The sequence below is a fragment of the Zeus faber genome (assembly GCF_960531495.2).
Source record: "Zeus faber genome assembly, chromosome: 9".
Lineage (NCBI taxonomy): Eukaryota > Metazoa > Chordata > Actinopteri > Zeiformes > Zeidae > Zeus > Zeus faber.
In genome coordinates, this window is record NC_137197.1 from 17,166,802 (window position 1) to 17,238,890 (window position 72,089).

The 72,089-nt window shown below is 44.0% G+C and overlaps 4 protein-coding genes across 5 annotated transcripts in view; 1 reads left to right on the forward strand and 3 right to left on the reverse strand.

Moving 5' to 3' along the window:
* Positions 1-2,569: 2,569 nt before the first annotated feature.
* Positions 2,570-22,050, reverse strand: strn4 (striatin, calmodulin binding protein 4). The gene is made up of 19 exons (XM_080007397.1): positions 21,628-22,050; positions 12,228-12,331; positions 11,286-11,362; positions 11,111-11,189; positions 10,858-10,994; positions 10,680-10,731; positions 10,377-10,554; positions 9,203-9,359; positions 8,523-8,618; positions 8,245-8,363; positions 7,940-8,115; positions 7,714-7,761; positions 7,456-7,577; positions 7,018-7,185; positions 6,781-6,921; positions 5,995-6,093; positions 5,750-5,836; positions 4,972-5,167; positions 2,570-4,319 (listed from the first exon to the last, which is right to left on the reverse strand). Exons 1-18 carry the CDS (start codon positions 21,916-21,918, stop codon positions 4,998-5,000), a joined length of 2,301 nt encoding a protein of 766 aa, XP_079863523.1. The 5' UTR covers positions 21,919-22,050; the 3' UTR covers positions 2,570-4,319; positions 4,972-4,997.
* A 1,515-nt stretch (positions 22,051-23,565) lies between these two features.
* Positions 23,566-26,619, forward strand: fkrp (fukutin related protein). Its single transcript, XM_080007222.1, has 2 exons — positions 23,566-23,719; positions 24,126-26,619. The coding sequence occupies exon 2, from the start codon at positions 24,233-24,235 to the stop codon at positions 25,838-25,840; it is 1,608 nt and encodes a 535-aa protein (XP_079863348.1). The 5' UTR covers positions 23,566-23,719; positions 24,126-24,232; the 3' UTR covers positions 25,841-26,619.
* Positions 26,620-27,340: 721 nt separating this feature from the next.
* Positions 27,341-37,663, reverse strand: slc1a5 (solute carrier family 1 member 5). Its single transcript, XM_080007018.1, has 8 exons — positions 35,862-37,663; positions 32,013-32,055; positions 31,833-31,901; positions 31,517-31,683; positions 31,196-31,429; positions 30,870-31,064; positions 30,367-30,501; positions 27,341-29,469 (listed from the first exon to the last, which is right to left on the reverse strand). Exons 1-8 carry the CDS (start codon positions 36,395-36,397, stop codon positions 29,241-29,243), a joined length of 1,608 nt encoding a protein of 535 aa, XP_079863144.1. The 5' UTR covers positions 36,398-37,663; the 3' UTR covers positions 27,341-29,240.
* A 24,612-nt stretch (positions 37,664-62,275) lies between these two features.
* Positions 62,276-72,089, reverse strand: part of egln2 (egl-9 family hypoxia-inducible factor 2) — a 16,932-nt gene continuing 7,118 nt past the window's right edge. For both annotated transcript variants that reach the window (XM_080007261.1, XM_080007260.1), the window contains exons 3-6: positions 66,220-66,339; positions 65,874-66,010; positions 64,070-64,137; positions 62,276-63,952 (exon numbers count right to left, since the gene is read on the reverse strand). In XM_080007261.1, the coding sequence (XP_079863387.1) occupies positions 63,900-63,952; positions 64,070-64,137; positions 65,874-66,010; positions 66,220-66,339 (378 nt within the window). In that variant the 3' untranslated portion in view covers positions 62,276-63,899. The remainder of the gene's footprint in view (positions 63,953-64,069; positions 64,138-65,873; positions 66,011-66,219; positions 66,340-72,089) is intronic.

The window sequence follows — 72,089 nt, forward strand, 5'->3', positions numbered from 1 at the left end:
TTATTGTGGTGTTAGAGCTTATTGTAGGGCTAGAGTTTATTGTAGGGTTATACTACTTTTCTATATTATTATTAGCATCGGCTGTGTCATAGTAATTTACAAGGATTTTGGACCTAATCTATCATTGGCAATGAATTCGAAATCAACTAAATGGATTTTGCTGGATCTAGTCCCTGATTTTGATGGAAAAATGTCACAAAGTCAAAAATTACAGTACAATTAAGTAAGTACAGCAACAAAAATATACTTTTAAAAAGGTACCATGTTACTTCCCACCACTGGGACATGTCCAGTTGCTGTTTTCCATTTGTCTTACTGCAGTTTTCACTGATACCTTTCAACGAACCTCTCCCGGATCTCGCAATGGGACCACACCCACAACAGAGCTGCAGTGGAGTGGGGAACTCCACCTCAATACTCCTGGAAAGGAGGCTGGAGGACTGCTGCCAGCTGCTTGCAACACACCCTCGCCCCCACCCCCCCACACACACACCGGGGAGTGGTTAGACATGATGCTCCAGTTTAGCAGAGACAAAAGAAAGTGTTTGCTCACCTTGATGAAGTAAAACCTCGTGTCTCTGTTCGATGCTGGAAGTGGAAGATTCAAGCGCATTCGAGCGCAAACTTGATGTGTTCTTCCACTGTTCCGCTAGGGGGCAGTGTTACTTAACAGTCAATCATCTCAAATGGCTCCAGAGGAAAGTAAATACAGGTGACTTTTTTTTTTTTGGAGCACCTTGAAATTGTTTAACAAAATGCTGCGTTCAAAATAGTATTAATATTATTAGTAGTAATTTATATTAGAAATTGGTGCCACCATTCCAGAACCAAATGGGTAAGGTTATATAAGCCATTATATTTGAGCAAATAAATAACTCAATAAACATTCATTTCCGAAATAAGTTTTTTCAGTCCGTTGTTTTCTTGCCTCAGTTTCTTATCTGTTGTGTAAATGAAAATATCCTTCTCAGATTGCAAGGATTATCATATACACACAAGTATATTATCTATATATATATATATAGACACACACACACACACACACACACACACACACACACATATAGTCACATTTCATATCCTTTAGAGCCAATAAGGACCAACTGTATTGCACAATATGAATATTATAACATATTATGCAGAGAGATTTGTGCTGCCACTAGCTTCAAGCATCAAACGGTCAAAATGAATCATCTTTTGCTACTGAATTTCTGTCTACACAATGATAAACACCAGAATAATTGTTGACACATGTTTTGCGATGTAGAATAACTCACCCCATTAACCCCAATGCTGCATGGGGGCAAATGCATTCAAGGCGACAGAGTGCATCATTCAATTCACTATACAAAATCTTTATTTTTTGTGTTTTTCTTTCATAATGACATACAACAGGGGACCCGTAAACAAAAACAGGGAAATGTTATTAGATACAAGCCAGAATGCAATTCAAAAATATATATAATAAAACAAAATAAAAAGCAGGTCTCTTATCCCTTGTAGTTAGAGGAAATAGTTTGAATACAGCTTAATATGATATACAAAATATCACACAGTGATAAGTTGCTATTAAAAAAATAAAATAAGAAAAAACACAAAGAAATGCGAGTCCTATACCTTGGCCTCTGACTGATTATTGTTTTTAAATCAACAAATCTTGTTTTTTTTTCTTTTTAAATCATTTCTTTTTTAAAAGTTATACATTGCCATCATCAATCACAAGCAGTTTCTATGCCTAGCAAAGAAGAATGATTCACTTATGATACTACAGTATTCTTACATCTCAATAATCATATCCATAGTAGAAAAAAAAAGATGCAACAGATAAAACGTGAAAATGGACATTTACAGCACAGTGGCATCTCTACTCTGTACTCATTTACATACTCCTTTCTTTTTTCTGTCTTTATTCGACGAATCATACCGATCAGTCTTCTCTCCACGGATGGGACGCAAATTCCAAAGTTTTACAGGACAGCATCTCATCGACATATTAATTACGGCACTGAACCTATTATCTGATAAGGAACATCACCGCAAAAGATCTCCGCACCCGGTCTGCAGCCAACTATTAATGTGATCTTAAAAGTAATAACGCAAAATCATATCTATTATTGGATGTAGTGCAACGTTTAGCCTAAAAGTATTTAAATGTCACAGCACAGAACTCATTGGCGAGCAGCAGAATGAGCCCCAGCTGCACCCCGTCCTCCTTCGTTTCACCGCGTGCCGATGGATAACGAGATGGCCGAGCAACACTTTGTGTAGTCTCGGAGCAGGAGCTGAGGGAGGGAAAAAAAAAAACAAAAAAAACCCCCAAAAAAAAAAAAAAAAAAAAAACAACTTTCAACTCTCCTGGCCATAGCACGCCAGAGTTCCATTGAGATCGGGAGGAGGAATTGACCTGTAGACCAATTGTGGACGCTCTGGTTGGGTACATCTGACCTCTATCGTCGCCCTCTAAAGTCTTTTTTTTTTGAGCTGCTGCCACGCCCTCTGGGGCTTCCCCATTCGAAACGATCGGCGCTCTGGGCGCCGCTGCACGTCTGACGCACGTCGCGCGGGGAAGAAGAAGAAAAAAAAAAAAAAAAAAAAAAAGAAGCCTCGCCTTAACACGCGGGTGTGGTGACGTCAATCGATAAGCTCTTCAAAAAAGCCTGAATAAATAATGAGGTCGCGCCGACTCGCCGGAACAGTGTTGCCGTCCAGAACCTGGCACTGGCCTTGTCAACGGAGGAAAAGAGAAAACAACCCGGGGAACTGTCTCTTTCCTACTAACCTGTTCAGTCGATGAAGATCAATTAGTTGTCGTATAAAGTCTACAGCCAAAAAAAACCCCCCAAAAAAACAAGTCTTCAGCCCTGAAATGATCAAAACCGTCAACTACAAATAACTTAAATTAAAAATAGAACAACCTGTAAGAAGAGTGTTTATCTGAAATATGCCAACTTACACTACGCTAACAGCCAAGTCGATGAAATGTTGAGACAACGAAGCAGAATCTTACAAAAGCCAGTTCATCTAATAAAATCCATAGCCCAGTTTCTCTCTCTCTCTTTCACACACACACACACACACACACACACACACACACACACACACACACACACACACACACACACACACACACACACACACACACACACACACACACACACACACACACACACACACACACACACACACACACACGTCCCTGATTCTGACTCGTCTTTCTTTAGCACCATGATCAAATGAGTGCACACGCTGCTCTGTTCAGTTAAAAAGAAAGAATTTTATATATATTTTTCTTTAAATAAAAATAGTGAGAGCTGGGAACGAGAACCTTCCGTCGTCCAAACGAGGGACTGAAACTGAGCCACTGGGAGATATAAGGTTTTTCGGGCTTAGCGCTTCACAAGTGGGAGAAGTGAAAATTAAAAGTGTGGGGAAGTGGAAAAAATGTAACGCTACGGCTTCCTTGCAGGTGAAATCAGGCTAATTCAGTTTTGTTGCGGCAAAAAAATTGATAAAAATAAAACTAATTGCTGTGAATCGTGCGATCTCTTCAAATGACGACACTGTGTTGAGGAAACAGTTCGGCGTCTTGGCGATGAAGCTGAAATTAAAGCTATTCGTGTAACACTGCAACTCGCTAGCGAGAGACACACACACACACACACACACACACACACACACACACACACACACTATCACTCCCACACATACTTCTGATGTCTTTGGAATGTAAATTCATTGTCTTTCTGTGACGTGTTTGGCAGGCGGGCGGGGTTCTGCAACCACTGGGTCCTCAATGTAGTTACACAGGTGTGTAAATGTGTTTTTAGTAATTGATCCAAAAAAAAAAAAAAAAGATTTCAAATTAGATGCAATGGTGCAATTTTGTGTGCTGAGTATTTCCTGGGGGATTTCCACGTAATTGTGAAGTGTCAGCAGTACACACGCACGCACGCACACACTAACCGTTGGCAGGCCAAGGAAAATGGAATTTGATGTTTGACGTAGTGTAGAAAAAGAAAAGAAGAAGGTGTTACCTCAGACATTAGTAGTTGAAAACAGAGCAGCCAGATACTTGAAGTTATAAAAAGCAGTATGATGAGTATCACAACAAGTCACTGAGGCATCATGGAACAGCAAGGATTACAGGGAAGTGTCCTGTGGGGGAGACCCAGCCAGTGGGCGGCAGGACTAGTGTTTGGGTGTCTGCACGTGTGTGTGTGTGTGTGTTTGAGGGTTGTTTCGCGTGCATGTTTGTGTTCAGATGAGGTTTCTCCATTGTAGTCTTCAGTCTCTTTTGGCCCAGTTGTGGTCGTAGGACTCTAAGGGGCAGAAAAGGCAAGTTTATGCAAATAATCACATATTAGTCTGTGATCAATTGCCATTCAAATGACAGCCATTTAACAATTAAAATGTTTTTTAAGCCAATTCAAAAAGGCTTTTTTAGTTTGTTTTATTCCACCGGCATAGTGTACGCTTATAATAGTGTAATGATACATATTAGGAAGAAGATCCATTTACTGACATTGAACCCTACTATTCCAGGGAGAGAATTAGTTCACCCCAAACCAACTGGAGGAATTGCAACAAATTTCCTCTTTTTATTTTTTTTTAACATTGGCTTAAGATTCCTATTCCTCTTAAATTTGAATGGAAAAGTGGTTTTAGAATCTTAACATAATTGAGATCAGGCGATCATGTAATACAGGGTATCTGTCGGTATAGCAAGTAGAGGCGACCTAATGAAACGGACTGGTACCTATATTAAAATTACAGATTTTTCTGGGATAATGTAAGTACACAACAACAAAACAAAATATACACAACAAAATATACAAAACATGGGTCCAGTCGCTTTTAGAAATTTCAATGCAGAAAAGTTACATATTGTACCTTTGAGACATTTTACGATTTATTTTTAATGACCTGCAGACACCTGATAAAACGCACACAAAGCCCTGACCCCCAACTCACCATCCCCATCCTGACGCTGGTTTTTGTTAGACAAAGATCTTGGCGAGTGCGTCTGCGCCTGCGCTGGCGATGAAGGGCTGTGAGGAGTGGAAGGCCACATCATGGATGGCCTCGTCGTGCTTCTTCCTGTGAGCCGTGATCTCCTGCACGCACGTCCTGTTGTCCAGCATCCACAGGCGCACCGAGCAGTCGTGGCCTACAGAGGGCAGCAGAGAGTGGGATGTAGAGCAGCTCCTCTCAATACTGTGTCTAGTGGGGGACGTTTTGAGATTGCAGGTGGGTGTTGCCGCTATTATGGAGGAGAGGCGGTTTGCCTTACAAATAAGTGTTACTTGGAAAATAATCAAATTAAATACCTCGATAAAGGTATTTCATTTCAAATCCATGGTAATGTAACAGTGACCTTTGATTGGTCAAATAATAATTCTTGCCGCAACTGTACGAAATAGCAACAAGAAGAAACAGTGCTGGCAATAGTTAGAAAAAGTTATGTTTGTGAAAAAACATCTCTCTCTCTATTTTTTTAATCACTTTACAGCATGGGACCTAAACATTGGATTGGCATTGTTCTAAAAATGGTTAAAAACCCCTGAAGTAGAAAGTATTATTTTTTATAATTATTAATGATTGTCACATTCATAATAATAAACAAAAATGAACAGTAAAAATAATTACAAAAATAAATGTAAAAAAATTAATACTAACAACAAATAATAAATATTCATTTAATTTTGTTCATAGGATTTTAAAGAGAGTTGTGTACATGTCTGCTACTCACTGCCAGAGATGAGGTAAGTGCCTTTCGGGTCCGTGGTGAGACAGGTGACAGCGTCCAGGTGGGCCACCATGGAGTGCACCACCTTGCCTGCACACACACACACACACACACACACACACACACACACACACACACACACACACACACACACACACACACACACACACACACACACACACACACACAAAATCACCTCATGAATAAAATGATGATGTAGGACCGGTAGCAACATCAACAATGCGCACCTGTCTTGTTGTCTAGGAAGCGTATGGTGCGGTTCTCGTGCGCCGTGATGGAGACCGACTCAGACGGGTGACTGACCACGCGGTTGATGAGCTCGCTTCCTGCAAAAGGAAGAAGAAGAAGACAACTTGTTTATCCAGCCTGGAAATAATCGCATGTTTTAATGACGTCCGTTACACTTGGATCTACATTGCACTTTTCACTTGAGTTTGCTCTGCTTACTTTTCCTATTTTTTTGACAATATATCTTACATTCAAATCTTAAATCTATTTTTCTACTTTATTCAAGTCATTTTTATTTGTTTGTTATGATTTACTCTGCACTGTTGAGAATCAAAAATAAAAGTAAGAATTTCACTGCAAATGTGACGCTTACATGCAGTCATTTGACAAATAAACAGAAATTTTAAACGTTGAAAAACTACGCGTGAGGAGACTCAAATAGTCCTCATGATACAGGTTTATTTGCAAGTAAACTATGGGGTAGCAGGCTTCATTTATTCATCCTTTGGAATAAAGTGCCATTATAATCGATTGCAGATGAGAAGAGTGTGCATGTAAAAAGTAATGAGCCAAATTTGTTGACCCAAAAATGGCAGCCTTAGATAGAAGTCAGGAGAACAGAGTGAGGGAAATAAATAAATATCTACGTATATAAAAATAAATATATATACCCGAAACACACCCCTGTTTGAAATCGCACCGGTACTACATTGCAACTGTTGTAATCATTTTGGGTGCATTGGATCGCCCCAATAAACAAACTCCTCTCCGGCTCCACTCCGTACCGTCCTTGGTCTGCGTCTCCAGCCCCATGATGCTCTGCTCCGTGTTCATGTCGTAGAGCAGCGTCTCACCGCAGTCAAACGACACGACGACTTGGTTCGGGTCAGTGGTCACGAAGGCAACCGAGGTGGGGGTGCCGTGCTCTAGGGGCCGGGGGAAGGGAACAGAAGGTTTAGCAAAAAAACAGGTCCAATACACTAGGGTTTTAGAAATAACGTCAATTTAACCCCAGCCGCCACCTTTCTCCTTGTTGAAGACAGACAGGCAGGGGGACGAGTTCTGGGGGTCCCAGATGCGAACCGTGCCGTCGGCCGAGCAGGAGGCCAAGCGGTGATGGGCTGCGGAGTAGGCCAGACCCCAGACACTGTCCTCATGGCCGGCAAGGACACTGCTCTCAATGCCAGGGTCTGGACGGACGGACATACACACACGGACACACTATTAGATCCGATTGACAATTTATACATCAGGAGAATTGCTTCCAACTTTTCAGTCTTTCAGACCATCTGACGTGCATTACAGAAATATTTCAAGAAATTTAATTTAAGTGGAAAATGATTTCATGACTTCAAAACAAAGTATTGAAACAATAGAATTACCTCTTAACCCAGCCCTACTATCTAAAATGAGTTATTGTATTTGTAATATTGTTAAGTCTCGCAGCTTGGGGCGGTTACCATAATTGTCGTAAGGATCCACATTGATGTCTGGAATCTTCCAACACCTGACGGTTCCATCCAGACCTCCGCTGTAACATGACTCTCCATCGTTGCCCATGGCCAGAGACAGAACAGCGCCACTGGACAATCGAAGGAAAAAAAAAAAAAAAAAAAAAAACAACAGAAAAACGGAAACGGATCAGAGGAGGGTTGACTGGTGTCCAGGTGTATTTTGGCTTTGTTTTATTGCATGTCCGCACAGTGGCCTAGACTCACCTGTGTGCTCGAAATGTGTAAATGGGCTCAACATCTAGTGTTGCATTCCTGATGAAAAAAACACATGATTTTAGTTTGAACTGTGGTCTATTTACTCACTTTATTTACTCATATTCAACCACCCCTTCATCTGGAGTCACAAGCTCAGGCAAAATGTCCTATCTCCTGACTCCAAACTCCAGTTGTGAGTTTTCATAAGGAACGGGATGAGCGGCTCCTCCCTTACTTCTTGGAGTGCATGGCCTTGTTGAGGTTCCACAGCTTCAGCGTTCCGTCCTCCGAGGCGGTGAGCAGCACCGCCTGGCTAGGGTGAAAGGTCAGCGCTCGGATGGCGTCAAAGTGGCTGCGCAGCGTGAATCGAGGGTTCCACGTCTTCTTAAACTCCTCCCTGTTGTCCTGCATCTGAGAGGACACAAGACGGGAAAGGTAACTCTCTCTCTCTCTCTCCCTCCCTCCATCTCTCTCCCTCTTCACCCCATGACGAATGAGTGCTTTGTGGCGGTTCGGGTTGTGTCGGCTTGTTGTACTTACGTCCATGGAGAGGTCGTTGTCATTGGCAACGGTGAGGTCGGCCAGCTCGCCGAGGTTCATGTCCCCGCCGCCGACAGCATCCATGATGAAAACGTCAGAGGAGAAACCCAGAGCGCCACCTGCTGGACCGGTGGAGGGAGGGAAAGACAGTTACGGCAACAACTTAACGCAAATCCCAGCTGACGTACAGACATCCTAATACCAGACAGGCATTACTTACTTAAATATTTCATTTACTTTGGGACATTCGGGGAGGGGGGTGGTAACGGGAGTCTTACCTTCCGCGGAACGAGTCTGTCCTGACACAGAGGGGGGCGGGGAAGGTTTGGGGGGGAAGTCCGACATCATGCCCTGTAACTTGTTCCTTCGGTTCTCTGAACCAGCCAGAGAGGGGAGAGACATAAAACACCCAGTCATGCAGAGGTGGAGGACAGGAAAAAGAAAAGGAGGGGACAGAAAAAAAACAAAAAACGATGAAATGATAAAATCAGAACAATGAGAAAGAGACAGGAGGACAAAGAGAAAAATAACACAGCAGACGCAAAGACAAAACTTGTACATTAACAAAAAATAAATAAAAAAGTGTCTTTCAACAATAAAGGGTATAAATCAAGACTGAACTGCAGCCTAAATGAATGAAACACAAACATACAAAACAATCACGATATACTATTCATTCAGATGAGCCCAGAGCAGAGCGTCAAAGTCCCACCACACAAATGAGAAACACAGAGAATGACGGATTGACAGATCAGGAAAGGCACAGAGAGACGAGTGCTTGGGAGAGACAAACCGGCTTTATTGACAAGAAGAAATGCCAAGACACAGAGAAAGACAGGAGAGAAAAAAAAAAAAAAAAAAAGATACAGAAAGGGCAGATAAACTGGTGGCAGTGATGGTTGGGGGGGGAGGGGGGGGCAGTGCTGGTGCTGGAGGGGTTGCTATGGCAACAGCGTACCTAACTCCCGTCCGTCCCCCGAGATCCGGGCCTCGCCCGCCCCCTCCCCCTCTTCCCCCGAGCCCAGGAAGTCAAACTCGCTGAGAGCATCTTCCGAGTCATCTTCGTCTTCCTCGTCCTCAGGATCCAGCTCTGTGGTCATGGGCTCCGAGCCCATCTGGAACAGAAGAGACAGATGGAGGGGGAGGAGGGAGGAGGGGAGGAGGTGTGGTGGATAAAGACAGAAGAGCACGGTCATCTCAGAGAAAAGTAATGGAAAACTAGGGCATGTGAGGAAAGCAGAGATGGGGGGAAATTTGCTCTGATTATCTGTGACTTCGCAGTCTGTTCACAATCATTTCTTTGGTGCAAACACAGGTTTTGTACGATGATGGACAGTCTGCAGCCCTGTACCTTTCATACTATATGACGGGCTTTCACACAACTGCCCAATAGGGTGTACTGGAAGCCATTTTCCATCATCTCCGTATCGCAAACAACAAAAATGGCATCCTCCAGGGATGACAAGGGAGAACTACTTTTTTGAAAGTCCTTTGTGATCACATTTTGATAAGTGCTACGGGTGTTCAGTCTCTGCTTGTAAGCAAAATGCTGGGCAGTGTGCATTCATGTCATGCGTAATAACTGTCTATAGTACAATCTAGGCTATCCATTATTGATAAAGGGAGAACATATTTTGCTTACTTCAACAAAGGAGTGTCTTCTAGCAAGTCGGCTTGCCTTCAACAACATACTTTGAGGTAATGACTTTATGACTGATATTCTACACTGTACCATAGTCCTTTTTGTTAAACTTGTACGGGCCATTTTTATCTGCTTCATATTAACAGACAAAGAATGTTTTCAGGGTAATTTCCCAATAAGTGGAGGAAAAATAAAAAAAAGACTCAGAGGAACAAGAATCATCATCTTCTAAGCTTCTGATAAAAGTGAATTATATGTAAAGACTTCTATTGAGGTCGGGAACATAATATAGTCAAACGTTCTACAAAACTTCTAATTCACTCCATTCCACTCACATGATTTGTGGGCACCAACAAAAAAAATGGCGTCTTAAAGTATGTTTGCCCAATGCACAGACAATTTAATGAACCAATTCACATGCAATTCGACAAGCCAATTTCATTTGCCTCTTAATTTTATTCTCGTGCATATCCTTAAAAAAAAGCCATACCTTGACGCGCGACTTCTTGTTTTTGCGCGGGCCGTCGACAGAGTCCGTGGCTATGCCCTGGAAGTCATCTTCCTCGTCGCTGTCGTCCTCATCATCATCCTCACAGCCGTGCAGAAAGGGAATCTTATCGAGTACGGAGCCCCCCAGGCGCTCCTTAGAGCTTTCCTTTCCCGCGTTCCTAAAATAAAACACACATTCTTTACCCTCCTGCCTCAAATGCCCTCTCCGTTTGAAGAGAAAATGTCAATGTGGACTTCGTGTTCAGAGGATCAGCATGTAGATGCGTACAACCTCTGGTCTAACCTTTTGATTTGCTCCTCTATCTGTCTGACCAATAAGGACTCTCCTCCCCCTCCTCCTCCACCACCACCACCACCGCCGCTGCCGCTGCCGCCACCGCCTCCGCCTCCACCGCCTCCGCCTCCGCCTCCGCCTCCACTGCCTCCACCTCCTCCTCCACCACCACCACCACCTCCTCCACCAAAAGGGTCCGGTTCTGGGGAGGCTTCGCTAGGTGCAGGGCCATTGGCCTCCGGGCTGCTACGCCCCAGCAGCGAGCGCACGCGCTTGGAGCGCATGTCCAGGATTGTGTCTGAATATCCCACCTCATCCAAGTATCTACGTAGACATAAAAACGCTAAATTAACGACCCAAGAAAAACTAGAGCTGTGCAAGTAATCTCAACAACCAATGTTGTGTTGAGATTAATGAAGGTTTTAAATGAGCAAGCTTACTTGCGTAATAGCTGACGTCCTTCCTTCCAAGACATCTGATTGGCTGGCTCAGAATCTGATTCAGCCGGGCCATTTGGTACTAGAGAGTAAAAAAAAAAAAAAAAAACCAACATTTCTAATTATTCCACATGACCTTTTCCGTAGAGATAAGAAATCCAAGGTTGATAATACATACATTGCTCTGCCACTGTCTCTGGTTTCTTGTCCCCGGGGCTCTGGTCGCTGCCCGTTTTTAGTTTCTGGTGTTTGGCCCTGCAACAACAAAACCCACCACCAGGAGGCAGCGTTACAAATACATAATCATTGAAAATGTGTGGATGCATTAGAAACCACATCAAGGAATCTCAAGAGGGTGAATGCATGCAGGTGCTGGTGTGCAACTGGATGTTAGGCTTGCCTGATTGGAAAAATATATATCTGCAACCGCAATTGGCCATGGGTGGTCTTTTTTTTTTTTTGGAGCAATTTCCTTGGCTGATTTTTGTCCTTTTATTTTGTTAATTTAATGACCCACAAAGCACAATTCAAAGCGTGCGCTAATAGGAACTGGTATTCCGTGTCGCCGCTTTAACCACGTCTTTCTGAAAGAGCCGTTCTGTCATTTGTTTCAGATATTGGAGGAACAATGTGGCGGTGGAGGGCGCAACTCAGACACACCTGTTACCGGAGGGTGGAGGGCCAGTCCCGGGGGAGCCACCGTCTCCTCCCCCACCTACAGGGAGCAGAGACCCAGACCCGGACAGGCTTTCTCCGGGATAATTACACAATTTGATCCATTTATTTTGCTCCTCCGTTGTCTATACTTTGTTTTGAGATTTTAGAAAGCGGCCCAAAAAAATAAAAAATAAAAATGCCTTATTTATTATTTATTTTATTTAGCGATTGTTTTAACCTAACAACTGCCTTTAACCTAAAACTGTGCTGCGGCTGCTGTGACCCAGGTGCTCCACCGGGGGTCTTTGCTGTTTGCAAAGACAGCAAATAATGTTCTTTAGGTCCTTCGGCCTGCCGGTTGCGTCGTGCATTGCGGCCCGCTACCCCCCATCAACAATTGCCGATCATTGGGCTGACGGGAGGACAATTTTGACATATCGCCCAAACCTATTAGATGTCTTACCTCTCCTGTTTAAGCGCGTATTCCAGCATCTTAATCCGCCTTACTAGGTCCTGCTTCATATTTTCCTGCCCTTTTCTCTCACCCTGAAGGAACGCCACCTGAGCCTGCATAAGCACATACACAGAAATATAAAGCAGTGGAGATGTGGATTAGAAACATAACATACATTTCTTCCAGAATACCCTATATACATTAAACCAAATAAGAAATGCCTCCCTCAATTCAGAATAAGAGTAACGTAGACTTGACAGTTTGTGGGTGACATTTAAACTATGGGCTAAAAAAATAGCAGTTTTCATTTTCCAAATTCATGATGCTCCAGAGAGAATTTGACATTCACAGAAAAAGACATTTGCTGCTCCAAGCGAGCACTCGACACACATCTGCGGGAGGATAAACAAGACGCAGGATGGTCGTGTTCACATGAGCCCTCACACCTTCATTTAAAGACACATCCTTCCTTTGTCTGCTTCCTCTCCCGTTTCTCCGACTCTTTCCTTCCTGCGTGCGCTGATTAATTCCTGCTTTGAGATGCAGAGCCTGCGGCAGCCACTTGTGGACTGATCACAAACTTCCCAGCCTTTCAGCGGCATGAAGGGTCAAATGGTGAGAAAGCAAGAGAACTGAAAGAGAATGGAATTAACTTGACCTTTCATAAGTGTGTTTGTTAAGTCTTTTCAACAGCCTCTTAAGACTTGAATAGAAAAAGAAAGAAGCTATCTCGAATGAGCAGAGGCAATGATTTAAGCAAATTAAAATGGAGGTAATGCTAGCGCTTGTCACAAGAGACATAAACAGTTGTTCAAAGCCGCCTGAGGAGACAATTCCCCCTTCTGGGTAGAAGAGGCAAATACACTGATGAGGAACAACGATCCAAGGAAGGTAAAGATCCAACTCAAGCTTAACGAGTTACAGGAACACAACTGAACACGGCACAGTGGAATGAACAGATATTTGGGATATCAATAACAATCTGTGTGTTATTCTCTCTCCTTTATTCCCCCCCCACTTTGATTTTCTCTCCCCAGCTTCTCCTCTCCACTCTGTGCTGGGAGCGTTCGCACAATTTGCTTTAAAGTCCATTTCCCCACTGCTGGCCGACGTGTCTTGGCATGCACACCCGCACGCACACACAGTCCTCCGAAAGTAGAGCATCTAAAAACGCTGTCTCATGGGGGAAGCACCGGCTACCAAAGAGGACAGTCGATCACCAATAAAACAAAGAACCACACAAACCCCCAATCCACGTAACCAGCGAGCAAGGTTAGTGTAATACAGTGAAATCTGCTTAACAGCCTTGCTGTTGATGAAGAGTAATCCCGGTAAACACACCACAGTTTGCCAATCTGAGCATTTCGGTGCTCATTGTCAGATGAGCGTTTAAACGCTCGTCTGTGATCTGAAGCCAGCAATGACAGAAAAGGTTTGAATTGGACAGTGTGTATATGGAGTAGGAAAAATAACTAAATTCATCTGCGTTTATTAATATCAATAATAACACCAGTAGCTTAGTGCAACCACCACCTTTTCCCTTTTTATTTACACATTTATAGATCGCTAAATAAGCTTTGAATCAAAAATCTTGGATTAGGCTGCATGAAATGTGAGTTCCCTAACGTACCGTATTGGTGCTGTTATCGTGTTAGGATTAAGGTAGAACTATGGTCTGCAGTGGGCCAGGGACAAGAGCAGTGAACCGAGGTAAAGCCGGCCAGAATGAAAGATAGGCAATGGCACAAAATGTTTCTCGTTCACCCTAAACGAGCAGAGTGAGTATTATAGCTTCTACCTGGACAGGAGACAAGCTAGAACTTGTTGACCTACATGCTCACACTCCGACACACACACACACACACACACACACACACACACACACACACACACACACACACACACACACACACACACACACACACACACACACACACACACACACACACACACACACACACACACACACACACAAGCTCTCACTTGTCTCCGTCTCCCCTGGCATCCAGCAACCTCACATCACTGACATGGCTTCACAAGCATCCGTGCAGGCCACACACGAAGGCGTAAATACAGTATGACTGAAATTAACAGATTAAATCAAACGCTCTTTTAAGTATCAACATCATTCTCGAATTCATGGACCTTGCAGACCTCCACAAGCCCCAACCGTGTCAAAGTTCTTCTGAGAAACATAACAGAATGTGGCTTCAGCTCTTGCTTCGTGACCCAATTTCAGTATCAAACAATGACCCTTCATTCCTACCCTATTCATTTACTTGACAAAATAATAGGGCTAATGAGTTTAAACGGATTTAACAGGCTGCCGGGCTAGAATCACTTACCAAAGTACACCTTGTCATTAGGCTAATGACAGCGCTCAATGAGGAATGAGAACACTGAGATAGCCAAACTGCACTAGCACAACTCTGCGCTTCACTATTTCCTAGTGAGGAATGAGAAATGTAAAAAAGATGTTAATGTTTAACAACATCTGCTGCAGCACTGCATAATTAACGCAAATTGTTACTCATAGTGTTAACAAATTAATAACTGACTGTCAGTTCTACTCACTGAGCACAGATGGAGACAAACAGGAGGGATGACCGCTGTGTAAACCCTGGCAGTCTCAGACTGAGAAATTCAAGTATTTGTACTCAAGGTATATAAACAAACACAACAAGGCCATTAATTGAAATCATTTGGCACATGCTTGCTGATGTATTGTCTGCTGTATATTTTCGGTCAGCCTCTCTCCCTCAAATAATTCCTAAGTTTTGTCCACAAGTTCATGCAAGCGATTAACAGGCAGCCTCATACAATTTTTCAACATTGTAAACAGCATAAGAAACATCTTAGTGGAATGTTTTGAAATGACATGCATATCAACAATATTAAATCACAAGTGGTTTCATAATTTTGACTCCTTTGCCACCAAAGACGGCGTTTCTCCTTTTTCTCTCTCCGATGTCAGGATGGGTCATAGTATCTACAGAGGTAGGCACATTAGGGGTCGGATCCGATATTCATCAATTTTCCAATTATCGGAATCATTATTTTGTCTGATATGATTGCTGATCATAAATAAATAGAAATGCACTCCTGTGGCTCTGATGCAGCTGCATCTCTCTGAATGGTTTCTGCTTGTAGTCTATCTTTATCATATTCGTAGCAGTAAAACCACAATTGTCGTGATCCGATGGTCAAATCTGAAAAAACAGAAGTAAAAGGAGGAGCTCGCTTTTATTGTGGGGAGAAAAAAAAAAAAGAATACAGCATTCCGTCTTGGAATAATTCCACACCGCAGACACTTCTCACTCACTCGGATGTTATACATCTTTCCCACTGAACTAAAAACCCGGTAACACCCGCTAACGTCTGGCATTTGGCATCAGTGGGAAAGGAAAAACCCGGGTTTCAGTCATGGGTCAAATGACGTTGCAATAGACACAGGTTTTTATCGGCTCCACCTCCGATCAGCTCTGATGTAAACAGGACACCCGGGTCGACCCGCTAATTTTGGCCCCTTTACCAGCACGATGAGACGCGCGTTGAGGTTCCGGACTTTGCCGCGTTAGACAGGAATATCTGTGTTGGGCTGGACAATTCATCAAATTAAAAGCACCATTTTCAAATCGCAAAGACTGCGATGAAGAAGAAGAAAAAAAAGTGTCGTTTTAGTGTTACACAATCTAGCCAATAGGGCTCTTCCTATAGGCGAGATAGGCCGAGCGTGCCATGCCCGTGATCGGTGCGCCAGAACACTTTTTATTTTACATCTCCTAATGAAACAAAACAAGTGCGCATGGAATGAAACCGTGCGTGATGGGGTACACTTTCTCAGAACACCTGTAGAGTCCAGATGGAGCCTCTTCCAGAATTATGCGTCCGTTTGTATTGTGTTTACTTTTTTGTTGTTGTTGTCGTTAATTGAATAAGCATAAAACTGCCCCTGAGAAAACAGAGGGCCGCACGTCATATGCACCCAACATTTTTATAAACAATTAAATAAAATACAATTCTGTTGAAACACTGCATATTTCTCATGTTTATTAAGCCTTGAAGTAAAATCAATGAGCCAATATTCTGCTGTGATCAAAAGTTTTTATTTTTACAATTCAATAGTTAAATAAATATATGTTATTCATCTAAATGTATGCATCAATTTATCGCATTTCATCATAACACATGGGCATCACCTACAGGAAAGAGCAGTTTATATTTGACTGTATCCATTTTTGTGTTGGTCATACTATAGAATGATGTATTGCTTGCGTTTCGTAAATAATACAGAAGATAACTTAAAAAAATAAATTAAAAAAATAAAAAAGAAATCACAATTCGATTACTTTCCCAAAACATTCAGTACTATATATGCGTTTTATTTCAGATCCCATTTAGAATCCATAATCAAAATCAGAAGTTATTGCATTTTTTCCCCCGCATGGGGGCCCATGAAATGTTGTGAGAGTGGGGATCGCTCAGTGGGCACAGCATGGAACCCCCGTGCTCCCGGCCGGGCTCCGAGCCACTCCAGCACCGCCCCAAGTCTCCAGCTGGAGGAGCCTCTCTGCTCACTGCCGCCAGGGATCGATGCGTGCAGCCGCAGCACGGATAGTCCATGCTGCTTCTACTGGACTTGTGAGGTTGTTCACGAACGATCGGATTCTTTTGAATGTCTCAGAATACTTTTTTTCCCCATCCAAGTTTTACAGTTGTATGTTGTTGTTTGTTAAATTGCTGTCTCCTCTACTGTTTTATTCCCAATCCCACTGGAGCCATGACACGACCTTTTTCCGGCCTGTTGCTTGACATCAAGCGTGACACACCAAAAGAAAAAAGAGAAAAACTAATTTCTCATGGCAATGGGAAAGGCGTCAATCACCAAAAATGAGGGTTAGCATAAATTTAGCTTTATGGTACGTCACACTATGTTGCTACTACTTTATGACATGTCGTGAATGAGCTTTGGATACAGCGGCAGCTTTGGGAGAGACCCTAGGCCTTTCTCAATCTGCGTTCTTGTCTGTACTTGTGTTCTTGTGGACTTGTGAAACGTCATCAGTCGCAGCCCTAGTACTGTTCCAATTCAAAGTCCGCATCAAGCCAAGTCCAGTCCAAATGCCCGGATGTGGACTTGCTCCGCCCATTTTATCGAGGATGCATCCGTGGTGACTTGTGTGGACTTGGCACAGCCAAGTATCCCAGAATGCATTTCGCACCAAGCGGTGGTAATGGTAATGGTCCCCGGGAGTCTGTACTCCCGAGTCTAACTTGCCAAGTCTGAACTACCAAGTGCGCAAGTCCGGACTTTACGTACTTGATATTGAGAAACGACCCCTATGTGCAGCTGTCCTATCACGTGAGCGTAATTAGATCACATGACGAAAAAACCTGACAAACATTGTTTGTAAACAGTAAAAGGCACCTGCTTCGGGGATCTATTTAGTTAATTATTTTTATCTATTTAAGATTTCAGTTCAGTTTACAAGAAATGGAGCTAGGAGCTTTATGCACTTTATTTTTCAAAATACAATGCTGAAATGTTTTGTTTTATAGTATTTAATTAAACATATGTTTAAAGGCGTGTAAGGGAAGTTTTGTGTTGGAGTTGTGTTACTGTAAATTTTGACAGTAAAATTTTAATTTTTGCTGCAAATGTATATCTGCCCCAAATATTGGTCGGTTATCGGTCGCCTTGACCTCCTCACGCACATTTAACCGTTTTTTTTTTTGGCATCCCAACATTTGTGTAGAAAGCGACGTGCGCCATTTATTTGTGAGCACCCTTTGTCAATGTGGCCCTTGATCTCTTCATTCTGAGGTTGAGCTTTGCGTGAAGCCTACTGTCTGTGACATTTTCAGAGTTCAGCCGACTGAGGAGAGCAGACGCATTTAGCCTCCTCTGCAGCCTCTTTTCTCCCACTAGCAAAACAGGAACAAGGGCAGCTTTCCTCTGCCTCTCCTCAACTGGCCTCTCTCCATCCCTCCATCCCTTTATCCCTGGGAGGGAATCCATGAGCCAACAAGTAGAGCAGGGAACTTTTCTGGGACAGTGGCTTTTTTTGAGCACGTTGAAGGGAGTGTGTGAGTGGAGAGACTAGAGAGAACAACATTGAAAATTACTGCCTATGCCTTCTCCGGTTATGATGCATATATGACCAGACCTAAGCGGGTCATGGCTGAGGTTAGACCAAAATAAATCTACTGGATGTAACAATGAATGCACTGGGAAAGAAAGAAAGAAAGAAAGAAAGAAAGAAAGAAAGAAAGAAAGAGTCTGCATGTGTTGTTTGCAGAACCACGCCTGCTATAATAAGCAGCGAGTGGGTGAAAGGCGTGTTCTGTAGAAATAGAGTGCATATGGATGTCATATGTGTCACGGCTCAGAGCACCCAGCTATTAATTAGAAATGGGAACCCAGGGCGCCCCAAGGCCAAACGCAACAGGCAGTGATGTTATTCTCTTCATCACTATTCTAATTTACACAACTTAAAAAAGTGCATACTTACCAAGTAACAAACAGTATGTAAACACTGTGAATGAGAGTTTGAAGAGGGCCTGTCCCGCTCTCTGCAAACCGAGGGGAGATTTTTGCACATCTACCAAAATCCAATTAGAATTTAACTTTAAGCTACCATTGAGAATTGTGCCATTAGGAAAAATCCTCTCCATATGATGAGGTTCAATGACGATAGATTTTTTTTTTTCACAAGCACACACATAATGAAAGTAAATGGAGCGATTGAGAAACACCATGTTTATGGTCAGACTTCTCATTCATTCAGCAGCAACTTAATTTAAGAAACCATTGTGCCACCACGCGAACATTCTAAGTGATGACTAAAATGTAAACATGAGATGCTGAATGCATGTGCATGTATATGAACATTCACGCCATCTGTATAGGATATTGCCCTCGCCACCTGTCCACTGTGCTCTTGTCCTGTGACCCACGTGGCAAAGTCCCACCTGGACCAGAGAAGACAGGGGCCTCTGTGTCCTGTCACTAGAGACACTAGGGAGGATGGCAGCTCAGGAGGTAGAGCTGGTAGTCTAGTAATCTAAAGGTTGCTGGTTCCATCCCAGGCTCCTCCTGCTAGCATGCTGTAGTGTCCTTGAGCAAGACACTTAACCCCTAATTGCTCCTGATGGCTGCGTCCGGTGTTTGAATAATTGTAAGTCGCTTTGGATAAAAGCGTCTGCTAAATGAAATGAAATGTAATGTAATGTCCCCACAGGTGCTGGATGGAAAGATCTGATTCACATTGATAAACACACACGTAGTGTAGTACAATATCACCAAAGCACACTCACACTACAATCACATTCAGAACCAAATCCTCTATACAGGAAGAACTCAAATGAGAGAGCAGCAGCTCTCTTTTACCGGAGCGCCCTGTTTACAGAGTTACGCAACAAAAACAATTGTGTATGCAGCCGTAATAAAGACAAACTCATCCAGATGCAATAAATAACATAAAGCAACATCAAACACACAGATAAACAAGGGAAGAGGACAATGTCTCTACCATATTGCCCATTCTCTGCTGGCACAAGCCTCTATGGATTTGCATTTCGCTTTCCTAGTAGCCTCTGGAAGTCATGCACAAAGCAAGCGCACAAAATATCATGCGCATGCAACAAGCATAGGCAAAAATCATCCATGTCTAGAAACATGTGCGCCAGCAACTGTCATGTTTGGCCGTGAGTTAAGCAGGTGTGTCTCTAAGTAATCAAAGGCATGTTGGGGGAAAAAAAAGCATCTAATTCTTTCAACCCAAGACATTGCTCTATTTTGGTCTGGTAAAGCAGCCTACTCTTATCATACACAAATACATAAGAATTAATAAGAGTATTCCACAAAAGGATTTCTTGTTGTCATCAAGCCAGGCAGGACATGATGATAGCAAATTGTTGACTTCCACCCTTATCCACACTCTCCTGTGAAAGCAGCGAGCACAGTCACTTTGTTATTGTTCATCCATATTTTATCAAGCTTCTATTTATAACTGCATAGGTTTGTGTTGTAGGCAGAGTGAGATACAGTGAAAGAGGGAGGAGCTGCCTATGATTTGGTCAAGCTCACAAACTACAATAATAAGACTGTATAATAAACTAATAAGATATTTAAGGTAATTGGAGGTGAATTTTTAACCTAGGGTAAGTGCAGTACAGCTACAGTAGAATAGACAGACACATAAGTTCAAAAAACAGGAATGACATATGGCTCGGTATCTCAAGCAAAGCCTGGGTATGTTATAATGATTTATTCATTGCGGGACAATTTAAAAGCGGACGCAGTACTGGTCTGCAATGTTCTGCTTCAAATTCATGAGTTGAAAATATGTAGTGGATCTTCCAACTAGCCACCACAATAAGTGTTCTACTGGGCAGCTGAGAAAATGGATTCGTTCGGGGTGAATGGCCACACACACACACACACACACACACACACACACACACACACACACACACACACACACACACACAGTATGCGTTCATATTACGTGAGTGTCCTTTTTATTTGCGGAATCCCGGCTTCATTTACCACAATCACATGATTCACAGTGTCACTGTAAAATTAATGTCCAGAACAGCACAAAGCGATAAACATGCAGACTATTGCATTGAACACACGAGAACGGTGTCGACCTCGAGACATCACACTGACTGCACTGCCAGATAATCTCCTCTTCGGGCCATTCTCTAATCTAGATCAGTGGGTCTCAACATGGGGTCCAGGGACCCCCAGGGGCCTTTCAAGAGGTACCAGGGGCTGTTCAGAGCACAGTGATTAATAGTTTAACTTCAAGATTATTTCATTGAAAGAAAGATGTTAATACAACTAGAGAACGTGCAATAATTATTGTTTTGATCATACGGTCGCTTCACTGTTATCATCCAAACTATACTATAGACAGGTATGAGAGTTTGGACCTAATCATGTCCAACAACAAATTTAAGTGGGCCCATTGCCAAACAACCTCTTCGACCACACACCACCAGGCCATCCAGAGACTCCATTAGTCCCACTTGCAAAGTGACATTAGTCAAAATAAACAGATAAACCGTCCACATACATAGACATAGGCTGCAGCCAGGCATCACTTCAATTTAAGAGGTTTGTAGCGGACAGACAGACAGAGCAAAACCAACTAAAAATAGCAGCATTGGCAATATACAGCAAACCAAAAAAAATTAACCTCTGTATCAACAATTCGCACTGAAAATAGGAAATAGTGCAAGTTTTGCGGGTCTTAAGAGAATGGTCTACATGTATACTGAGATAACGGTGAAATTTCCTTTCTTTTTAAATTACAACAAGCTATAACGAGTGTTTGTTTGGCTTTTATCTTCGTGATTCCGCGTCACCAGAACGGGACAGCGCTGGAACACAAACATTTACCCTGAGTTCGTCCCTCTCCGCCTCCCAGCGGTATTTCTCGGCCTGGAACCGTCCCCACTCGTACTGGATGAAGTGCAGGATCCCGGGCAGCGAGAGGCCTCCGTCCCCGTCCTGCAGCTCCCGGGGCTGCGGCGCTCCGGCCATCGCCCCGCTCGGTGACGCCGCCGCCGCCGCCGCTACCGCGGTCGCCGCCGTCGCGTGTCCGGGCGCCGCTTTCGGCCCGTTCGGGTTGCGCCCCGCGCCGCTGCCTCCGGAGTTCGGGCTTGTTCCGCCCGCTCTGTCCGCCTCCATCTTAACCGCGTGAGCTTCGACCCGGACAAGGAGGTGGAAACAGGCAGAGAAAATAACAACAATGTCCCCGTTCCTTCTGGGCCCCGCACGTCCACACCACCGTAACCGACCCTCCAGTCCTTTCTTCCCTTCCCGTACGCGAACGCTAAATTACAACGAGTTGGTAATATTCCCACTTCCGCTTCCCAACCTTCAAAGTAAAAGCGCGATCAAAACACTCTACCTATTCGTCTTGCGCACGTTTGTATAAGCATTGCCTCACACCAAACGTGTATTGTTTAATGTTGCTTAATATCATTTTATTATAACCTGAAGAACAGCGCAAAATTATACGGAGAAGCGATCTTTTGATATCGTTTTTAGAGTGTAAATTGTTGGTACAGACGCTTATTGTGTGTTGTTAATATCTGTCCGTCCATCCATCCATCCTTATGTGCGGATGTTACGGCATCGCTAGGACTCTTACTTTTCAATCCCCAATTTCGCCTCCCCCCCCCCTTTACTACGACAAACGCAACCTTTTCGATAGATGAAAAATAAAGCCCCCCCCATGTTCCCTGTCCGAGGTGAACGCGTTGTTCGCGCTGCGCACTTCCTGCCATTTTGTGAGCGGTCACCTGTTGCGGTCCATTTCCTACTATTATCATAACAACGTTGTTCTGGTTCCAAGATAAAAGCTCCCGGAACACACGCCTAATAACGGCGATGGCAAGCATTAACTGGAACAGGGCAAGTGTTCGGGCGCACCGCTTCCCCTCACCGTCAGTTGAACGTGGTTATGAATAATAATGACGTCTCGTTAAAAAAGTGCAGAACCACGTCTAGATGGTAAAGAAGACGCTCTCTAATATCGACAACGTCGGCCATTACTTATTGAGTTAGTTAGTTTAAGAGCGGTAATGGTTTTGGTGATAAAGACATGAGATATCTAGACACCCTTCGACTGTGAGTAAAGGAAATATTATTTAAGGAATTACAGTTTAATTAGGAAGATGTTCCTGCACACTGGCCATTGTAATTCCATTGGCAAAATAAAATTATAGAAAAAAAAATGGTTACCCGCCTCCCTACGGGCATGCTTTGTAGATATTTGTAGGATAGGTAGATAGATATTTATTTATCCATCCCTTTACGGATCACGGGTGCTATTGTTAAACAATAATAGATTCATAAAAAGGCAAGATCCAGGAAAATGTAAGTATAGTATACAAAACATATTTGACAACATATTTAAACAAAATACAAACAATAATACCATGCTAATATATAATAATACTATAATTGTGTATGCTCAACTTGTCATACCTAGTAACCTAGTAACTTCATTATAATTATTTAATGTTTGTGTTTGTCATTATTTAATTATAGTAATATTCTCTTGAGTATTTAATCTAATAAATACAGTAAAAAAAAAAAACAACGCTTATTATTACAATTTCAAGATAAACTGGTGTACTTGAAAAAGTGGACGCCAAAAAAAAAAAAAGTGCGTTTGTCTTTTACTTTGAAAGGAAACGTCGGAAGTGAATACCCCCGGTCGTGTCTCACGGCTCAGTGTCTCCGTAGTGGAGCGGTGCAGTGGTGAGCCCGCGGTGCGTGGCAGCGCCAAGCGAGTGTTCGTATTTATTTGGTGAAATAGCCCGATAGTGTACGCACCTGCTTGGGCATCAACAGACAGATCTCTGCGTTTCCACTCCCAATGTGACCAACATGCAAACAGCCGGCGGCATTACAGTGGAACATGAAGGGAGCGGGATGGTGGTGCAGGGCTTGATGAGCTGGAAACCCACTGTCATGTAAGGTAGGCGTGCGATAAAAAAAAAACATGCGATTATTCAATGGTGAGTAATACGCATTGGTTTTTAAAGCCATTCTTTGGATATTTCTAATGTCAGGCTTCAACGGGGGTTCCCAAACATGGGTCGGGGCCCCCTAGTGGCCTTGAAATAATCGACGGGAGCGTCCCGGTCAAAGCCTAATCTGGCAAGGGGGCCGTGCCATGAAAATGTTGGTAATACAACAATTTAAATAGCGTAATCAAAAAAAAAAAAAAAAAAAATGCAAATTACAAAGCTATGAGAGCTTTTTATTTTGCCCTGTCGTTTCAGTGCATTAACCTGCGTAACATCATCTCTGCGGATCGCTGTGGATAATATAAAAAAGGAATGGCGAGGTTATTGAAATGTGTTTCTCCCTCTCTCCCGCAGATTGTCTCAAACTAGAGCGTGATGGGTACCTGAGATCCAGAGAGCTTCAGTAGCTTCCCTTCCGCCATTCTGCTTATGAAAGAAAGTGCACCTGACGTTCAGCTGCCATGCGTGTGAGTTTCTGCCAGGGCCTGTTAACAGGAGCCATCATCCTCAACCTCCTCATCCTTTACTATGTGTCCCGGGCCCAGCAACAGATGATGGAGAAGAGGAAGGACCTTGGAAGGGGCTCGAGGAGGGCCAGTCTACCAGCCTCCAATCTCGGGGGAGGACTTGGGGGCCTTGTGGGGCCGGTCAGTGGATTGGGAGGGGCCGGAGTAATTGGGGTAGAGGGAAATGGCCGCGGACCCCGGGTCACGGTGCTCATTCGGGAGTTTCAAAACTTCGAGAACTACGTGGGGGATGTGGCGCGTTCTTTCCTCCGCCAGAGGCCCGAGCTTCCCTTCTTGGCTGTGGCCGACACCTCCCCCTACCCTCCGTTGCTCTTGCCGGAAGGGGCTAGGCTCCTGGTGCTCTCCCCGAGTCCCGAGCAGCCACCCCAGGCTCACCGGCCGGAGTTTCATGTCCAGACAGAGTTTGTGCTGTTGGTGCCCGACGGGGTGGAGCTGGAGCAGAGCCGTGCGGTGGAGAGACTGATCAGGGAGCTGGAGGGTGAGGGGGGTGGGCCTGTGAGGCTGGTTGCCGCCCCGGTGCTGGCCCGATCTGCTGTGCAATGTCTCCATCTGCATGTCAGCTTGAGAGAGTGGACGGCCACCTATACGCAGGCAGCATCTGGGAGCAGCGGCAGCGTTTGTACAGCTCTACAGGGCGATGCAGTGGTCCTCATCCGCACCGAGGACCTCTTCAACCTCTCCGTCCCTTTGGGGCTTCCCCTCTTCTCCTCCCTCTTCGTCCAGACCTCACTAAGAGGATGGAAGGTCAAGCTGCTGGAGAGCCCCTGCTTCTCTGCAAGCCACCGGCCCCTTTTCAGCTCGGCTCACAACCAGTGGAAGGCCGACACTCGCTTGAAGGAGGCCACGGGGAGGCTCATGAGAAGTTTTGGGCTTAAGCGCCTTCTGTTGCCCGACGGGAAGGAGCAGTGGCACGGCTGCAGTAAAGAGACGCCTCGCTGCTTCGGAACCGTGCGAGACGACACACCTGACTATCTCTACCTGGAGCGCTGGACCCCACCCTGCTGCCTGCGGGCACTGAGAGAAACCACTAAGTATGTCATCAACATCCTGGAGAGCTCTGGTGTCCGCTACTGGCTGGAGGGAGGGACTCTGCTTGGTGCTGCCCGCCACCAGGACATCATCCCCTGGGACTACGATGTGGACCTGGGCATATACCTTGAGGATATACCCAACTGTGATAACCTGAAGAACCTAGACTCGGGCTCTCTGGTGGACGCTAACGGCTACGTCTGGGAGCGGGCAGTGGAGGGTGACTTCTTCAGAGTCCAGTACAGCGAGGCCAACCATCTTCACGTGGACCTTTGGCCGTTCTATCCACGGAACGGTGTCATGACTAAAGACACGTGGACGGAGCACAAGCAGGACGTGGAGTTCCCAGAGCACTTCCTTCAGCCGCTGGTGCCGATGCCTTTTGCCGGCATCACTGCCTACGGACCCAACAATCACCGTGCCTTCCTGGAGCTCAAGTTTGGGGAGGCAGTTATTGAGAATCCCCAGTACCCTAATCCTTCCAAAAAGAAGCTTGACAGAAGCAAACTATAAAATGGGATGAACAGGGAATGTAGGCCATTTGTGTTCTCTCGCTTTGGTTCAGCCAACAATACAGCAATTTCAGCCTTGACACTTTAGAATCAACCCCGATATAAATCGTGGGGATTTTAATATGGTGCCAAGTTGATAACTGTATTTCCTCTGAGACTCCCTTTTTAACATTTTTTTTTAACAAGATGAATAATTATGACATCAACACAAACACCAATGCCACCACTCTGCATTTATTTATTCAACTTAAAATCGTCCTCATTTTGAGTGAAGTGAGATGTTGCAATGCTTCGGTGTTCTCCCAAATAATTTTAAAGGGATAGGAAAGAATTCGCCTTTAGGCACTATTTCAGTCAATATCAATATCTCCATCTTGTATGTGTGAAGACACGTGCTGTGCAGTATAAAGAATATTTATAATCAAACTTCATGCAAACAAAAATGAGAAGCTACAGTTCTAAATCTTCAGCAATATCGGAGATGTTGTACAAACATAATGGATGTTAAATTGTTTAATAAGCTATTTCTGGCCATTTTGCACTGATTTACATAGGGTATGTTCATATTTGCACAATTTATGTTGGAATGTTTCTTTGTTGACGCCATTTGGTTCTTAGTTTTCATAAAGTGAAAAGAATTTTGACGATGATTGGTGTGTCCTGTGGTACTACTGAGAATGTTCCCTGTATAGTCAAATGTACATCTCTGAATTAGCTGGACTTTATGTGCTCATTTAAAAATACAATATATTTTATGAAGCCCGCACCAGCACTGGTCTTGGTGACATGTCTTGGTTAAAATTGTGTTTATCTGTTCTATTGACTTGTAAAATAAAGACGTTCGAACAGTGCCATGTGTTTTGCCATGTGCCGTGTGATGTGACACAGGCCAGCAAAGCCCTTTGGCCACCAGATGGCAGGAGATGTTTAAACATTCTCGCTTTTCGGCAAAGGCTGAGGTGGTCAGTGCTTGTTTTGTCTCGTCTGGTTTATCCCATACGGTCACCTCTGCTAAACAGTGTTTTTATTCTGTAATCTTCTGTAGCCGTTACAACAGGATTGTGCGCCGCATAAAACAAACAAAACCTGGTTTGGCCATCTGTTATGGCAGGAGTGGAAGTGGGATATTGATAAGGACTATGAAAACATAACAATGTAGGACTGAGCAATTCCTCCACTAACGAAAAGAGCCCAGAAGCAGGAACACCCTCAGTACTTGTTAAAACAGGTAGCATGGCAGAGGGGTGTCGTTCCAATAGTCAGAGTATATATGTGCTAAATTCTTCACTTTAAAAGTTTTGTATTAATTAAATGGCCAGTGCTTTTGCAAGAAATGGGACACAAGGCTTAAGACTTCAAAAAATGTTTCCTCCTTTCCGGCATGTAGTGGAGATAATGAGTCATTCACCATTTCCAGAAAGTAAAATTTATTTCAACAATTGGGGAGTTTACACAATTGGGAAAGTTATTTGTGAAAAAGTACAGTCAAAGAGGTCAAATATATAGAAAAAAGATTTTATTTCTGAAACCTAAGGACAATACATTTGGAGTGTCACCCAAATAAATTGATATGCCCCAATCATTTGTTACATATCTTAAAAAGGACTGGTTTATTAACAGCTACAAAAAACAGTTTTGGTGAACCAATGGAATTAAATAAAATTTTAAATAGAGCAAGGAAAAAAATATTTTCCTTTCGGTACTACCCCATAGGTACTGTTAGAAAATATTTATCAATACCAATATTATCCATTTAATCACAGCTAAAAGTCTCCACATATTCTCAAATTCATATAGCATAGTGAGGAAAGCACAGATGTGTGAACCACAAAGTTCCTTCCAACCCACACACACACACTCCCACTCACAAAACCTCTCACATGTAATTCAACCTACACCACCAAAAAACACAAAAAAAAACAAACAAAAAAAAACACCGGAACATGTCTACGATTGAACCCAGGACATTTGGTGTTTGCTATTAAAAGGTCCTTTACAAATAATAAAACCAAACTCACTATAAGACCATAACATCTACCTCCGGTCTTACTCTATAAGGTAAAAGCCATTGGTTTCCCCAGTCTCAAAAATAAATACGGAAGTACAAGAGGTGATTCACGGTGTTTGGAAGAACTTAAATAACCATACGAGCATCGAGAACTCTCCAGCCAAAAAAGGTATTCCATGTTTGCTTATTTATCATAGTCAAACAAAAATATTCTTAGAAGTGTACCAATATATTAAGTTGCTGACCAAATCATCCCAAATTCTGGGCGCCAATAATCTTGGCACACGCCTACTTTACACCACTGCACATTTGACATTGATGACACACTTCCAAAACAACAAAGCTTTCATTCTAGTAACAGGTGGTGCTTTTTAACCCTTTGTGCTTGGCAAAAGTGGGACCCACAGAGAGCAACAGCTTTGCAGAAACAGAGGGGACGTGGCAACAGTGAATTCAACAAATTCATCTTCGGTCGGGTGAGGCTTGGGAGCTTTTGGTCTGAAGCGCTGAGGCAGTCTTTAAGAAACATAACCTGAGGAAAATGCAGCCTGCGACTGTGCTTTTGGAGAAGCAAAGCTGCTCTGAGGTCTGCGCGCGAGAGAGAGAGAGAGCGAGAGAGAGAGAGAGAGAGAGAAAGAGAGCAACAGAGAGAAAAAATAACGTGTGTGTGTGTTCCTGTGACGTTATATTCTGCGACCTTTGGAGAAAATGTCCCTCGTTCAGTTTTCGGGACATGAAAAAAAGCATTTGGTGTGTTTGTTATGAGACAGTCTTGTCAAACCTTGAAAGGTGACAAAAGGCAACAGACAATATGATCGTTGCAGAATCCTAGACAGAACGTGGGAGGTTCTAGCGAAGGCCTTCCGATTCTTGCAAACGAGGGGGAAAAACAACTGACAAAGAAAAAAAGCTGTGTTGTTTTCGAGAGCAAATCCAAAACAATAAAAACCAATACGATAGAAAATACTAAAACGATAAAAACCGTGTAATTGAAAATTTAGAGGCAAAATGATTCCAGACAAGAATTCTAAAAATATATATGTGTACACACACACACACACACACACACACACGCACACACGCACACACGCACACACGCACACACGCACACACGCACACGCACGCCCCAGCGTTCCTCTAATTAGAAGTTATTTTAAATCCTTCAAAAAAATGTTTTAAATAAAAAAACAAGAGAACATGTATGAATCTTTTGTGTTTGTGTGTTTGTCTGTGTGTGTTTGTCTGTGTGTGTTTGTCTGTGTGTGTGTGTGTGTGTGTCCTTCTGAGCCTCTCTCTTCTCGCCGGTCCTCCAGGTGTCGCAGAGAACCAGGGTGAGCTGTCTCTGGCTCCAAACCGCGGAGGAGGCGCGTTGGCGCCACCTTCGTCATCTCGCTCAGATGCCCGACTCCTTCTCGCACAGCGACCATTCCGGCTCCCCCTTCTCCGCACGCTTCCCGATGAGCGGCGAGCGCTCGGGCAGCTGGGCGCCGAGGCCCTCCCCCAGCCGCACCTCACTCAGCTCCACGCCGTCCTGGAGCTTGGCCGTGCGGTCCACGAAGTGCTGGAGGAGCCCCGCCCCGAAGGCGTCGCCCTCCACGTTCAGCACGGTGCAGGTGCGGTCCCTGAAGAGAGGCGGAGAGCGAGACCATTTTAAAAGAAAGAAATTGACGCGATTGAGCAGGTACCAAACTTTTAGCTGCAGTGATTTGTGTTTTTTTTCTTTTGTCTGAATTTATTTTATACTTCAAGTTCAATTAATTGATATGTCAAAATGCATCATGCAATCTGAACAATGTAAGTAACTAATCAATACAGTGGTACCTCCATACCTTCGTTCTATAAGAACGGCTTAGGTTAAAAGTCGTATGTCGAAGCAATTTTTCCCATATACACCACGCTCATATTTTTCTATGATTTCCTTCTTAGTTTCAATGGGAGTCATTGCCTTTTTATTTTTCATGGATTAGTCGCAAGTAGATGCAGTCGTAAGTCGAGGTACCACTGATTAAGTAATAATGGTAGTGTAAAGTGACTTGAGTGTGAAAGGAAATTTGAAAGAAATAATATAAAAAAATATATCCATAATTTGATAATATACATAAAAAAAATCTAATAGATTACATAGAATACATACAATAAATAAACAATAATAATATAATAAATAAATAATCTAAAACTATAGAAAATATCAGATATAAAACGGTTAAAGAATTGTAATAATAAAGTGGTAAATTAGGCAGCTGTTAGTGGTGGTAGTAGTGATCCTGAGTTCCTGAAACCTAGAGATAATGATATGAACACAGGGTGGGGGCCATATTTATCCTGCTCCAGACCAAGTGCTCGCTGTGTGTGTGTGTATGTATATGTGTGTGTACATGGAAGGTCCACTTTAAACTAGTTCCCTCGTGTCACAGGGGATTATAACATGCTTAGAAGCTCCTCTGATATCTCCACAGAAAAAAAAAATAAAAATAAATGTGTTAAAAAAATAAAATTAAAAAAAAAAAAAAAAAACTCACACGAGCCAGTCGACCGCCAGGATGAGAGAGATGTCGTTGGTGGGGAGGCTGACCGCCTCCAGGATGATGGCCAGGGTGAGGACGCCCCCCGCGGGGATACCCGCCGCGCCCACGCTGGACGCCGTGGCCGTCACCCTGAACAAAGAGGGACGGGACTAGGTCATGTACCGGGGGACGTACGCGCGGGTCAGACCAGTTGGAACAGAGCCGTCGCAGAGTCGCGGCCGCGAGGGGGAATTCGGGGGGGGGGTCCTGCTCTGCCTGAACCAGTGTGTCCTTCTACAGCCAAAACGTCTTCTGTTCCACCAAAAGTATGCGACTGAATGACATTTCACTGAATGACTTGACATTTCACTGCATATATGTATGGAAGTATGTATATGACAAATTAACCTCTTGAATGAATCTAGGATAATACACTTGTACAGCCCTCGGCACAGTCAATATAGCATCTTATAGTCTTCAGTCAAAGACTAGTAATGAATGTAGTGATTACAACTTACAGGATGGTGAAGACCTGGATGAAGTTGAGATTGATGTTGTTGAGTTGGGCGATGAAGACCGCGGCCACGCACTGGAACAGAGCGGCCCCATCCATGTTGACCGTGGCGCCGATGGGCAGGATGAAGCGGCTGATGTGCTTGGACACGCCGTTGTTCTCCTCCACGCACTTCATCATCAGGGGAAGCGTGGCCGAGCTGCGGAGGCCGATTTTGAGAGGAGTGAGCGTTTTAGAAAAAGCCAGCAGAAGAGCCGCCTGTTTGCGCGGTAAAGGAATGTGAATATTAAATCGGTGGGGGAAAACCCCGTTCCTGCTCGTTTATTTTACCTGGAGCAAGTTCCAAAGGCGGTTGCCAGAGCTGTGAATATCCCCCACAAGAAGGTGTAGGGGTTCTTCCTGGTGATGACGGCGTAGATGGCGGGCAACACCAGGAGGCCGTGGATCACGTGGCCGATGACACAGCAAGCGATGTACTTCCCCAGGCTGGCGAACAGCATGGCCACGTTCTCCATCTCCACAATCTTCCCGGCGACCAGAAACATGATACCCAGAGGCGCGTACCTGCCAATTACCGGACAGAGACGGAGACCTTAATCGTATTCTTCGCCAATCAAACCACGCGTTTGATTGAGGCCCAGGGCTCCGTACCACATGATCCACGAGACGAGCACCATGGTGGCCTCGTTGAAGGAGTTGAAGAACTTGATGAGGATCTCTCCTTCCTGTCCAAGCTTCCTGAGGGCGACGCCAAACACGATGGCAAACACCACCAGGCCCAGAATGTTCATTCCATCCTGGTCCGTACCAATGGGCACCTAGAGAAAAAAGACGAGTCGCGCACACACACGTTAAACGTCAAGCGGTTCGGTCTGGACGCGGCATCTACTTCCGCGGCGAGATTAGAGATAGACGAGATGGAAACTATTTCGCACGTGGATGTGACCCCACATGGTCTTCTGCTCACCTTCTCCACAGTGACGTTGGGCCTTCCGTCCGTGCCGTTTCTTGTGATCAGCTTGTAGCTCGTGGCATACTGTGGAGGAATAACGGGGATTTAAAACAAACAAAAGGGAAATCTTAGCTCGAAAAGTTAAAAAAACGTGTCCGATCATTTTAAATCCTTCAATCTGGTTAAATAACTCACCGACTGGAAAGCGGCCGACACCAAGTTGGAGGGGAAGATGTTTCTGTGGAGAAAACATTTAAAGATTGTCGTTAACCTTCGGCAGGAACATTTAAGAGGTCACGTGAAAAATGGGTTTTCATATTTGCACACAGTGATCAAAGCCCTCTGGGCATCGGCAGCAAGGAGCCAACCACGAGGTCTGTCACGTGAAAATAACTTGCGCCGCCAAACGCTGCTGGTCTGGATCACATGTAAGGAGCCTAAAGATCTGCCACCTACACACGTACCGACAAGAGCCCACCACTCACCGGATTTCTCACACACACACACACACACACACACACACACACACACACACACACACACACACACACACACACACACACACACACACACACACACACACACACACACACACACACACACACACACACGGAATTAACTCCTTCCCCTCCGTTCATGTATCGAGTCATTTATTTCGCTTGTGTGCCTCAGTTTAAAAAGCCTACTGGCATCAGGATTAAATATCATGTGACCGCAGGATAAAGAGAGGAGTGTGCTGCTCACTCAATTCTGCTCAAACCACAAGAACCAGGACAGTAATCGGGTTTTGTCACTAACAGACCAACCAGGGGGATAAACACATTTCTACAATTTGTTCAGAGGTCGGGCTCCTCCACCAGCTCTTGTTGCGATGTTTGACTAAATGAAGGAGCTTCCAGTTTTTTGGGTTTTTTTAAGTCCAGAAAGAAAAAAAGGTTTGTCGCTATTCTGACTTCTGACAAAGGTATAAAGATGCTTTCTTAAATAGTGCTGGTCAAGGGCACGTCATTTCCCCCTGAACACAACCTCTTCTGGCAATGACCTCAACTTCTCCACTTCCACACCGGTGCGGTGTCATGAACACTTGATGCGTGACACACCGACAAAAGTTAAAATAGCCAGAGCGGGGCGGCTCGGGACATTGTGTAACAGGATGGAAATACATACAAAAAACGTCAGTGAGGTACAGTGCAGAGCAGGTTCCCCTTTCGAAGTTTTCAAGCGCGTGCCACCACCACCGCGGCATTCAACCTTGGAAGAAAAGTTGAACGCCAGGATAAATAACATAGACCATCGCTGACTGACCCCGTCCCCCCGACATCACTTTGACACAGCCCTTAGCCCTCAGGCCTAAACGTGCCAGATGACTAAACACTCAGTTATTTAACACTTTTCTTGGGAGCCAGTTGATTCACATTCTTCTGGCTGGGGAAGACGAACACGTCAAAGTGGAGGTCCTTTTTGTTTCCTTGTGCTGCGCGGGACACACCTTTAGTCAACAAATGTGACTCAGTGCTTCTGAAGGACAATGCAAAGGCAACGTGTGATTCCTAAGTTGAGGTAAAATCAGCAGAATGGTATGACGATAAAACTACACACAAACAACACGCTACGCATGAAATGTGGGCGCCTTGCGGCAGTGTCAAGCGGCGCTGACGTGCGGCCTGTATCTGGTTTCACACCTCCATTACGCAGGTGTTGCCGGATCTTGCGTCCTGCTTTGTAGCGCATGTGGCAGCTGTGTTCCGTCGTAAATATCGCGCCTTTCTGACACCTCACGGAATTTGAGTGGCCTCTCAGGATACGTGGAAAAACTGAAAAACTATAATTTGTGGCATTGGCACGCGGCAGAGTGTTGTCACGGCGACAGCGGGGAACACGCAGAGCTAAAATAGGCTTAGAGGGAAACTGCTCACGGTTAAGAGGGGGGGCTGATGCAACACACCGAATAGCTTATCCCTCAGTGGCTCATTACATTGCTGCTTTGCATCCTGTCAAGACACTCTGTCCCGTACAACAACGGAGAGGGACGAGGTATATAATTTTCTGAAGAAAGAATGTGATTTTGAATCAACAAACACAGTTGATATCAGCTCTAAAGCTATGGATTTCTGTAGTACACAGCTCAACCCAAGTGGGCTGAGATCCAAACGGGGGATCACAGCTTACTTGTTGCCGTCCCGTAACGCTTGACCGGTGTGGGAGATATTTAATGATGGTGGTGCAAGGCACTTTGTACGGAAGAAATGGGAATGGATTCCGCCTAATTCATATTGAGGAGTGTGAGCACGTAATCCTCAAAAGTGCCCTTGATTCCAAGCATTTAACTGTCAGCACATCCTCTCACTTAAGACACGTTTGCACAGTAAGCCCACAAATCTCTGCCGGATACAATCAGTTGGAGGGACCAGAAAAGGGTGTATATGACCGGCTCCAATAGGATGCAATTAAGCAATTAACAGAGGTTATTAAAAATAATAATAAATGAATAAGAAGTATACTCCCTTTCCTCAACCGAATCAAGCACATCACTGTGCATAAAAAAAAACCCCAAAAAAAAAACACCATGACCCCCACTGTGAGGGAGTGTCGCTCTAATGAGACACACGAGTCATGCAGCACGCCCGATGAGGGGGGGCCGGTGTGTGTTACCCCCCCCAACCCAGTCTGGAGAGTTTAGGTCAAATGGCTACAGGGCAACATCGCAGACAGCTAAGAATATGAATCAGTGTATGAAGGTTTTGCCAAATAACCTTTGTAGTGCTAATCTGTCTGTACACACAATTAAGTGTTTCTGCGGCCACAGTTTTTGGCAGGCAAAAAATCTTGAAAAATTATTCTTATCCCTTCAAATAATCAAAAGACTAATAACACAAAAAGAGGAGGGAAGCCAAGGAGGGTTGGACTGGAGAAGATGTCTGTATATTGCCAAGGAGATGTTTTTTATAATTTGCTTGGCTTGAAAAAAAAAAAAAAACAATTTAAAAAGCATTTTTCTGTGGATTGACTTACAGCGACATATTATTCTGGCACCGGGAGCTAAAACGCGAAGGGGGGCTTGGCTCCAGGGAGGGTACCCAACTTCAACATAGTTTGTGGTCCAGACAATAAACCAGAAATGCACGGACAAAGATCGGTCTGTGGGATGTTTTTCTACGTCGCCTGCTCTACAACCTCACCGATGAAAAGTCAAGGTGATGGGGTTCAGACCTTTTTGGTGAAATCTCCCCCACCCCAAAGCCTGGTTTACACTAGTTTAACTAGAGTCGGTCTAATCTAATAGGCTGGAGAATAACTTTCACCCGGGCCAGTGGTCGACTGCTGTAAAAGTTAAAAGAGGTATTACTGGGAAATGAATTAAACACGAAACCCGTGAATATCAATTAGTTTGACGTTATTGTATTGACATTACACTAACACATAATTTCAAAAAAAATAAAATAAAATAAAACTTACACAACTTTTATTCTTTCTTGCACTTGTATCTGGTATTTGAATTTAGAAACAGGGTGCTCAGGAACTTAAATTCCAGGTAAGGCAAAGCGTCTGCCAAATGAATAAATGTATTATGGCATTGTTTAAGGACAGAGAGCACATTTGCAATGACACTTTTGATTTTGAAAATGCAAAAGGAACACACCACAACTCGAACACGTTATGGGAAAGTCAAGTTTAGAGCCCCTCGCTTATGACAATGAAGTGGGTGTTTTTTGTGTCTGAAATGTAAGCGGGGGCAGCCTCGCACCATGACGGGAATATTGCATCATGTCCTCCTCAGAGCACATGTCAGCCTGCCAACTCAAAACCTGCTTTTTGAGGACCCACCCATCCACCGTCCATCGGTCGAGACTCCAGGGTAATAATAATACCAAACCGTGGCGCCGAGCTGATGCAACTGCTGCTTGTGCTTACATCACGTTGACGCCGGGAAAGAGGGATTAGCGAGAGCCGAGCGTCTGAGGTCCGCTCGGTCTATACCGTGTGGAAGCCGCTGTGGAAATCGGAAAACCCTTTGTCAGCGCACGGTATCAACACCCCGCTCACCTGATTAAATCTAAGAAGGAGTCCATCACTTCTTTGGGCTGCGGCAGGTCGTCGTCCAGGCCCGTCACTTTGGGCTTGGCGCCGGTGACGAAGCCCGGGTTGATGATGAAAGCCATCGCCACGCCGATGGCCGAGGCGATCAGCGTGGTCACCAGGAAGAAGAGCATCGCCCAGCCGCCCAGCTTGCCCAGGGCTTTGGGGTCGAGGCTGGCGGCCCCCGACACCAGGCTGCACACCACCAGCGGGATGATGATCATCTTCAGCAGGCGGATGAGCAGCTCGCCCGGGAAGCCGATGTAGATGATCTGCGTCCGGCTCAGCTCCGTTTGGCGCACGCCGAGTCCGATCACAACGCCGACGATGACCCCGGCCACGGTGAGGATGACCAGCAGGTTGGCCCTGACGATCCTCTTGAGCCGCTCGGAGGTGGACTCGGGGCCGCCGGGGTCCTTGCTCAGACCGTTGACGACCGGCGCGTCGAAGTGCGCCTCGCCGTTGGCCGCCTTCCCCGACTCCGTGTCTCGCTTGTCAGCCATTGGCGCGTCCTGGAAACTCTCTACCCGGGACAAAGGTTTCGCCGTTGAAAGGCGGGGTAAAGGCGTCGGTCGCCGGAGTAGAAATAAAGGAAAGCGGTGTCTGCCGTCGTAGCGCGCCGCACCCCCGAGCAGCTTATCTGGGATGAGCGCGCCGCGGCCGCCAACGGTGTGGTCCCGGCCGCGCTCCGCCCGCTTTGAGAACCCGCGACTATGACGTCACCGCGTCACTTTTTGGGAACTCGCGCGAGAAAAAGTACGAGGCTTTCGTCCAACGCCCCGCCCACTCTCCACGGCTCCTGCAGTTTAGTCGCGTTAGAGGAAGCTTTGCTGGTCCCACGCCGCGCTGCAGCACATGCGGGTGCTGTGGGTGGTGGCCGGTGAAACGGGTCCTCTGCATTTGACCCCTGCTGGTTAACATAAATGACGTGCTCCATGTGCGTCGTATGTGGGTTTTTTTTAAAACATTAAATATAACCAATAGATTAAAAATAAAATAAAAATGTTTTTCAAATTTCGGTGTAGCCCCTCTGCTGCACTCCAAAGTACCCCTAGTGGCAGGAGTACCCCATTCGAGAAACACTGCTCTAATGAAGAAGAAGAAGAAGAATCTTTAATTGTCACGCTTTTGGATGGTGGCCGGTGAAATGAGGCCTCTGCATTTGACCCATCCCGGCTTGTCCTTCGGCCCACGGCTCCTGGGGCAGCCAGGAGCCGTGGGCAGCATTCTTCGACGCACCCGGGACCTGGTACCAAGTGTCCATCGCTGGTCAGACGATGGTGATGTGTGCGTGTTTTTGGTGGGGGTACTTACTGATGTTAGGTGGAGGAAACCCTGTGTGAGCACTGGGAGAACATGCAAACTCCACACAGAAAGGCTACTATTTGGGAGATAACCCGCCGGAGCACAATGTCAACAGTGCCCAGGGCGGGAATCGAACCCAAGACCTTTTTGCTGTGAGGCAGCAGTGCAATGCACTGCCACCGAATTATGTTTTATTTATTTTTTCATTACAGTTTATTTTATGTTTGATTTGATGTGACACAACACTATTCTGTCATTCATACATTTATATTGTTTATGTTGACACAGTTGTGTATAAGTGGTATTGGATAAGATTTAATTAGATTAGATTAGATTCAACTAATTATCATTGCGCAGAGTACAAGTACTGAGGCAACAAAATGCATTTCTCTGCATTTTAGCATCCTAGTAACTGATGTATCTAGGAGCAGTGGGTTGCCATACACCCATACTCTTTAAACATAAATTTGGCTCAAATTCTCATGTTTTATATTGTGTCTTTTTCGTAATGTAATAAAAATGTCAATTGTGACCAAACGATAAATGCAAGTTTTACTTTCTAGTTTTTTACTCTTTTGAGAATTCCCTTCCTTTTTCCCATATTTTTTCTTGTCTTTCTTTGTCTGAGTTCCATAAATGCTACTGTAAAAAGTGGGTTAAAGGCTTTAGTTTGCGTGCAAGTATGTACACCCACCTCATAATAAAATCCCCAAGACCGAACGTGTTTCGCCATTTCAACTTTCATTGAGAAAATGCCTTTTTCCCCTCTATGCCTGGAAAAGTGGCACTGGGCACTGGGCTTCAATAACCAACAGTGATGCCACAGCAGAAGTGGGGACGGCACTATTTCTATTGTTTGAAATCTTCCTGTTCACGTTCTTCTATGTGTTTCTATATATGTGTTATGTAATACTGTATACTGTATGTGCCTGGTTGATATGAACATTGGTTACAAAATCTGAATTATACACTCTTTGAAGTGGTGTATTTAACTTTTTATTGAGCAATTACAGTTGTACCACAGCTGTCAAAGCCTCCCGCGGACACCGATCCGGCCTCCTCCGGGGCGTTTGCTTGCACTCCTCACAAGGAATGCTATTGTAGCTATAACATCTGAGGCCTGTGCCTTAAAAGTGCGAGCATTGCAATAACATTGAAACAGACCAGCAGATGTCCAAGCAGATGCTTCACATGTCCGTTTTGTACCATACTCGTGTAAGTTATGAGTAAAAGGAGAAGATGGGCCTTAGTGAAGAACAAGATTGACTCTTGTTTAATCCCAGGGGGGGAAATGTGTTCTCTGAATTTGAGCCACCCTAAATATTTAGGAGCAGTGGGCAGCCACAGCTCCACTCCTCCACAAAGGGCATTGGCGGGAGCGTGTAACCCCGACTGCCCACGTGAACAATGGAAGAACATGCAAAGTTCACACAGTGTCCCTACAGCATAGAGCAGCTTTGACCAATCCCTGACAGCCTGTGGGAGGGTGTGTCACACCGGTTCTTATCTTCGATAACATTGAGGTCCTTATTGCACCTGTCGGATCCCAGCGAGCGCAGGCTTTTTCCGACACTGAAACAAAAATAGAGAAACTCATCAAGTTATCCTTTCAGCGGTATACGTTTGTGGGAAAGACGCCCCTTTAAACAGCAAGGAATGCGCAGAGGGCCCGGGGTGTCCTCTCTGTCCGGGGCTTGTTTTCTCAAGCTCCGTCTTTGTTTCCTCGGCCGGCGGGAGCCGTTGGGGGCATCGCTGTGTTTCTGTGAAATTATGGTTCGCTCCGCTGTGGGAAAGGGCAGCTTTCAATCGCTAAACCAGCGGTAAAGGAGAGCTGAGGTGTTTTCTTTAGAGGGGGGAAAAGGGGCCCGTCTTTGAAAACACACGTACACGCACACGCACGCACACAAACACACACACACACACACACACGCACAAACACATTCCCGGACACACAAACACACACACACACACACATACACACACACGCGCGTACGCACACACACACACACACTCACACCTAACACCTGTGTGCTTTCGTGTATGTACCTCTTTTTTATGTTTTAACTATATTTCCATTACATTTCATGTTGTTATATCTTGTTGTTACCGTGTCTGTCGAAGCATTTTAAAAATGTGATGTTTAAAGGATATTTTTAAGTGTGCCAATGGCAATCATGGAAACAGCAGACATATTAGGAAATTTTATTTTCAGGTGAACTCTGGGAGGTGTTCACTATTTTAGTCTCCACCAGGAGGAATATACTTGACCGAATGTATTTAAAGAATGGCAGCGACTCAAAGTCATTACTTCTCACAGTGATGTTCCCCTATAGAGCACAGAGAGAAAGGGATTCACTTTATACATAGATCTGCTTTATGTTCAATTGCATACATGCAGAGCTACGATGAAGCAAAATGTAAAACTGAAACGTGCGCGACAACCTCACAGCCCAATTCCTGCAGACAACATGTACGCTTCAAAGAGGTTTTTTGGATCACCATTAAACTTCAAACCAAAAGCGCTCAGTCCAGCCTTCCAGTTATTGACAAAAAGGTTAATCCACGTTTACCATGGACGGAATATTAAGCCGTTCCACTCACCTGAAAATATTTAGTGGTGAATATTCGATATTGATTACATACAAGGGCATGGTAACAAACAATTCACACTGCATGTTTTTTTTTCTTTACAAGTTCTGTCTTTTTTTCTCCCCACAGGCCACAGCGCAGCGCCATTGTTATCACTGCAGACAGGCCCCTAAATCCCCTCTGATCTCCCAGAGCCCGATGTGAGCGCCAGGGGCCTCCCAGATGCATTTACACATTTACACCATCAGAGCCGCTCGCCTCATCCTGAGCCCCAGTGCTCGCCGCTCCTCTGTTTGATCATAAGATCGTAATCAAAACTTCTTCTATTTAAGTCCTGCCACGGAAGAATGTTCAGTGTTTTCATTGGACGCAGCACTTCCTCTGGTGGTGTGTGATATCTTCAGAAAAATATCCATCTTTCAGCTCTAATGGTTAAAAAGACTCAATCTCTCTAAGTAGCCAGGCTTGTATGAAGTTCAACATATTTAATATTACGTCTTTTTATCTTTATTTCGTGTCATCACAAAATATGTATCACAAAATAACACACTGCTATTTTGGACAATTATCTATTATTTGAACAGCAAACAGATCCTTGCTTAATAATACAACCTAGGTAACTTACCTCAGCTTTCTTTGATGTTGGGATGGTCATCAGTAATGACTTGGTAGGATACAACATAAATAAAATACTGTCACTTTATTAAAAGTTAATTGTTTCTTAAAATACAAAATTAGACATATGTGATGGTTTATTGTTGAGATTAGATTGCATTGGCTGGCGGTTCATTATCTGAATTTTTCATCAAATATCAAAGATAACAGATCCAGGTACACTTTTATCATACTATATACAAAGAATTGAAACATTCCGATTGATAGTACCAAATAAAAAAAATTATGTTCAGTAGTATGTAGTACTACTGTACTACATTCATACTTCAATATTCACATACGCAAGGTTGTCCTTGGATGCATTTTCATAAAATATATACAGTTTATTTACAGCATAGAACTCACAAGACACATGTGTTTAGAAACATTTTATAGTTGTCAGATGTTACCACAGATTAGTATTTTAGTTTTTCACACCCAAAGTTCATTGGATCTGATGGTGGCTTCACTGGTGGCTCACAAGTAAATTAAAAAAACAGTCAAAGATTCAAGATTCAATAATAACTGTATTGTCCCACAAAGTGGAACATTTGGCTTGGGCTTCTGGTCCTTTTCATATATGCCGCTATTTAAAGGTTTTATTGACACATGGATAAATTAATTTTTAAATCCATTCAATCTGCAACAAGGGACTCTGAACCTCCTCCCTGAGGACAGTAGCGGATACTCAGCGTGTAGAACATGGGATGGGTCAGTAACCATCCTATTGAGTTGTCCTCCACTGGCCTTCCTGGGGCAGGGGCATGAGAACCGTCTCCGGACAACATGCTGGTCAATGAGGCTGTTTGGAGTCCTATGCCGGTAACGTATCTAAGCCGCTTTTTGCTCCTGCGAGAAGTCAGCTATTTCAAACCTCAAATAGAAGTTGTTAATTCATTGCCCTTCTCACCCTCATTTAAAACAATAAGGCACTTTTTAGCTGGAGCCATGTTTGTCATACATTTCATAGAGTCCCACAGTTTTTTGGCCTTCATAGAGGAGCAGTGGGTTTCAAATTTCTCCTTCTCCTTCCTCCTAGCCTTATTATTTTTACAGTGTCTCAATATTCATCATATCCAGGAGTTCTTAATTTCGGAGGAGACTTTTTAATTTCCTTCCTTCTTTTAATTTCTCTGCCCACAATAACTGTCATATAAAAAAATATTGAATTCTTGAGGGAAATGTTTTCAGAAACAACTTAATAATAAACTATCCTCAGAGGTTTGATTTGTTGTTATTTCCTGATAAATGCAAGTTGTTAATGCAATAAATGAACATTCTACTGTAGGTGACTTGCGCAGGTATGTCCACTGGGATCAGATCAGTTTGTATTTTTTTTGTAGCAGAAATTCTTCACATCTCTTAAAAATGACCTAATTACATAATTCTTAGTTAAAGAAATGGAAGAGCATGGACAAAAGTTTCGGTTCTGGAGAGTTGGAGTCCAAGAAAAGTTGGAAATTAAAGATGCTGTCACTATTACACTGAAAGAACTGCTTCAGTTTTAGCTGTTAAATTGATCAAGACCTCAATTGGCCTTTTCATGAACTCTGTAAATTACTTTTCATTAACTCTCACTTATATAACCAATGAATCATAATTTTCCCTCAGTATATTTCCATATAATTTGATTGCCTCTGTAACATGTGCAGCCTGAAATGGTTTGTGCAAGTTGTTCAGGTATGCTGTGTTTGCATGTTTTGTTCACATAAACTGTGACTCACAAAGTGACTCAGTACAAGGAGGGAAAGGACTCCCTCCCTCTCATAGGGTTCCGGGTCGCACCATCCTTTGATTTATTGACCTTGTTATTTTCCAGCTCCTGAAGGCCGTACCCCATTTCCTTGTTCTTCATCTGTGTGTAGAGATAAGACAATATGGTGTTCAGAAGCATTGGAGAGTGCTAAAGTAAAGCCAGTAGTAAAGCTTAAGTAAAGAGACATCCAGCACATTCCTTCCCGCTCCTAGATATTGATTATCTACTTTCAGATACTGTTCACCTACTACAATGGGAGTCGGGGGCGTTGCTAGGATGCAAAGACATCAGGCAAGCAGGCTCTTGCCATTTTGCCACTCTAAGCAAACTGTCGATGGGGGGAGTGGGGGACGGGGCGTGATGGAGAAAGTGTCCCTATTACGCACAGTGCTTGTTTCGTTCCATAAGGAAACGGAGTAAAATAAAAAAAATAACCGACATCTAAAATAAAAACGCAGTTTCGGCAAGCCAATCAAGGCTGGCGCCGTGTCGGCACGGTCAGTACCGTCAGAGAGGGATCGACTGATCGATCGGCTATTTTGGATCGGGGGGCTATTCATAAAACATTCAAGGGTGAAGCCCCGGACGCCCGCCCCTAACAACGACCGTGATGGGAGTGGAAAACAACCGCCAGACGTGCCCCTCTTATCTGCCATAGTTATCTTGCATGTGCACGATAAGATTGCAAACCGTGAACTAGCTTGAAAGCGCCCGGACTATAACAGCTAATTATTGGATGAAGGACAAATCATGAAACTAGTCATAAGTCAAGTCACTACTCAAACTCTTTCTATGTACAAGCACGCTTTTATGCTCAGCCCATACAGTGCTGCTTGAAAGTATGTGAACCCATTGAGCAGTTTAGATGTTTCTGTTGTTTTACCATGATTTCCTTATTTTATCATCACAAGTTTTTATGTATGAAATGTCAGATATATGTTTATCAATTGCATGTACTTGTTTAGTGTGACTTGTTTAAGTAGCCCAAAAACTACATGAAACATGGAATTAGTGTATGTGCAAAAGTAAGTGAACCCCAAGCTGCAGTGGTTAAGTCAAGCAGGTAACAGACTCAGGTCAAACACATGTGGGTGCGAAATGAATCATTTAAGCAGGACAATGAAATGAGACATCCTTGGGAAAGGCCCGCACTAATTAAAAGAGAGAGGAAAACAACCAAACCACTGTGGTCCCATACAAATCAACAATGGCGAGAGGAAAGGAGCTAACCGAGGACATGAAGAAGAGAGTAGTGACAGCCCATCAGTCTGGGGAGGGCTATAAGACCATCTCCAAAAGATTCCAGCTCCATACATCCACTGTAAGACAAATAATTTACAAATGGAGGGCCTTTTTCCTCAATTCTAAAATGTACACCCTAATTTCTCCTTAAATATTAACTTGAATGTAAAGGAGCACTTTTTTTAAGTTGATATAATTCAACTTAACTCGCTCCTTTTTTTTTTTTTTTTTACAGTGGACGTCTTAAGAGCGCTGAACCCTGGATACGATCAAAACATTCTGGAGTAGGAATCAAAAGCATTTCGGCTACGTGCACACAAATAACACACCCCAAACATATCTGTGTTCCAGACTTAGATGTTTCATCGATGCAAAACCCTGTTCGCTCAACTTCACATCTAATGTCTATGCATTGGTTTATTGTGTTCATTTCAAAAGTCACATCCAGCTAAATAATCAAAAAAAATGTGTGAAAGGATTCACTTGCTTTATCAAAAGGTGTACTTGTTTTTGATGCTCAAGAGGGAAAATGTCATGTCTGATTGGCGTAAGGTTCAAATCGTACGTCAACTCACTGCAAAGGCCGTCGGTATAGTCACCAGGACGGTCTCCTCAGCGCTCACCGGATTTGTAGGGAAATTTAGGATACAGAGGGTTCTTGTTACCGCTAAAAACATTAAACAAATTTAATCATTAGAATGTTGTTCTACCTTCCTATTTAACTTCTACTCATTTCCAAACATCTATTGATCTTTTAAATTCAATAGGTCATTCTAAGTGCCGAAAGAGGAAAACACAAAAAGCATTGTGGGTGGAAGTACAGTACATACAGTACCGCTGGAAGGTGGAAAAGTGAGAGTGGGGAAGTGAGGCGTACATTGAGGTGCATATACAGTGGGGCAAAAAAGTATTTAGTCAACCACCAATTGTGCAAGTTCTCCCACTTAAAAAGATGAGAGAGGCCTGTCATTTTCATCATAGGTACACTTCGACTATGAGAGACAGAATGGGGGGAAAGAATCCAGGAAATCACATTGTAGGATTTTTAATGAATTAATTGGTAAATTCCTCGGTAAAATAAGTATTTGGTCACCTACAAACAAGCAAGATTTCTGGCTTTCACAGACCTGTAACTTTTTCTTTAAGAGGCTCCTCTGTCCTCCACTCGTTACCTGTATTAATGGCACCTGTTTGAACTCGTTATCAGTATAAAAGACACCTGTCCACAACCTCAAACAGTCACACTCCAAACTCCACTATGGCCAAGACCAAAGAGCTGTCAAAGGACACCAGAAACAAAATTGTAGACCTGCACCAGGCTGGGAAGACTGAATCTGCAATAGGTAAGCAGCTTGTTGTGAAGAAATCAACTGTGGGAGCAATTATTAGAAAATGGAAGACATGCAAGACCACTGATAAACTCCCTCGATCTGGGGCTCCACGCAAGATCTCACCCTGTGGGTTCAAAATGATGACAATAACGGTGAGCAAACATCCCAGAACCACACGGGGGGACCTAGTGAATGACCTGCAGAGAGCTGGGACCAAAGTAACAAAGGCTACCATCAGTAACACACTACGCCGCCAGGGACTCAAATCCTGCAGTGCCAGACGTGTCCCCCTGCTTAAGCCAGTACATGTCCAGGCCCATCTGAAGTTTGCTAGAGAGCATTTGGATGATCCGGAAGAGGATTGGGAGAATGTCATATGGTCAGATGAAACCAAAATAGAACTTTTTGGTGAAAACTCAACTTGTCGTGTTTGGAGGGGAAAGAAAGCTGAGTTGCGTCCAAAGAACACCATACCTACTGTGAAGCATTGGGCCGGAAACATCATGCTTTGGGGCTGTTTTTCTGCAAAGGGACCAGGACGACTGATCCGTGTAAAGGAAAGAATGAATGGGGCCATGTATCGTCAGATTTTGAGTGAAAACCTCCTTCCATTAGCAAGGGCATTGAAGATGAAACGTGGCTGGGTCTTTCAGCATGACAATGATCCCAAACACACCGCCCGGGCAACAAAGGAGTGGCTTCGTAAGAAGCATTTCAAGGTCCTGGAGTGGCCTAGCCAGTCTCCAGATCTCAACCCCATAGAAAATCTTTGGAGGGAGTTGAAAGTCCGTGTTGCCCAGCGACAGCCCCAAAACATCACTGCTCTAGAGAAGATCTGCATGGAGGAATGGGCCAAAATACCAGCAACAGTGTGTGAAAACCTTGTGAAGACTTACAGAAAACGTTTGACCTCCGTCATTGCAAACAAAGGGTAAATAACAAAGTATTGAGATGAACTTTTGTTATTGACCAAATACTTATTTTCCATCATAATTTGCAAATAAATTCTTAAAAAATCAGACAATGTGATTTTCTGGATTTTTTTTCCTCATTTTGCCTCTCATAGTTGAGGTATACCTATGATGAAAATAACAGGCCTCTCTCATCTTTTTAAGTGGGAGAACTTGCACAATTGGTGGCTGACTAAATACTTTTTTGCCCCACTGTATATACAGAATATATAAAAACACACATACCCCAGATGAAACAAACAGGCAGATATGATTTGATCAAATATAATACATAACTCAAATTTTCTGATACAACCTCTTCTGTAGTTTAAGTGTTGCAACTACCGGTAAATATGAATATTATCGTTTGTTTTAAAAGCCAGAAGAGAACTTACGGAGGACAGTAGTGGCAGACGTATTGGTATCTGTACTTTGACAACGGACAGTGGGCCACAGCACAGCCGACCAGATAAGACTTGCACCAAACCATCTGCAGGTTAAAAAAAAAATAGATGAATACCATTATTATGACTTGCACATTTTGGTTGCATGAATATCACATTGTGGGGAAAAAAATACGTGGAGATGTTTTTACTGTGAAAATAACAGAATATGCTTATTCATTGTCTCCTGACCTGGATGTGGTGTGCGGTGACATTGTTATCTCCTTTGGCTCCTTTTCTGTCGTCAAACTGGTTTTTGTTATTGTTCCCAGGAGCGTTGATGTCGGTCTTCCAGCTTTCCTTTCGAGATGACTCGAAGAAGGTTTTCTCCACATCTGCTGCCCATGCACAGGGATGTTGGGACCCGGAGACGTTTTGTCTTTGCTAAAAACACAACATTTTCAAAGCAGGTAATGAAGGAAAATGATTTATTTTTCTTGTTTTACTTTTCGATTGTCCGCCTGTCTTTTGAGCTGCGAGGGCTTCCTCGCTCCAGCTCTGAGAGTAGGGAGGATTTTTAAATCAAAACATCTTTCACTTTATTGAACAAGATTGAACATTGTATTGTACATTGCCATGAAATTTACGCAGAATCAACTATGATTGCGACATCAATTTTTTTGATTTTTTTAAATCAAATGTTATATTACTGGGTATTCTACTCTACTACTACTCTACTTGATATTTGGATTTTTTGTTTTTGTAAATTGCACAATAGTTGAGTCGAGTCAAGTCACACTCTATTTATAAAGCGCATTTCATACCAGGGCAACACAATGCGCTTTACAAAGAAATACAATCAAAGAAAGAACATTGTTGTCAGCTGGTCATTTCAAAAGAATACCCCTGAAACAACAGCAACAACAAAAGCATCAACAACAACAGCAGCAACAACAACAAAAACAACCACAACAGCGGTAGCAACAACAGCAGCAACAACAGCAGCAGCAACAGAAACAGAAACAACAACAACAGTCGCAACAGCAGCAGCGACAACAAAAACAACTATAACAGCAGCAGCAACAACAGAAATATAATAATAATAATAATAATAATAATAATAATAATAATAATTATTATTATTATTATTATTATTATTATTATTATTATTATTATTATAATAGAGTCTTCTGACTATTTAACACTTTTACAACTAAGCTAACGAAGGTATTGCAAATCAGCAATTAAGGTTAATTTTCCATTTTGGTGGGTACTATACATACACACAAAGCTTTTCCTTCACAAAATGAATTTAGACTGGGAACGCCGATGACAACAAAGTTCCCATCCGGCATTCAGACATTTCTTGTTTCGGCCGACCGAAACCCCTGGGGGGGCTGGCCCTGCATTACCCTGCTTACATTCTTGAGATAGAATGAAGGGAAAGCATTTCTTGGCGAGCATGACACTTGCTGTACTGTTATGCACGTGACAGAACATTACATTGCATCACATGATGTCATTTAGCAGACACAAGTAAGTATTTGATCTAAAAATCTACCACTGATAAAACCTTCATTACAGTCCACACATCCAGGACCATCTCACCATCTTTATCATGTTGGTAGCAGGCGGCTCAACTCTATATACACTATATACACTATATATACTGTATACTTTATATACTATATACACTAAATACACTATATATACTATATATACTATATACTGTACACTATATACACAATAAAAACTATATATACTTTATACACTATATACACTGTATATATATACTATGTATACTATATACACTAAATACACTATAGCTATATACACTATACAGTGTATACTATATAAACTATATATACTTTTCTTCTACTTCTTCTTCTTTGGGCTGCTCCCGTTAGTCGCCACAGCAGATGATCTGCCTCCAATACCTTCTGTTCTGCGCATCTTCTTACACCAACCGCCTGCATGTCCTCCATCACCACATCCATAAACCTTCTCTTTAGCCTTCCTCTTTTCCTCTTGCCTGGCAGCTCCATCCTCAGCATTCATCTCTAAATACACTATATGCACTATATATACTACTTTATATACTATATACACTTCATATACTATATACACTGTATACACTTTATATACTATATCATACGATCCATTACGCAGATGCAACATATGCCTCAAAGGATTGTTTTATTCCTGTCTCTCTGAATAGAAGAAACTCCAGTATGACGCAATATCAAAATTTCCCCCCAAAACAAACATCTAAGAAGTATATTCAGGATGAGTGAAGCAGCAGCATCGTCACACAGCTCATACAATTTGTAAGGAGAGCCACCGTGACACGTGGTCTATTGATTCCCCACTTAATTTTTATGATCATATCTTATGGTATCTTATCTTATATTATCCTAATTTGCTGCAGGAAATCCTACTTTAAAACAGTCAATGTGCAGTTGAATTCCTGTTATATATTTGTTTGTGCTCGTGATCCCCTGCCTGTGAAGTTCACTTTTTCCAATGAAAGTTGGAATGAATGGATCGAATCCAAAGCTACAGGCGAGCTCATGCTGTCTAGGACTCACAGCTGTTTGTCAATGCAAATGGTTTGGCAAACAGCACCTTTGGTGTAGACATGGCGGTGTTTGTTCTTGGCTTGTCCCCTAAGATTGTCTTGATGTTTGCCTCAGAGGATTGACATTGTGGCCCTTGGAGAGGATGCTTCCCATGCATTTGAAAGATGACACCACCCGGCGTGATAGTTGGTGACTTCCCGTGGGAGGTCACCTCTGTGTTTGAGAGACTGTCCCATCGTGCTGTCCGACAGAGTCCCACCCGGCGCCTTGACAGGAAGAATAGACTGACGGTCCTTTGGGGTTTGGGCCTTGAGAGCTAAGTCATGACGATGGTGCAGCTAAATGTTCATCTGCTGCGGGGCTTGTTCCAGCTAGCCCCCTCTCTCCAATAAACTTGTGTTTTCTCAACCCCATCGTCTGTGTCTCTGTGCCAGAGGTACCTGAAAACGTCACTCGGGTGGCGTGTGGCAGGCAAAACTGCCACGCTTACAGGAAAATACAGGATACTTGGTTAAATTAAAAATGCAGGTTTTTATACCAAAATATTTTATCTTTTGTAGATGATAACAGTAATATTTATATAAGATAATATTTAAGATTAACTATAATGAGTATAATATGTCTTTCTTACTGCATATACAATGGCTGCAATGATGTAATTTAGTTTATAATTTTGGTAATAAATGAAGACTTAATTAAAAAAAAGACTACTAAAAGACATTAAAGTTAAAATATTAAGTACGTTTCCGGCAGGCTTCATAGCGTCCTGGTCTTTTACACAATGAAAGTACAACATTAGAGATCTGCTTCTTGGGGGAAAATCAAATATATAGCTAAAGTTCAGTTTGTGGGTGTCTTATACTGTAAATAACCAGCATGCTGTACAACCCTTAAGTTATTTACCTATCAATTATCCAGTATACGTGGTAGTCCTTAAGGTTTCCTCTATATCTATTTGATACAATGGTACTTTTGGCTGCACCTTTGGGGTCCCCTTCAGGAATTTCTCTTGAGCATTCTTTCTGTTTATGAACCCTACAAGAGACCACTGTAGGCAAAGCAATGTTAGGACTTCTCTGGCGTGTGTCAGAGGCCTTCCCTTGAGCCTAAAAAGGAAGAATCTGTTTTGTGCTCCTAAATGTTTTTGACAGTTCCGACATATTACAATTTCCACGCCAAACTCACACGTACTGTACATCAGTGCTGTGCCATTCATTCAGGGTGGAGAGAAGGATGCGGTGAATAACTGTGTCAAATGCCACGCCCAACGCAAGGCGAAACTACCAACAGGCCGACATGCAAAATATGGAAAGTCCCCTGGATGACAGATGCCTTTTTGCATTTCTAGACAAGGCAGAGGGGGGTAAATGTTGATGAAAGCTCAAAATAACTGTTCTTGACGCTGTTACCTCTGTTACCTCGGGGGTAACAGGGTCAACACACAAAGATGAACTGATGTGAAGCGTATGTTCGCGTATGCCACACGCCACTCGAGTGGCGTTTCCAGGAGCCCTCCGACGCGGGCGCGGGCGATGCAGTTCGTCCTCTGTTCTCTTTGGAACAACCCACTGTTTTCGTCTTTTCCTGTTTCTTAGGTTTTTTTGCTGACTCAGTGGAACTGCAACGCGCTCTGCTCAGTCCAGCGGCATGTTGTTTTGCTCCTTCCTTGGCAGTGAGACGACATCCCCCGTAATGTGGTTGCAGTCGACTTTGGATAGAAACGTACCGAGCGTTAGGGATGAGCTGCGTGCCTCTACCTTGCTCCTGTGTGTCATAAAGTGTCATAAAGTAATGTTCAGATTGATTTTTCATACTTGAACAAAGTGCATTGCCCTAAATTCAACCAGACCAAGACTTTGAGTTCATTATGGAAACAGCAAAACATCACTTTTACCTCTTTGAAACCACCAGGGCACCGTGCTTAAAACAAAACACATGCTTCCTTTTCCCAGACATTAAATAACTAGTTATATAACACACGCGCACGCACGCACACACACACACACACACACACACACACACACACACACACACACACACACACACACACACACACACACACACACACACACACACACACACACACACACACACACACACACACACACACACACACACACACACACACACACACACACACACACACACACACAAACACACACACACACACACACACACTTACACACACACACAAACCACAACCATACACTTTCCAATCAAAATAACACCCACGAGAAAACATACAGCAAGCAAAATAAAGGTCACAATAAAACAACGGCATAAAAAAACCTGCACATAGCAAAAAAATCAAATAAAACAACCAAATTAAAAACATCAATGTTGAAAGAATGTGTGAAAATACGATCAACTCGATTTAGTTTTATGTTGAAGGCGAGGAAGGCTTTCAGTCGTGGGAGGCCATTGCGGAGATGAGGGGCACGGTCGGCAAATGCTCTTCAAACCAAGGGGATGTTGTGTGAACCGAGGGAACGACCGGGAGAGCGGCGCTGAGCGAGCGGAGGCGGCGTGCTGGCGTGTATGGTGTAACCCTCTGAGATAAGTAAGGTGGAGCGAGTCCATGCAATGCCTTATAAGTTAAAAGAAGAACCTTCAAAGCAGATCTAGCTTGCACCGGCAGCCGGTGGAGAGAGGCCAGAACCGGGGTTACATGACAGATTGTTTTTAGTTTTTGTCAAGATTCTAGCTGCAGCGTTCCGAAACAAGCTGACGACTGCGTTACAATAATCAAACCTGGAGGATACGAACACACGGATGACAGTTTTCGACATTGCACAGTGATCCAACAGGTCGCTCAGCACGAGATTTATGACTAAGATGGAAGAAATGTTGTCTTGGTAAAGGCCGTGATATGAGACTGGAATGTCAGACGAGGAACAAAAATTCCTCCAAGGTTTTTGATGGTCGAGCTTTTAGGAGTAATACGGCCATTGATATGAACACAAAAAATTCTCCAATAAATTCCCATATTTGGCTTGCCTTATTACTAATAACTCAACTAACAACTCTGTTTTATCACAGTAAAAAGTTCATACCCATCCCATTTATTTATTTATTTTTTCTGATAGACATGCCTCTAATTTCAGGAGTTGGGAAAGGTCATTTGGCTTCATCAGCAGTTATAGCTGTGTATCATCAGCGTGGCAGTGAAATTTAACACCATATTTGCACATAATGTCACCGAGGACACGACAGCAGAACACTCAAAAACCAGACCGAGGCCTCATGAGTGTTTTGAAGGAACACAATATCATAGCTCATCAGTTCACGTTACCTGATTGCAGAGCGCAGACCTCAGCATTCCTGAAGTAAATCAGTTCCCAATATGAGCAGAAAACAAGAGTTGATGTTTCCACGAATAGATAATCGATTAAGCCCTGTTTATTTTCGCTCATGTCAGGGAACTCGGGCTTCAGTATTTGGCAAGCAGGACAAATGCAGAGCGGTGGTTCATAATGTAACGGTGGTGTATGTCAATAATATAAGTCCTTCAAGTTGTTGATCACACTGGTGGGATAACTCTACTGGATGACACCCAGTTCACGGCAAACTCCTGTCGGATTCGTGGGAAACACGGTGTTCTTCTGCTCCCGTCGCCAAGATGGAGGGTATTTGTGAAAATATGACGACTGGTTAACCTGGAATGGATTCTTTCCTTCAGACAACAATGGTAGACTCTCTCTCGCTCTCTCTCTCCCTCTTATAGTGAACAGCTGTCTCAAACCTGGTGAAGGAACCAACAGATCCCTGCCTCCCTAGTTATCTCTGAAGAGGGCTGTCTGTACTCTTGCTGCCTATTTACCGGTTGACTGATTTGTCTCCGGTTTGTTGCTCTGTTTTCTTTTGGTTCCTTTGTGGTCAAGTTGCTGCTGCCGTGACATGACTTAGTGCACATGAAGGAATCTTGAAAGTCAAAAGTCTCTCTCCCTCTCTCTCCGCCTCCCGGTTGGCTCGTTCTCCTGAACAGCCCCAGTCATTGTCTCAACACAGAGACCATCGGCGCTCAAGCTGTGGCTCTGACAAGGGGCAACAACAAGCTCCTCTGTGTTCACGCATACAATTACCAGATTGTGTGTGTGTGTGTGTGTGTGTGTGCGTGCGCGTGCGTGCGCGTGTGCATGTATTTGCGTACCTGATTGCTTGACCCTCGTCCGGTTGAGGCCAATGGATAAGACGGACTGAAAATCAATTCTTTCCCTGTCCGTTGGCCAAAAATAACCAACGGCAACGGGACACGGTTGTGGTTTCCCTGCATAGAGATGTTTAACGTTTCAACGCAATGCGACACCTGGGATTCTGCAATTTATTGTAAAATTTGATCGTCCAACAGTACGGTCGCAATCATGATATTTTAGTAATGGTTTGTTTCCGTATACTTAATTGTGATTACACATTTTTTTTGCTTGTTTATTTGATGCCACTATCTTAGCATGAGCTTATAAAAGTGAGATAGTACATGTCTATTGAAAAAGAGCATTTTATTGACACTGAACATTAGAACGTTAGAATTTGGACGGAAGGGTCATTTGCGTCCACCCAGCCGATGGAAAACTAACGCAATTCACATTTTATTTATTGGGACATTTCGGGCATTGATAAAAAACTCCCTCCACATTTGGACGGAAAGATATGATTGCGGCATCCAACGATTTCCCAAAATGGTCATGGTCGATGATGATGTAATAAACAATTTCTGACTCCATGTCCCTTAGCTCTGTATAATCTTTTTTTATTTTGTCTTTTTTTACCTCTCCCTCTAAAATTGCATCATCTGGGCACTGCCTGTCTACGGCAAGGAGGATGGCAAAGCAACCGCCCGTCTGTTTCATCACTCTCCCTCATCCTCCCCTTTGCACCACCACTTGCACTCCCCTGCCTTGCTTCTTCTTCCGTACTTCCTCTTCTGGCTCCACCGCTCCACCGCTCCGCCCTGTTTGTGGTTGCAGTTTATGATCGGACCGACGGGAGGGTTGCATGCAGGGCATGCAGTTCACGTTCCCGACATTTATACCTCAGGATTCAGAGAGGAAACCATCCCTGCTGCACAGTACACACTAAATACAACATACTATGTACTTTATACTACATACTATGTACTATATACTACATACTATGTACTAAATACTACATAGTATGTACCATATATGACATACTATGTACTAAATACTACATACTATTTACTAAATACTACATAGTATGTACTATAGACTACATACTATGTACTATATACTTCATACTATGTACTAAATACTGCATACTATGTACTATATACTACATACTATGTACTATGTACAATATACTACATACTATGAACTATATACTACATACTATGTCCTAAATACCACATAGTATGTACCATATACTACATACTATGTACTAAATACTACATACTGTGTACTAAATACTACATAGTATGTACCATATACTACATACTATGTCCTAAATACCACATAGTATGTACCATATACTACATACTATGTACTAAATACTACATACTATTTACTAAAGACTACATACTGTGTACTAAATACTACATAGTATGTACCATATACTACATACTATGTACTAAATACTACATACTATTTACTAAAGACTACATACTGTGTACTAAATACTACATAGTATGTACCATATACTACATACTATGTACTAAATACTACATACTATTTACTAAAGACTACATACTGTGTACTAAATACTACATAGTATGTACCATATACTACATACTATGTACTAAATACTACATACTATGTACTAAATACTACATGTTTGTACTATAGTCCAGAGTACCTTACTATGTGAACAGCTTCAACCACGCCGCCTTGCTCTCACAGTCACTGCGACTTGTACTAGAAAGTGGGGTGGAGCTCTTTCGACAAAGCGGGGAGGGAATTACAATCCTCCATTTTATTTTAGTTTTTAATCTTTCAGGCCGTTCGCGAACGTCGCCCCCAGCTTTAAAACCGCGCTCCGCAGCGCTGGCCCTACTTCACACACCCCTCGTGTTTGCACAGGAGAACGGGAAAGAGCGCCCCGCGGTTCTACGCTCCTCATTAGTGGGACTTTGAACCTAAAGCATTTTATTCCATTAGGTCGCTTCGTCAATATTTAATTGCGGGCCTATTAAACGACGCCTGCGACTGTTTCTGATCTTGTGTTTCATGTTTATTCAGTGAACACTGACTCTGCAATTGTGTGATTGATTCGAGATTCAAGATTCAGGATTTTTATTTATCACAGACACATGCATACATACATATACTGTATGCAGTGAAATGTCATTGCAGCGCACCTGGAGATCATGCACAATAAGCACTAACTGGCACAATGACTCACTAATTAACACATGAACTAACTAACTAAACAAACTGATTCCTCAAACGCAATTCAATAAGTAAATATAATAAAATAAGAGTTATAAAAAACGGCAATATACATAGTAGGAATACAAAATAGAAATAAAAGGAATAGACAATTATGTATATAAAGATACGTGCAGTAAAGTAAAGTGAATAAAGTGAGATTGTCTTGTGTTTATCTTCTTTATTTGATATATGTTGCGTCCACAGGTCTCTCCTCTCAGTAAAACAGATCAAATTAGGGTTTCAATCAATCAACAATGCATTGTGGGACACGCTTGTAATGTGCAGTTTTTGCTTACTACGTATTACTTCACCAGCTCTAGTACGTCAGACACTTTCCCCATACAATGTTTTACGGCACTAATGTGGTGTTTACACAGTATGCCAGCACGCCGCTGGACCGCCAAATAGTAAATAAACTCTGCTGAAGTTTACCGGCACCCTCCCGCAGTGCGTGCAGGTAGACGGCCGGGTTCACCACCCTGACAACAAATTCGGGGCCGCCAGAGAATTTGGAACCCCGCGCCAGGTGCCCTCGGGGTCGGGGGGGGGGGGGGGGGGCGACAGAGTAAAAGAGCAGCCAGATAGATGGGAGTCAGCGGGTTGAGACGGCGTTCTGCTGAAGAACCACCCAAAGAACACAATCTTCCCAGGAAGCCTCCGGGGCCCTGGGAGGCTCAGACCTGGCGCGCTCTGATTGGCCGAGCCGGAGACGCCCGTCATGCCACGCCCACCCTCCCCTACCCACCCTGCTTATGTTCTGTTCTGCAGTCATATGATCCTGCACGCCATGCAGCCACTCGGCACTTCTTCCCCTCACGCTACCTTCAGACGCACGCACGCACACACACACACACACACACACACACACACACACACACACACACACACACACACACACACACACACACACGCACACGCACGCACAGAAATGTTGCAATGGATTCTTAAGACTGAATGTGTAGAAATTACAGCACAATTTCATGAAACCTGATCACGATTTCCTTTCCCCAAGGGGGGGAAGGACGCCCTGGCACACCGGGCTCAAACTTTCAAACTAGAGCTTCAAACTCCAGAAGCTGCCAGAGACGACCGGCCCTCGTCTGTCTCCCCCCAGACGTGGGCCGCTCACGCTCCGGCTTGCACGGCAGTGGATCGATTTTCACTGCCGCACGTGTTGTCGCGGAGACGGGCTTCAGATCCGCCCCTGGGGAGCGAAGCGTGGAACGTGTTGATGCAGATCTATGGAGACGTACGGACTGAAAGCGACGTACGAGAACGTCATTTATTTGTTTTCTTATCTTTGCCGCATTATCAAATACACGCCGCGACGCAGGAAGCCATTCTCCCCCGTAGACGTTTATATTACGACATTCCGTCTCACTCCGAGGCCGCTCCCCACGAGGCCAAACCTCACAGGCTTCTGTTTAAAGTTGTAAATAAGTTGGCGCTGAATAAAGCGGCCGCAGCAGGTGTTTGCGGCGAGTCAAATTCCTCACAGGACACATTTAAGACGTGCAGACGCAATCCCCTTCTCGCCGCAGCCTCCCCCTGGTAACGCCGTGTGAACGCTGATGTGCTCTCACCTCTCGTTGAGGTTGAGGCTGAGGCCGAGGCTGAGGTCGCGCCGCTGGGGGAACCCGGGGCCAGGCCGAGAAACGTGGACGCCGCGAGCGAGGCGCTTCATTCAGCGCACAATCATTCTACCGTCATCAATTTTCCTCCAACAAGAAGGAAATCAAGTTGCTTTTCCTCCATCGCTGACGTGTTGGATTTATATTCGGTCTGTGACTTTGCAGTGGAAACGTTGTGTAACAGCGTTAGGAGTCATCCTTTTCAAATGGAAATTTTTAAGCTCTTGTGGTGTGTTCAAATGTAGTTTTTATTCACTTTTTGTAGAATCTGTGTCGTCTGTAGCACATGCAACGTGCACATTGTATCCAAAGCACAAAAGACCCAGAAATCTCTGCAAAAACATATTACCTCCAGAAATGGCTTTTCAAGCGGTGAACGCCAGGGAAAAAAATAAATAAAAATGCACAAACAGAAAGCCATTACCTCTTGAGGAAAACACACAATGCTTGGGGACAGACCCCTTATCTGACTGAAGAGTAAACACGTTAGTGATAAAAAAAAAAAAACAAGATTCCAAGCAGCGGAAGTGCGGACCGAAACGCCGCGCTGGTTTATCAGCGCTCGCGCAAAAAAGGGAACGCGGCCTCGCAGTGAAGGGCTAAAAAAAAATAAAGAAGTAGCCGATAAAATAGGAGTAAAGTAGCCGTGTGACTGTTACCTTGACTTTACCCACTCTTTGACTGGTGGGGTTGAGTGCATCCATTGCGCCCCTCGTAGGAGGCCGACGGTGACACTCGGGCGAGCCATCAACACGCTGAGGGTTGCCGCGGTAACCGTAATGTCGTCATTGCCAGTGCGGACCGCACCCCTCCAGGGCGGGATGGCAGGAAGTGGTGTTTGGGAGGAAGTGGTTCTGCCTCGCCGTTGCCTGGTTCAGTTGGTATTCGGATCGACATTCACTCTGATCGCCTCCCTTTTTGGTTCCTCTCTTCCTGCTCTTACAGCGTCAACCTTGACATGAACCCATATTTACACATGATGTAGTTCTTAATGTAGGTACGTTGGACAATGCTACATCATTTATGGATATTTGGCCTAGAAGTCCGTTTTAGAAGGATCTGCAATGAGGGTTCATGGTTTTGTTTTTTTCCACGCTCCGCCCATGAATGACAGTGATGGAGGATCATTTAAACACGACTTGCACATTTCATTAAAACAATCCTTCGCTTCATCCCCGGATCAAGCTCCCGAGCAACACAGCTGAAAGGACTTATACCCGAGGGAGGAAAAGACGGCCGGTGCTCGAAGATTCATTTTGTGATGGACGTCGCTGGGCTTGTTTTTAATCATTCCATAAGGAGCCAATATTTCAATAATTAAAGTATAATCTATGTTGTTTCTGTGGAGATACTAAATAAACAATGGGCTGTCTTCATTTCCTTCCAGTGATAACAGGGATGCAAAAAAAAAATAGCTTGGCTCTGTGTTTTCCCAAAGGTTTTACTGTACAGTCGGTCTGCAAAGTCCCAGAATCAGAAAAACCTCCAGAACCGCAGTGGCCACATGTGCTACACCTGTATTACAACTACTAATGCAAAGTATCCCAAAATTGAATAAAATCTAAATATCTAATTAACCTTGATCATTATAATCAATAATAATCAAATCAAATCAATAATAAAATCATAAGCAAAGAATATTTATTTTTTTAATTAAAAATTGTTTTTAATGAAATAGAAGTTTTATATATATATATATAAATTATATGTATATTAAAAAATATATATATATTTATATGTATATATATATATATATACACACACACACAGTATATAAATGATTAAATTTGATTTAACCCTGAATAAACCCCTTGGGCAGCAAGGCTCCTACCTTTCCCTTCTCCTTTCCCTCTCTCCCACGTCCCCTCACACCGTCTAATCCCCTCACACTCGCTGATGATGAATCTTTGGCAGCCGACAGTTTAGCCAGTTTGCCGAATGCAAATCAAGCAGCTGTGCTTCAGCGTCAGTGTGCGCTCAACGCTTCATGAAACCACCGCCCGAGGTGAACTCCTGTGTGTCCCAGGTCCAAGTGAGAACAAGCGCTCCCTGGTCATGCACTCTGCGGTGCGTCTACAGGGCTAGATGGAGGTGTAGATGGATGGGGGGATGGATGGATGGATGGATGTGCAGATGGATGGATGTATGGAGGGATGGGTGGATGGATGGATGGATGGATGGATGGATGGATGGATGGATGGATGGATGGGTGGTGGTGAGGGGTGAGGGGTCAGGTGGAAGGGTCAGACAGTCTAAGCCCCCCTGTGCTGTCGATGCCTCTGGGCAGACACAGACAGACACCGTGAGACCAGACATGGTGCACCGCTTCCCTGGGACACGCACGCACACACACACACGCACACACACACACACACACACACACACGATGCACGTACGCACGCACACACACACACACACACACAAGATGCACGCACACACACACGCACACACACGTCAAAACCTTGCCTATAGTCAAATATCCTCCACCCCCGTCTTTACCTAGACACACACTAGAAACACACAAAAACAGAGGCACAAAGACACACATGCAATGAATGCAGGTGAATGTACGCTACTTCTCAAACATTGGTTTGGAATATAAAACACACACACACACACACACACACACACACACACACACACTCCCTCCTGGGAACCAGAAACTCAAGTCGATTGATGAAAGGTCAGCTATTCTGAGCCCCAGGCCTATTGCCATAGCAACCTGAGATGAGATGACCTTAGAGTGAAGGACATGTTTCCAGCAGAATATGTTTATAATATGCAAGAGAATGCCGCCCCGCATGAAATTCACTTGTACAACTGGTTTAACTGTACTTTTGACGTAGCTTGGACAACCTGGATGGAGCAGACATTTGTGCTGATAATTATTCCAAAATAAAATAATATTAAACCTAAAGCAAGAGAAAGAAAAAAAAAAAAGATGAAACGGGGTTGACAAAATTAGAAAAGCAATTATGCGAGAATAACCAGGCTTATGGCTCCTCTGTGACTCACTGTTGAGGCCATGGGGGAGCGCGAGAGAGAGACAGAGAGAGAGAGAGAGAGAGAGAGAGATATGATAGAGGGAGAGCGAACAACAGAATATCATACGGAAGAGGTTTTTCACGAGCGCAGGTCGATGCCAGACATCCCATTTCCTGAACTGTGTAGATTCAAGGATTTGTGCTCACGTAGGGTTCGGACCCTCTCTCAATCGTACCCCTGTCGCTCCCTCCCTCTTTTTTTTTCCCCCAATCTTCTCCCTGTTGGTAACCCCGCGTTAAGACCACCGGAATGTTTCACCGCCTGCGGGACCTGAGCCTGACCTGCGGCTACGGTCCCAAAAAAATGGGTGTTTGTGGTGGTGGTTGTTCCACCCATCCACCGTGTGGGGAGGCTCCGAGGCCAGCAACAGCCGGACCCTGGAGGACTGGGCACTGCTCCCTGACCGCCGCTAGAGGGAGCCAAAGCGCCGGCCAAGGGCCACGAAGGCATCCTGTAGGTGCCAGTCAAGCAGACATAACTCACTTTCTATCACTACACAAAGTCTATTCAACATGTCAATACAGTCTTTGTTTATTTGTTTGTTTATTTGTTTATTTCCAAAAATCATTTTCAATGATTATGCAGCCCCCTCCTAAATAAAGAGGCGGTTGAGGTCAACATTTCATTCCCCTGTGCTGCCAGGTTCCTCCTCGCCGACTGAAACGCCTCCGGTTGGGTGGAGCCTGGGAGCGGAGATTATGTAAAAAATGAGTCAAGGATGGCGCAATCCAGAAACACCACCACCACCGCCACCACCCCTACCGTGGTTGTTGTTGTTTTTTTTTGTTGTTTTTTTTGTCCTGGATAGACTTAGCTCTTCCCGGCTCCCCGTACACCGCCGGCCTCCGTCCCATTCAGGCGCTAAGGCGGAGCACCACACCGAGCTTTGGAGAACGACGGCATTGTGGATGCACGCATGTCATACGGTTAAATAAATACAGAGGAAACAGAGCACCCGCCGCTGCCGCCAAAGATGTACCGGGTCACCGGCGGCCGCCGTCGCGTCTTTGGTTTTGGGAGGAGAGATGTGGGAGTGGATGTCGTCGCTGTCTGTCAGCGTGAGCCATAGGAGGTGGAAGACCCTGAGAAAAGGAAAGACCACATCACACACGCTCACTTGAGGTGTTGACGCGTCTCCACGTGCTCGTGAAGTGTGTGTGTGTGTGTGTGTGTGTGTGTGTGTGTGTGTAGGGGGGGTATGTTTGCATGTGAGTCCGTGCAATCTCAGAGAGGGAGACTAAGATTAGAAACAGAGAGAGAGAGAGAGAGAGTAATTAAATGAACAGCTGCATCTTATAACATTCCTGAGAAACTCATTTGCCGCAGCTGAACAGTCTCACAGCAGTTGCCTCATTGTGCCCCCTGCTGGGGGGGAGCACGGAACTACAGGACGGGTGAACCACAACTGAGGTCATGAACCACAACGTGGAGGAATGTGACGACGACAACAAAGCAGATCCATTATAACCCCATACACCCGAAAATACTCCTGTTACGTCCGACCGGGCAGGCTTTTGGAATTTGGGTGAATCGTAATGCAAATCATAACAAATTGATAGATAGATGTGTGGCATGTGTATGCCGTGTCTGGATCAATAGACTATTAATCGCGCGCCTACACACACACACCATCTACATTCGTGTGTCATTGAGGAGTCGCTTCAGGAGTGAGCGAATAGTAGGACTTTATCTCTAAGACATTACAGCTAATTGACTTATTTGTTTCATGCCCATTTCATTTGGGGTTTAATGTTATTGTGAGGTTGTGACCATACGGACCAACTGTAATATATATTGTTTCTTTTTTTTTGTAGAATTATTTTTAAAGAACAGTTTAGGTTAGTTAACGCCCACGGGGATCAGCGGAGCTTCAAGTGCCCGTTTATGGAGGGCGGGGACAGGCCGTTCATAGGATTCATCGCAGGACGAAGCTCAGATATCATGAAGCTGCAGAGGCTCAAACGTCGGGATGCGTCAGGCACGGTGAGAAGCCGCAGCACAGCAGCACAGTCACTAAAGTGCTCATTTGTTGGACTCCGTTCCCCCGACATTCGGCTCCACGGACGGGAACACTCTCGACCCGTACGGAGCCACGTGGCGTAACGTTATTATATGGCTTGTTTCCAGATTAAATCAGCTCTGACCGAAAAACGGATCCGGCTCACTCCAAATACAATTTCCGAGCCATCAGCGTTGAACGCCTTTGGTCATCGAATGCGTTTCAACTGAACGGCCTCTATTCAGGAGGAAATGCGTCTTCGGTGACCAGCTCCTCTTATCTTTTTACCTTTTGTGGAAAGAATGAGAAATTTATCTGTGAATTAAAATGTATTACAAAGACCGTGGCTTAGGGGGTAGAGCAGGTTCCATCCTACTTCTCTCAAATGTGAGCAAGGTAAACTAAACCCTCGTTGCTTCACTGTTGGCTGATGGTGGTGAATGAGGCATCGGTTTTAAAAGTGCTTCGAGTGGGTGTAGTGTCTATGGAACACAGAAAAAAAAAAAACAACCACCATTTATTTAGTGCAATCAATATATTTTGTTATTGTATTTTTTTTTTATGCTTAGATTCCTGTGCTGAAAAATCCCCGTCAGTAAACCAGTAAAAGCAGAACAAAATGAGAACGTACGTCAATATTATCCAACACATCCATCACGACATTTTTCATGTACAAAAGCTTACATTTTTTATTAAATACTGCAAAAAATTGAGGGCAAGAAAAGAAAATCAAGCCAAAAAAATGTATTGTCATTGTTATTAGTTTCTATTGCATCTGAATGATCATTATCAACAGCGTAAAGAGATCGAATAGACACCCCCTCCCTCCCCTCCCCCAGTGAGTCACACACACACAACATTTCAAATAAAGTGCTTCTGTTTTTCCCCAAAACAACCACACCAAAACCAACTGAGTCGACCCCTTTTCCAGACACACACACACACACACACACACACACACACACACACACACACACACACACACACACACACACACACACACACACACACACACACACGGTCTGAGCTCAGACTCAGCGACTCAAGTCTTTCTCATCAGTTATTTACAGATATTTGTCCAAAGTTGTGCCACGGATTTTCAAACCTTTAATCAAAAGGACACGCACACGGTGACACGTACACGATGACACGCACACGGTGACACGCACACGGTCAGACACGGTGACACGGTCACACAGACAGACACAAACAAGCATACACACACACTGTGTTTTGACCCTTCCCCACGGTTTATTTTAGCGCTCTGAATACGGTTGGATAAGTATTCAAAAGGAGTTTAACACACTGTGTTAAACCACCTGTGGGAATGAAATATCCATACTTACAAAGCCCAGGGCACAGCGCCCGGAAGTGCGATTTGATCAAATAAGTGCGCAGGGTCCTGCACAGGAACTTTGAGAGCAGTCACGAGGGCACGTTCACTTTAACAGAGTTAAGATTGATCCTCGGGTACACACACACACACACACACACACACACACACACACACACACACACACACACACACACACACACACACACACACACACACACACACACACACACACACACACACACACACACACACACACACACGATCTATAGCGTTTAGGTTCCCGCAGGATCTGAGCATCCATCACGTCTCAGTACCTCCTGGAAGGTTTAATGCGAGCGCTTTGGGGAAAGACTGACTTAATGTGGATGTGTGCAGAAGAGAAACTTTTGACTAAATCACAGTTAAAGGCCCCTTTAACATCACCGGGGGGAAGGGAAGGGTGGGTTTGCGGCTCCAAGAACTTTCTGCCACCTTCGGCATTTCCAGACGTTTCTTTCTTCCGCTCGAGGGGAAACGACTTCTGATGACGTCGCAAAAGTGATCGCGTCAAAGGAAAGTGCGGCAAAAACAACAACAACAAAAAAAAAAAAAAAAAAAAAAGGTCACCGTCGTGTCATTCGTTCTGTCATGCAGTCTTCACCCATGCAGTCTTCCGGTGGCGCCCCGTGCGGTCAGCATCTTTCGTGGCCGATCCGATCGGAGACAAGAAGGGGGGCCGAGCTGGCGGCGTCCGGGGACAGTTCGGTTTCGACCGCCTCTCCGTCCCCGCGACCGCCACGTCCGGGGAAGGCACACGAGGAGGCCCGGCGGCTCAACCCATTTTCACGTCCTGTTGTTTTGAGTCACAGGCACTTGGAGTCCTTTCTGTCCGGTCGCTGGGGAGGGGACACAAAAAGAACGTAAAGGGAAAAGCGCCAAGATCTGAACGTTCGACCGAAACGAGACGAGCTGGGTGATAGCGAGGTCGTAGGAACACCGCCCCAGTGTCTTACCTAACTGGTACTTCTTCTTCGCCTCTGCCCTCTCCTTCGCATCAAAGTACCAGACGGTGATGGCGTAACTGTGGGAAAGAGGAGAGAGAGCGTCTCATGTCAGCATCAAGGAGAGGACTCGTGCTCTCCGGCGGAATCGAGCATTTCACCAAGAGCAACAGACACACCACGGCTCTCCCACGCATCACTGTGTACAAAGAGACAACATCCTAGAGGCATTGCGGGAAAACCTACGCAACTGCCTTCCTTCCTCCCTTGTTAATATTTTACGCTCGTGGGTATAAAACTAGATCCCAAGGGTGGCTACATATCAGAGTACGTGAATGTCCATGTCAAATTAAAACCTGATTGCTCAGCCCCTATGCATGTTTTTATAGTCACTCACTAAATTCCCAATGAAAAAAAGAATGTGTTCTCAACAGAATTTCCCTTGATAAATAAATTCTACAAACATAAAATATATAATTATCATGAGCTAATCAGCTGTACTCAGAAATTATAATTGTGCTTTTTATATTTGAACTATAAAAATATTTATATTATTGTTTGTGAGTTATTTTGCTTTCGAGAATGTATTGATTGTGTAGCGTTAGAACAGGTCAGTGTTATGCACCAACATGTCCACAAGAGGGCGCATCTCGCTCATTGCTCCGCCGTCTTTATAGGCTGCTGCCTATTTGCCAACTACAGACAAAACAAAAAAAAAAAAATTAAGTGGAGCAACTTCACACCAACTTAATTCTTCTTCCTTCGGCTGTTCCCGTTAGGGGTCGCCACTGATTAATTAAGGCTGTATTAAGACAAGTGTGAATGTCTTTTAAAGCTAAAAAAATTCAGTCTATGTGGTCAGAGGTGGGACTTCCAGGTTCAGTATGTAAAAGTCCTGCATAGTATTTTGAGTAAACCATTAGGATTGATAATGAGCATCAACCCAGAGGTACAATAAATGAATCAAATCAGACGGTTAAATTCCAAACCTTGGAATTACTTTTTGAACCTGCAACCCTGACATTTTGTTCCTCAAAAAGATGAGACTGACAAATTGAGCTGCAGTTGAGCCCTCTCAGATCGCAGAGAGGCCTGCTACGGTAAGCAAGACACTTCATTTTGAATATTTAGTAGGAGGCTACCAAACAAATACAGATATGTTTAGAGTGGATTGCGCCAAACTTTCCCCCTCGGTCGGCGGATAACTTATTCGGGGATATTTATTTAACCGCCGTGTTTACAACCCCAACGGGTGGCGAGCCACACGACCAGCTGTGCCGGGCAGCCGAGGGTTAATCCGGGTGGCTTCTTGTCTCTGGTGCAGGGGGGCTGTTGTTTATTCCTGTCTCCCTTGTCTTTCCCTCTCCAGCACGAGTCGTGCAATTGAACCCTTCCTCCCCCTCCCCTTCTTACGACCCCCCAGGAAACACACACTTCCTGCCGTGGGGCCCCGCCTCGTCCCCCAGCAGGCAGCCGGAGGAGACGAGCGGAGGGGAGAGGAATGAGCTATTAATGTGATATTATGGGTGTCGAGCTACCGGCGCGTATTAGGGGGATATTATGGGTGTTGATGTTGATGATGCTGTTGTTGATGTGAAAAGGGGAAAAGATTAGATTGAAGAAGTGGATTGCGCTGCTGATCTTGTTGGATTTGTATACAGCTTGGATTTGTATACAACAAGACGGATCCACCGATAAATATTTAGATAATAGTAACGACAATAAAAAAAATAAAAAAAAACGTCAACAAGAACTAAGTCCAGATGGTTTGGTTGTATCACATTTCCACAACACAACAGTGACGTCGTCAACGTACCGAGTGGCATAGGCCGGCTTGACTTCGTGCGGGTTCCTGCGGTCGGACCAGAAGATGAGCAGGCGGTTGAACAGGGGTTCGATGCTGGCGACCATGGTTTTTCCTTCGGGAAAGATCTGCAAGAGTCCTCCTTTCTCCTTCAGAAAACACACACACGCACACGCACACACACACACTTTTAATAGTGTGGCACATTCAGGGCTACGGATGATACAAAACAAAATAAATCAATTTTTGTTAACGATGTGTGACGCAAACCAAAAAAAAAAAAAAAAAAAAAAAAAAAAAGGATTTTAAACAATTAGGTTCTACCGTAAAAAAAAAAAAAGAAAAAAAAGCTTGGTACCTTGACATCCCAGTTCTTGTTGAGATAATAGATGCATGTGATGCAGCGCCCGTCACCGTTGGGGTTGTCCACGTGGCGGACGTAGCCTGTTCCATCACCAGGGTAACAAGCCACCATAGCCTGACGGAGAGACGAGAGGGGCGTGGCAGGCACGCGTTAGTGTGCTGGACGACGGGCTGTAAAGCGGCCAACGGCAGCTTGACTCAGTGGTTTGTTTATTTGTTTATAAGGGCTCACGGTGCCGATTCAATGCACCTCGGAGCGGTGATTGAAAACATGGCCATGACGGTTGTTTTTCCGATGCACAACGGCCCCTGAAAAGCCGACTGTCAGGTCGCAATTAGAAAACAGATGCTGGGAGGTGTACGACACAAGATCCCCCTTGGTAACAGGTGCTTCAGTGAAACATGACGCTCTGCCCTCGTCCTTGCTTTCCTTTAGCGCCTATTATCGCCACTTCTATACTGCCACGTGGTTAACTCTTCGATGGCTGGACTGTTTTTCTTGCCATGAACATTAATGGCAGGAATGGAGCAAAAGTCCTTCAAAAAGACAGAAATCACAGTAGTACACACACCGTCATGACATTTCAATGCATATATGTATGACCGTATGTATATGTATGTGACAAATAACCTCTTGAACTTGAACACTATAGGATTTAGCAAGGACAGGGGAGCATACGCCTTTGGATTCTAGCACACACTTAAGACCTTAACAATATCAAATTAACATGATATTCTTATAAGAGTCCCAGACCAGTTTGGGACTGATCACAACATTTTCTCATCACCTCAAAGCAAAAGACGGGCTGTGACGGCAGCGCCCTCTTAACAATCCTTATGACAAAATAATTTCCTTATAACTCTCTTAAGATCTCGAAATTTTTGTCGGAGGCTCGAAAAACATCCTAGCTAAAGTCCGTCGGCGTATAGCGGGCATACGAGATGGAAAGAACCAGTCGGTAAGGGCGGGGAATGCGAGAGAAAGAGAGAAGTGGGAGAGAACAGAGCACCATCCAATCAGAGCACAGCCGCTGTCTCCAGCTGACATTCTGCAGATAGAGCATCTTTGTGTCAAAACAATGGTCCCTTGCTGGTATTTCCCTTGCTTGATTTCCCTGTGTGTTAAAGGCTATGGGTGGAGGAGGGAAAAACAGCTCTCCCTGGGGAGACGGAGGAACCGGGACCCGCACGAGAGCGCTCTATTCAATGCACACTGCAGACAAGGCCACTTTCCATTAGGCTTTATACAGCCTGGAGTGAGGGTGTGTTCGTGAGACTATGCTCTCGTGGAAAAAACGCTGGCTCAACTCCATTATGTGCTCGGTCACACAATGCACACTACACGCCACATGGGCTGGCAAGGTCAGCCATTAGTACAAAACTATATCTCTCAAACATGCACCAAAAACTTTGACAACACAAGTTCAAGAGATTATTTGTCACATACAAATACATACAGTCATTCATATATGCAGTGAAACAGTTGTTATAGTCCAGTTTTGACTGCATGATTGTCTGCGTACAGCTAATATACACAGCCACAACATTAAAACCACTGACAGGTGAAGTGAATAACATTGATCATCTCGTTCCAATGGCACCTGGGATATATCAGGCAGCAAGTGAACAGTCAGTTCTTGCATTGGAAGCATTCAAAAATGATCAAGCGTAAGGATCTGAGCGACTTTGACTAGGGCCAAATTGTGATGGCTAGATGACTGGGTCAGAGCATCTCCAAAACGGCAGGTCTTGTGGGGTGTTCCCAGTATGAAGTGGTTCGTACCTACCAAAGATGGTCCAAGGAAGGATAATCGGTAAACTGGCAACGGTACTCCCTGATGGCAGTGGCCTCTTTCAGCAGGATAATGCGCCCTGCCACACTGCAAGCCTCCAAGTTCCCCGCTTACAGGACTTAAAGGATCTGCTGCTAATGTCTTGGTGCCAGATACCACAGGACACCTTCAGAGGTCTTGTGGAGTCCACGCCTCCACGGGTCAGAGCTGTTTCGACGACACGAGGGGGAGCTACACGATATTAGGCAGGTGGTTTTAATGGTGTGGATGATCGGTGTACAGTGGTACCTTGATTTACGAGTGCACTTACATACGAGTTTTCCGAGTTACGAGCCGTCGATTTTTTTGTATTGATTTGCGAGCAAAAATGTGAGTTACGAGGAGCGAGCTTCAGGTGCCGCCGCTAGTTGGCGTGGCGAGCGGTAATCCGGCCAGCATCCCGCGTCTCACTCCTTCACTTCACGTGGTTACCTGACCGTGGAAGCATCTCTTTTGTGTTTTGTGATCGCGTTTGGTGCTTTTTGTGCAGTTATTTTGCCAAGGTTTTTTTTTTTTCTAATCATGGGTCCTAAGAAAGTAAGTTCTGAGAAGAAGAAGTGGATGATGTCGATTGAATTAAATCATGAAATCATAGAAAAAAAAGTTTATTTCTTTACATTCTCTTTTATTATGTTTTTCTACAATATTTGCTATTTATACATTTTTTCTTATTTAAAAACATTGGGGTGTTTTTTTGGGGGGCTGGAACGGATTGATGGCATTTCAATAAATTTCAATGGGGAAAATTGATTTGCTATACGAGCAGATTGAATTAGAAGCTCTCTCACGGGACGAATTAAACTCGTAAGTCAAAGTACAACTGTATATGCTTATGATGTCAAACCTTTTCCCTGCCTTCTACTCTTAGGGGTTAGTTGGCGCCAACCAGACCTGTATTTAGGGATGCCAAGGCTCTACTCGGGGTGCCTGGGAATGTGTCACCCAACGAGAAAGAAATCACTAGGACAAACAAAATGGTTCCTACTCTCGCAGTTTTGAGAGAGGCTTTCTCGTTGCAAAGAATTTTTATGAGAGTTGGCACCTAGCCCCGGGAATTTCTGTGCGTTTTATGATTTTCGCGATAATGTGATGTCGAATCAGTCTGAAAAAAAAAATAGTTCATAAATATTTTAAATGGCTACCGTCAATTTGAGGAGCTTAAAATGAATCACCTAACTTAACTTCACTAGCAAGCAGGCGCTAGTAACTAAAATAAAGAGAAAACTTGTTGACAAAGCAGGGCTACAGTGGGTGGAGCTCAGTGGTCTGTATTGAAGTTCAGAATTGTATGGAGACCTAAACAAAACACGTATATTGCACGTATATCCTATTTAACATTTCTACTCTTTACGGTAGAAATTAAGCTGCCTTGTGCTGTTCGCTGTAGGATAGGCATTCAAATGAAATTCCCATGTAGACTTATGGGCTATTTTGAAAACCTGAGGCAACTTAAACATCAAAACCTCTCTAGTCCCAGGCTATTCTGTGTGTGTTATGATATGGGCTGATATCAGCCACTGCAGATCAGGCCTCATCATGCCCAAAACTTCTAACGCACCTCTCTTCAATATTGGGTGGACATGAAGTCTGTAGCCCTACGTTTTTTTCTTTGCTTTGTTAGGATGCCGTCTCCCGGGCAGAGCATATCTACAGTGTACGGCCAGGGCTGAGTGAAACATCAACCTCGGCTGGAGGAGGCGGAGACGGGTAATAACTCCCTCTATCTCCCTCGGCTGACAACAGAAGATACCGTCACTGCCTTGAGCTATCTCATTCCACATAGGAAGACTTGTGTTACAATATCAGAGTTGCTGATATTCCCTGCTCGTGGCTGAGGCACAGTACTATCAAAGACTAAAAGAATGCATTCTGCACAGCTGCAATATCCATTCAACTTGCTCCGAGCGGTAGTGTGCAGAGTGTAACCGTGGAAAAGGTCTTCAGCTAACAGAAATCAAATAACGAATGAATACCGAGAGCAAATACACATTCCAGCCTATTTTTCCCCCAACACACAAATAGAACCACTTTTATTTTGTGTAGAACGTTGATAGGGAGAGCAGAAACAGCCCCGAGTCTCTCGTCATTCACAGCCAAATGAGCAGGAGTGTTGTGCTGTGACTCCGGTCGGCCTCCATTGTCCACTCTCATTACTGAGCGACACTCTCAGCTGGGGCTCATTAACCTCCAGACTCTGAGCTTTGGGCTCCAACTTGCAGCCAGACCACATCCAGACTCTGTAACAGACCCTTAAAACACATGTGGCTAAACTTGCGTATGCACATATTTAGGCAAATTAGAGAAACCTATTTATGACAAAAATAAACCAAACATATAAATAATTAAGTAATAAGTGGCAACAAAAAAAAATCCCGTATTTGTCATACAATGTGTTTGTGTGATGCATGTGTTCCTCTATATCAGACCTGGGCATTTTACGGCCCGCGGGCCAAATCCGGCCCTTTGCGCGTCCCTGTCCGGCCCGCGTGAGGTCAATCTTAAAATTACATCATAAATGAAAAAGTATTTATGCTGTGCATGCAATACAAATATGTTGCTTTTATTTTTAAAAGAGTGCTTTTTTTGTTTGTTTTTTTTAATTTGCGTAAGGGCGTGCATGTGTGGGTTAACAGCTACAAGTGATGCTGGCCAGCTATCCCTCAAAATGTCAGCTCACACCAAAAAAAGAAAAATATATGCCGAATGCCGCGTTTTGAACAATACATGGACGGCTAAAAATTTATTTACAGAAGTCAAAGGTAACGCCGTGTGCAAAGTTTGTGGTAGACAGGTCGCTGTGTTCGAGGATAACAATTTGAATCGCCACTACGTGACCAAACACGAGGATAAATACAAGAACTTGTCTGATCAAGAGCAAGGAAGGGAGTCGGATGCTTTGCTGGCTAAGCTGCAAAACCAACAAGTTATGTCATATCCCACAAAATCGCTAGAAAAAGTAAAACGTTTTCTGACGTAGAGTTTATTAAGGAGGTTTGGAAAAATGTTGGACTTTTGAAGAGAATGCAGGATAAAGTGACAGAAATGAACCCCGAGCAGATATTGACATTTTTGCATTGTATTATACATCAGGAAGTGTTGTGTAAGTCAGTGTTAAAAATGAACCATGTTGTTGATGTAACTAAAATAGTTAACTTCATCAGAGCAAGAACATTGAATCACAAACAGTTTGTTGCGCTTTTGGAGGAAAATGAGCCTGAAGATCGTGACTTAAGCTACGACACAGCTATCAGATGGCTCAACCTAGGCAAAGTGCTGAAAAGTGTCTGGGACCTGAGAGAAGAGATTCACAAGTTCTGTGAAAAGAAAGCATCCTTCAGCTTTCAGATGCAGACTGGATGGCAGACCTTGGCTTTGCTGTAGATGTGACTGCACTAATGACTGAACTAAATGTCAAAGTGCAATGCAAGGGCCTTTTTGTGCATGAAATGTACAGCGCAGTGAAGGCTTTCATGAGAAAGTTGCAGCTTCTCTCAAGCCAAATGGAGGACAACATTCTCACCCACTTGGCAACACTGAAGGAAGCCACACCATCAGCTGATCACCTCCACAGGTACTCATCCATGTTAGAAGCACTGCATGGTGAGTTTTCAAGGCGATTTCAGGACTTTAAAACAGTTGAGCACATGGTTTCTTCTCCCTTCACCTGCAGTGTGGATAATGCACCCGGTGATGTTCAGATGGAACTCATTGACCTGCAGTCTGACACATTTCTGGCAGAGCACTTTAGATCAGTCTCACTGCTTGGTTTTTACTCTTCCCTCAAAGAGGAGAACTTCCCACACAGGAGGAGGCATGCTCAAAAGATTCTAGTCCTCTTTGGATCTACCTATGTATGTGAACAGACATTCTCAGTGATGAAGTTCAACAAATCCAGATACAGATCCTCTATCACTGATGATCACCTCTCAGCTGTCCTTCCCATATCCACCTCAGACATTCAGCCAGATTTCAATGCCCTTGTTCAAGCCCAGGATGGACTGGATTTTACTGAACAAGTAAAATGAATTGAAAA

Excerpts from the sequence above, each read along its gene's own strand:
- fkrp (XM_080007222.1), top strand. The coding sequence starts at position 24,233 with ATGCGTGTGAGTTTCTGCCAGGGCCTGTTAACAGGAGCCATCATCCTC.
- slc1a5 (XM_080007018.1), bottom strand. The coding sequence starts at position 36,397 with ATGGCTGACAAGCGAGACACGGAGTCGGGGAAGGCGGCCAACGGCGAG. Across the intron at positions 31,902-32,012 it reads TGTCGGCCGCTTTCCAGTCG|TATGCCACGAGCTACAAGCT; the intron begins GTGAGTTATTTA and ends ATTCCTCCACAG. Across the intron at positions 31,430-31,516 it reads CTCGTCTCGTGGATCATGTG|GTACGCGCCTCTGGGTATCA; the intron begins GTACGGAGCCCT and ends GGTAATTGGCAG.
- strn4 (XM_080007397.1), bottom strand. The coding sequence starts at position 21,918 with ATGGAGGCGGACAGAGCGGGCGGAACAAGCCCGAACTCCGGAGGCAGC. Across the intron at positions 8,364-8,522 it reads ACAGACTCGTTCCGCGGAAG|GTGGCGCTCTGGGTTTCTCC; the intron begins GTAAGACTCCCG and ends CCGGTCCAGCAG. Across the intron at positions 5,837-5,994 it reads CTTCCTAGACAACAAGACAG|GCAAGGTGGTGCACTCCATG; the intron begins GTGCGCATTGTT and ends GTGTGTGTGCAG.